General features: G+C 44.4%; 1 protein-coding gene across 2 annotated transcripts; it reads left to right on the top strand.

Moving 5' to 3' along the window:
* Positions 1-23,732: 23,732 nt before the first annotated feature.
* Positions 23,733-60,329, top strand: MTRF1L (mitochondrial translation release factor 1 like). 2 transcript variants are annotated; one of them, XM_063441342.1, is made up of 7 exons: positions 23,733-24,219; positions 24,346-24,425; positions 29,728-29,911; positions 31,722-31,885; positions 38,864-38,981; positions 52,936-53,072; positions 60,074-60,329. In XM_063441342.1, exons 1-7 carry the CDS (start codon positions 23,793-23,795, stop codon positions 60,284-60,286), a joined length of 1,323 nt encoding a protein of 440 aa, XP_063297412.1. In that variant the 5' UTR covers positions 23,733-23,792; the 3' UTR covers positions 60,287-60,329. The 2 variants fall into 2 exon arrangements, with proteins under 2 accessions (XP_063297412.1, XP_063297413.1); XM_063441343.1 differs by having other exon boundaries at positions 23,745-23,812.
* Positions 60,330-72,089: the final 11,760 nt, after the last annotated feature.

Here is a 72,089-nt window from a genome sequence, read left to right as displayed (position 1 = left end):
CATATGCTACACCTCCAAAACAAAAAAAGGGTATCCCCTGATAGCCCTTATTCAGGGGGACAACATATGCAAGAATCAGCCCATTCGGATAAATGGTTCAGGAGTTATGGGACTTTAAAGTATTGACCGACCGCATGGGTAAAGTATCCGAAAACATTTCCATGCATTTTGGCCCTGCGGTCGGTCACAAACAGGTGAATGAAACATACGAATTACTGGTGTTATAGAGACTAAGGGGAGTTCGTATGAATCCCCTAGTTCGTACGTTTCTTTCTACCGAACGGCGGGCCGTTCGGTAGTTTCCCCACGAAATCCTGGAAGTCTGAAGGTCTCAGCGGTGTTTGCCTAGTCGAGTGTCCGATTTCAGTTCCAGACACTCGACGGCAAAACACCGCTGTTCGGTAGTTAAAGATGGCCGCCGCCACGTGGTTGTTTCCCGAATGGCGGCCACCCAGAGGACACAGAACACATTACATGAATTGCCAATTACCTGTTTGCAACATTGTTGCAAACGGTAATTGGAGGCACACTTATTCCTGGGTGGTCTGGTTGTTCGGTAGTCTCACTCAATATAATGAATGGAGTGATTCTACCGAACAATCAGATGAATGCTGCATATATATCACCCAGGTTAAACTTAACACATAATACATATACAATATTACAGGCAGTACACTAGAATATGCTTCCCGGCCTTAAAGGGACAGTAGTCCCAAAAGTCCCAATCTGTTCCTAGATGCTTTTAAAGGGCCGGTAGCAGCAATATACATTATTACATGCCCAAATATAGTTTTTAAAGTGCAATATGTCCAGGGGCCATAGTCAGCGGGCAGGAAGCTAGCAACCAGGCTTCTCCAGTTCACAGTGCCGAAGTTGGTTTCGCCACAATTCTCCCCTTTACCAATTAGACTAACAGGGTATCTGACCTCCTGCCGGTCAGTGCCCTGGTTAGTCCAGCAACCCACCCACAAAACAGAAATAGTAGAGCAGCCCGCCCATAATAAACAGTCACTACCTCTGGGTGAGGGAGAATCTGGTCTGGGTTCAGGTGCCTCACCCCGGCTGTGAGGGGGACTGGTAGGCTGCCTTGGTGGGTTGCTGAGGGGGCCGAGACCAGCAGTATTCTGTCCTGTTGCCAGCACTACCATGGGAGTAGTCTGGTGGGAGCCTGGTTGCTGGAGACCGACTGTCTCCCCTTTAGATATATCGCTCTGTGTCTGGGGGACAGGACCGACCGTCCCTACCCCTGGTGCTGTAAGTGCAGAGACTACGGTCCCATCTGCACGGATGTGGGGCTTAACATCTCCCTTTGGTGGGTTAGGCTGCCGCTGGAGAGAGGGTGTAACAAGCTCCTCTCTCTGGACGGTAAACTGCCGCTGGGGAGGGGGTTTAGCAGGCTCCTCTCCCTGCCACTCTCTCTGCTGGTGGAAAGGGGGACCAGCTGTCTCCCCTTTCATTCTCTTGTCCGGCTGCTGGGGTGCGAGACTGACTGTCTCTGCTCCCTGCAGGACACACTGCCGCTGGGGAGGATGGACGACACCATCAGCTCCCTGGGGTACACACTGCCGCTGGGGAGGGAGGACGCTGCTCTCCTCTCCCTTCGCTTCACACTGCCTTCTTGGCATATCACTTTGCTGCTGGGGGGCAGGAACAACAACCTCTGCCCCCTGTAACTCAGCCTGCCGCTGGGGAGGAAGGACTGTACCTTCGGCTCCCTGGGACACACACGGCTGCTGGGGAGGATGGACGACACCATCAGCTCCCTGGGGCACACATTGCCGCTGGGGAGGGAGGACGCTGCTCTCCTCTCCCTTCACTTCACACTGCCTTCTTGGCATATCACTTTGCTGCTGGGGGGCAGGAACAACAACCTCTGCCCCCTGTAACTCAGCCTGCCGCTGGGGAGGAAGGACTGCACCTTCGGCTCCCTGGGACACACACGGCTGCTGGGGAGGATGGACGACACCATCAGCTCCCTGTGGCACACACTGCCGCTGGGGAGGGAGGACGCTGCTCTCCTCTCCCTTCACTTCACACTGCCTTCTTGGCATATCACTTTGCTGCTGGGGGGCAGGAACAACAACCTCTGCCCCCTGTAACTCAGCCTGCCGCTGGGGAGGAAGGACTGCACCTTCGGCTCCCTGGGGCACACACGGCCGCTGGGGAGGATGGACGACACCATCAGCTCCCTGGGGTACACCTTTGAGTCCCCGAAACGCACTCTGCCGCCGGATAGGGCGACCGATACCCTTGGCTGGATCTGCCATGAACCGCAGGTACTCATCTACATGTCTACTCACGAGCTGCACGTATTTCTCCGGGGGGTTGGGTCCGAAGAAAATCAGTCGTGATCTCAGCTCTTTGTCAAACTCCTCCTGCGTGTAGCTGGGTGCCATGCTTGCTCTGCTGCAGTTGGTTCCTTGTAGATAGGGTCGCTGTACGGGTACTGGCGTTGCCCTCACTTTGTAATCCAGGAATGGTGTTGTCTGTAGCTGTCCCTCTGGTTGTAGGAACGATCCCGCCGCTTGCCACCAATTGTAACGGACCGTTTCAGCATGAAAGGGGAAAAATCAGTTCAGGCGATAATCCCCTTTTCTGGATACAGGCACAGCTACTGCAGAACACCACACTCCCGATCTGGATACGAAATAACACTCCGAACTGGAACAGCTGAACAAGAAAAGCATACAATCGGCTTACACTCTTGGCAGTCAGCTTACAATCCAATCCCCCCCAAGAACGAGACGACACTTCATTTTGAGGGTTAAGCAGGAACTCAAGACTGGGACACCCAGTCTGGCTTTTATTACCAACAAGTACATACAGGACACTCCCAGGGGGAGGATGAAATTAACCAATCACATGGATGTACCTCCCACACATTTCCTCCCCTTAGATTAACACTTAACACAATTATACTGTACACCTTTTTCCCCAATTCCTGGATGTACCCCAAATACATATGCTACACCTCCAAAACAAAAAAAGGGTATCCCCTGATAGCCCTTATTCAGGGGGACAACATATGCAAGAATCAGCCCATTCGGATAAATGGTTCAGGAGTTATGGGACTTTAAAGTATTGACCGACCGCATGGGTAAAGTATCCGAAAACAGTTCCATGCATTTTGGCCCTGCGGTCGGTCACAAACAGGTGAATGAAACATACGAATTACTGGTGTTATAGAGACTAAGGGGAGTTCGTATGAATCCCCTAGTTCGTACGTTTCTTTCTACCGAACGGCGGGCCGTTCGGTAGTTTCCCCACGAAATCCTGGAAGTCTGAAGGTCTCAGCGGTGTTTGCCTAGTCGAGTGTCCGATTTCAGTTCCAGACACTCGACGGCAAAACACCGCTGTTCGGTAGTTAAAGATGGCCGCCGCCACGTGGTTGTTTCCCGAATGGCGGCCACCCAGAGGACACAGAACACATTACATGAATTGCCAATTACCTGTTTGCAACATTGTTGCAAACGGTAATTGGAGACACACTTATTCCTGGGTGGTCTGGTTGTTCGGTAGTCTCACTCAATATAATGAATGGAGTGATTCTACCGAACAATCAGATGAATGCTGCATATATATCACCCAGGTTAAACTTAACACATAATACATATACAATATTACAGGCAGTACACTAGAATATGCTTCCCGGCCTTAAAGGGACAGTAGTCCCAAAAGTCCCAATCTGTTCCTAGATGCTTTTAAAGGGCCGGTAGCAGCAATATACATTATTACATGCCCAAATATAGTTTTTAAAGTGCAATATGTCCAGGGGCCATAGTCAGCGGGCAGGAGGCTAGCAACCAGGCTTCTCCAGTTCACAGTGGCGAAGTTGGTTTCGCCACAGTGACTTTACACACTGTTCATAAAACGAATAAAGTACCGAATGGGAGCCCACACACAGAGGGGCGTGTGGCTCCCATTAACCGATTGCAACATTGTAGCAATCGGCGGTTAATTACTTTCCTGGGTGGCCGACGTTCGGCTACCGACCACGCAGCGCTCGGCCATCTTGGATCCTTTGTTAGCCCAGCGGTGTTTGTCGTCGAGCGTCTGGAACTAAAATCGGCTACTCCACAGCGCGAACACCGCTGGACTTCCAGGCCGTTCGGGAGCACCGGTCCTTCGGTACTTTGTTCTCTAATATGTATTCGGTACTTTTTTAAGGAGAATGTAATATAAAGTGTGTTTTGTGCGGCGTTCGGTTATTTATGCTGGGATCTGAGCGGTACTTTCACAAAGTGTGCGCTCAGACCCCAGCTATCTACCGAACGGTCATTTAGTATAATCCCACGAATAATGTTCAAGTTATGTATTTTTGTGTTAAAATACGGTTCTGCTGTACGGAGGGATAATCCACTTAACAGGATATTCTAGTGTGAGTATCCCTCTCGTACAGCAGTGCATGGTGGGAGAAATGCTCTGTATATTCAGTTCCCCATGTAGTCCTCTACTGTATAACCCCTGTAAAGTGACTAAGGAAACCCCTTGCATGGGGAACCACATAAATACTGGAGCTTGTGAATAAAATCATCGGTTGACTCCCAGAACTGTGTTTCATCCGGTTACTGGGGGATTGGGGATATTGCCTTCATTTCCAGCGCCTTACTTGGATTACTTTCTGTACCAGCGGAGATATTGGGATTTAACATTGCAGCTCCGCTACATTGGATATTAGCCAATCGCAGACAATATAAACAAAACACTCCCACAGTGACATCACAATCCCTCCTCTCTATCCTGGAGATAATTGGGAAGCAGGGCCGGACTGGGAACAGAAAGCAGCCCTGGAAAAAAATTATTCCAGCCTTATAATTCATCGGGCCACAGAGTGTTTGTGTTTTTTATCTCGATGTGCTTTAGGGCTGTTTTATTGTTTATTACCCGCAGCCCCTCACTCCGCATGATCCATGGGTATTACAGTGCTGTAATACCCACCCTCCAGGCTGACACACACAATCTCACAACAGACAAGCTCAACAACACACACAAGTTCTCTTACTCATACACAAGCTCACTACAGACAAGCTTACTGATACACACAACCTCACTACAGACAAGCTCGCTGACACACACAAGCTAACTCAAGTCAAGATCACTGATACACACAAGCTCACTAAAGACAAGCTCAATGACACACATACAAGCTCACTACAGACAAGCACGCTACAGACATGCTCACTGACATACACAATGTCCCTATAATCTCACTGACACACACTCAAGCACAGCACACACACATAAGCTCACTACAACCTCACTGACACACACATAAGCTCACTACAAACGCACTGAAACACACAAGCTCACTACAGACATGCTCACTACAACGTCACTGACACACACACAGGCTCACACACATAAGCTCACTACAGACATGCTCACTGACACACACAGGCTCACACACATATAAGCTCACTAAAAACTCACTGACACACAAAAGCTCACTACAAACTCACTACATGCTCACTGACACACACAAAAGCATAATACAGACAAGCTCACTGATACAAACAAGCTCACTATAAGCTCACTGTACAGACATGCTCACTACAAGCTCACTGACACACACATAAGCTAACTATAAACTTACTGAAACACAAGCTCACTACAGACATGCTTACTGACACACAGGAGCTCACTACCAACTTACTGACACACACAAGCTCACTACAGACACACACAGGCTCACACACAGGCTCACACACAAACTCACTACAGGCTCACTGACACACACATGCTCACTACAAGCTCACTGACACTCACACACACACACATAAGCTCACTACAAGCTCTCTGACACACAACCTCACTACAGACAAAAAAAATGTGACAATAAATTTAAGGACGATAACTATCCCAGAAAATCTTGAACTACATCTGAACCTTTTATTCGAATTTTAAAAAGGGACTATTCACTAAGGTGTTTATTGGTGATTTGAGAACCACCTTTAAGACCACAATAGCAAAGTTGGGGAAAAAATTCCAATTCTACTAAAAAAAGATTTATTTTTTTTACAACTTGGATATTTGTCCTAAATATTGAAAGACAATTCATCAGCACAAGTCACTTTTTATTTAATAAGCCCCTTAATATTTATATCAAAGGTAACATGCGTCCAACAGGTGATTAGAAAATAATTATTAACTTTTTAGGTTTTTCTACATCTATTAGTGTCTTAAAAGAACACTCCAAGCATCCTAACCACTGGGACTATTGCTTAACCCCTTAAATCCGGAGGACGTACTATTACGCCCTGCAGGAACCGGCTCTAAACGCCGGCGGGCGTAATAGTACGTCCTTGCCATAATGGCCGCCCACGTGGCCGGCGCTAATCGCCCGCTGCAGATCGCGGTCGGGGGGGATGCCTGCCCCCCCAGGCAACCCCCCCTGTGGCCGGTGACCGCGATCTGCAGTCTCTGATCGCAGTGACAGGCTGTCACTGCGACCAGTATTCAGCATGTGTCAGCCGATTTCAAATCGGCTGACACATGCGGCCGGCGGCTTTCCCCTTCTGCAGATCGCGGTCGGGGGACTTACCTGGCCCCCCAGGCAGTCCCCCTGGGGTCAGTGACCGCGATCTGCTAAGTCTGAGATCGCAGTGACAGGCTGTCACTGCGATCTCAGAGCTCTCTGATCGCAGTGACAGGCTGTCACTGCGATCTCAGAGCACTCTGATCGCAGTGACAGCCTGTCACTGCGATCAGTGTTACATGTGTCAGCCTATTGGCTGACACATGTAACTGGCACAGTGATCCCCCTGCAGATTGGAAGGGGGGAGTGCTTGTACCACCCAGGCACTCCCCCCTGTGGTCAATTACCCAATCTGCAGGAGGTGATCACAGTGACAGGCAGTCACTGTGATCACTGATCCTGTGTGTCAGCCAGTGATGTGAAATCACTGGCTGACACTGTCTCTGCCCCCTGTCCTGTAATAAAAATAAAATATTAGTTAAAAAAAGAAATAAAAAAAATGACAGTTACAAATAAAATATACTTAGATCATATATATTATATATATATGATCTAAGTATATATATATATACACATACACACACATTTACACATACACGACGTGTATTTAAATATTAATATATATATATATATATTAATATCAAATTACACGTAGACTGATACTGATTAAATATATATATAATTATTGTTATATATATATTTATAAATAATATAAAAAAAATAAATATGTAAATACGTAAAAAAATAAAATAAAATAAATAATTAAAAATAAAATATTAAAAAATATATAGATGTGTTTTATTTCGTTCTAACTGTATTGTGATATTAATATATATATATTTATATCAAAATACACGTAGAACGAAATAATATATATATCTATATACATAAATATATACGTATATATCACTATATATATACCTATATATAAATAAAAATATTAAAAAAAATATATATATATACGTATATATACACATATGTATATATATACATATATTAATTCTACACATATATTTATGTAATAATTTTACATAATTAGGTATCCTAATTAATTACAATTAGCGGGACCTGCCTGACCACCCATGCCGAAAGTATAGGGAATTTAATTTGCTAGCACTATATTTAACCCTATAACTTTCCAAGACACCATAAAACCTGTACATGGGGGGTACTGTTTTACTCGGGAGACTTCGCTGAGCACAAATATTAGTGTTTCAAAACAGTAAAATGTATTACAACCATGATATCGCCAGTAAAAGTGACGTTTTTTTGCATTTTTCACGCACAAACAGCACTTACAGGGACGATATTATTGCTGCAATACTTTTTACTGTTTTGAAACACAAATATTTGTGTTCAGCGAAGTCTCCTGAGTACAACAGTACCCCTCATGTACAGGTTTTATGGTGTTTTCAAAAATTACAGCGTCAAATATAATGCTTGTGTTTAATTTTTTTCACATTAAAATTCGCCAGATTGCTTACGTTGCCTTTATGACCCTATGGTAGCCCAAGAATGAAAATTACCCCTATGATGGCATACCATTTGCAATAGTAGACAACCAAAGGTATTGCAAATGGGGTATGTCCAGTCTTTTTTAGTAGCCACTTAGTCACAAACACTGGCCAAAATTGGCGTTTTTTGCATTTTTCACACACAAACAAATACAAACGCTAACTTTGGCCAGTGTTTGTGACCAAATGGCTACTAAAAAAGACTGGACATCGCTTATTTGCAATACCTTGGGTCGTCTACTATTGCAAATGGTATGCCATTATGGGTGTAAATTTATTTCCTGGGCTACTATACAGTCTCAAAGGCAACGTAACCAATCTGGCGAATTTCAATTTCAAATGTAACACGCTATATTTGACCCTGTAACTTCCCAAAACACCATAAAACCTGTACATAGGGGGTACTGTTTTACACGTGAGACTTTGCTGAATACAAATATGTGTATTTTATTGCAGTAAAAGCAAACAGTATTATGACATTGACAGTTAAAATGTCATGAAGAACGAAAAAAATCAAAAAAAATCTTATTTTCTCCCATTTTTTTCATATTAAATTATGTTTCATAGCTAAATATTTGATATTAAATGAAAGCCCTGTTTCCCCTGAATAAAATGATATATAATAAGGGGGGGTGCATTTAATATGAAAGAGGTGAATTACGGTTGGACAGACATATAGCGCAAATGCCAGGTTTTGTTTACGTTTTGTTTCGTTCACAACTTGTACATTTGGCTGCGGTGTTAAGGGGTTAATTGGATAATTTGTCTACATCATCTAATATCATAAACAAATGCTTTTTAACCACTACAGACCTCTGTAGTGGTTATGGTGCCATGAGAACCCTGCTGCCATTCATCACTAAGGTGTCAAACTTTTTTAGCATGGATTGACATTTATCTAGGTTTTACTGGGCGCTCATCCCGCAACTGTTACATCTGGTATTCTACAGCAGGAGAAGCCATATTTCACTGCTTAGCACAAACTATGACTGGAGTCATAAGCTGAGAGTATCAGTGCTGTCCTCAATCTGCATGGTAGCATGCTGTAGTAGTTGTGGTATTTGAATTGTTTCATCAATTTAGAATTTCAGTTTATGGTTTATTATAAACTGGTGCTTAGTGTATATACTCCACAAAGTTTAGTTATTTAAACCACGGCTGCCCAATAGGTAGCACCCCAGACATTGTAGAACTACAACTCCCATGATGCCTTTTCATTCTAAAGGCATGAAAAACATCATGGAAGTTGTAGTTCTTCAACATCTGGGGATTTAAATTTTAGGCAGCCCTGATTTAAGCAGTGCATTGTCTGAAACTCACAAGTGTCCCTTTAAATTTAAAGTCTGTGGTAAATTCCTGTCAATTTTCAGTTTAATGAATACATCTGCCAGTGTTTTCCATAGTGATTAATTCACACACAGAAGCTCACTACAAGCTCTATTCATACACACACACACACACACACCAAACTCACTGACACACACTAGATCACTACAAGTTCTATACACACACACACTACAAACTCACTGACACATACTGGATCACTTTAAGCTCTATACACACTCACACTCTCACTCACTCTCTCTCTCTCTCTCTATCAATCCTGGGCTGCTTAGTGGATATATAAGTACCTGTAACTTCACTGTACCTGGACTTTGAGTGCAGTGTGAGTATTTTCAATGAAGCTCTTCCACTTCATGTGTCCATGCAGAGCTGGAGGGAAGCTGCTTTTGTGAGAGAGTGAGAGAGACTTTCAGTGCTCTCACTGCTCTCTGCTGCAAACCAGCTGTCACCTTTTTTTTCTTACCGGCCTCTGGAAGCCATCCAGCAAACTTTCTGCCCCAGCCTCCAGCCCCAAACAAAGATGTCAGAGGAGGAAAAAAAGAGTCATGTGCTGCACTGCCGGCCCCAGGAGCACCGGCCCACCGGGGAATTTCCCGGTATCCCGGTGGGCCAGTCCGGCCCTGTTGGGAAGTAATCAAATTATCTCCCAGGACAGAGGCAAGACTTCATTAACCACATGGTTACAAAAAGACATAAAATTACACAATGTTACAATTACTACATAAAACATATACATGCAACATATCCCCAGATAGCTTAGATCTAAGCGCACATTATTACCGAATGGAGCTCTGATCACATACATACAGTTCAATCGCCATGGAGCCTAAGTCTTTTCCATAGTCCTTCGTTACACGAATAGGCTCCAACGCATAGCTATCTGGGGTAGCACTACTCACATACTGAAAGTCTCAAAAGCCCTGGCAGAAATACACAAATAAACATTTCTGCAGGGTAAAATACAGCTATCAGCACAGGGGCCATAGTCGGAAGGCAGGAGGCTAGCCAGTAGCCCCCTCCAGGTACCTAATATAGACACATTTTTTAAAATGTATTAACTATTAACTATATTTTGATTTAATTTTTCTTTTTAAAACTTTATTTTTACTTTTTCACCAGCAGGGGGACTGCCTGTCAGTTCAGGCAGTCCCCCTGCTGGCAGCACTGTGGACACCTATGGGGGCCATGTGATGGCCCCTGGGGGTCCTAAATTGGAGAGGGGGGACTCTCTGGGCTCAGTTCAGAGAGTCCCACATATGAAGAAGACCGATCGCTGGCGGGGGAACGCTGCAATCGGTAAGTACATGGGAGAGGGAGTGGGCGGGAGTGGGAGGGAGAGGGAGTGGGAGGGAGAGGAAGGGATTCATTTTTTTTTAATTCATTGTTTTTTTTTTACTATTTACTGAGTGCCTGGATCTCCGAGGCACTCCGAATAGACAGAGCATCGGAAGCCTGCCTGAAGGCTTCCGATGCTCTGTTTCACTGCCAGGCTCCACGTGGAGCAACCCGGAAGTGATCACACGGTGTTCTCCAGGGGCCACCGGCAGTGAGGGGGTATTGAAGCGATGTCTCAACATTAAGGCATCACTGTAATACCATTAGAGCTGCTGGAAGCGGTTTCCAGAGCTCTAATTACCCCAGGACGTGTCAGGTACGTCCGCGGTCCTTAAGGACCGTTTTTTGTCGGACGTACCTGATACGTCAGCGGTCGGGAAGGGGTTAAGGATAGACAGTGATTCCTATGGAATTTTGTAAGAATGATTTGAAACTAATCCAGGTCCTTCCTAGTGCCTGTTGCTGCCTCCCCTGGTGCTGGGAGCTTCTGCCACTGAGCTACGTCCAGCCATGTAGTTAAGTGCTTATTGGTTGGGAGTGATCAGTTGATGCTCTCAGCAAATCAGCTAGCCCTGCACACCAGAGCAGCAGGAGAGGCAGTGCAAGCACCTAGCATGACCCAAGTAAGTTGTCAAAGTTAAACTACATTATCTGGGAGAGTACCAAGGCACTCCTAGCACCACAGTCACCACATTTTAATGTTTATGGTGCCTGCAGGGTTCCTTTAACAATTGCCATTCGAATATCAATGCCGAATTTGCCAGGACAGTGCAACATATTTTGGTACTGTCCCAGCAAAAATAGGTCCAGGATTTTGAATTCAAACAGAGTATTCAACAGTCTGTCTGTGTGTATTCTGAAGTCTGCGTGTATTCAGCAGTCTGTTTGTGTGTATTCAGCAGTCTGTGTGTATGTATTTAGCAGTCTGTGTGTGTATTTGATACCGGAGAAAATGACGGAAGCGAAGCACAGAGAGATGGACACAGGTTTCTTCAGGAAGGAAGAGATTCTTTATTGGATCACCGATCGGGACTCAGAGGGACTAGCGTCACCAAAATACCACAAGTTCTGAGCCCCGGACAATAGTGCAGGCTCCTTATATAGGCATATAACTCCTCCCATATTAAGCTCCACCCGCACATTCTCTTGACCAATCAATACAAATAAGAATTAACTTCCTGCTTGACCGCATGGCTTGTCCAGCACAATGGAGGAGGGGAATACTACATCCTGTATTCTCGCACATGCTCCGTACACTACTGATCGTATCTTGCCTCGTGCAACCAACTGATCGATACGTCAGCATATGCACGTACACATGCCACGTGGTAATCTCGGCCTACTAAATTTATTTTTACCGAGATTCCACCACATTCCCCCCTTTGATGCCTCTTGATATTTCACAATTACTTGAGGCATCACTTAACCTTAGTTTGCATACACCGCAAGTTACCTTGAACCAGACCAGACTTAACTTATGATGTGAATCTTCAACACTCATCTTCCTGCATTGGTTCTCCCTGATCTAGAGCCTTATATTTATAAATTGCCATTATCTGTGCAGCAGCCTTCCTCTCTGCTATATTTTCTATCAGGCTTTGCACAGACCTAACTACTAAGGGTATAAGACACGGCAGGAGTAGACACAACATTAAAATCAGTAGGACTCCACCTACCACTGCCTTAAGCCCTCCAAACCACTCATACCAGCTACCAAACCAACTACTTGGATTATACCCTTTCCATACCTGAGTAGGCACATGCGCTAGTTTAACCATATGGCTAGTAAGCTCAGCTATTGCTTGCCCTTCGTCATCTATTTGAAGACAGCAATTGCTCAAGTTAAACTTCCCACATACACCTCCCTCTACTGCCAAAAGGTAATCCAAGGCTAATCTATTTTGGTAAACTGCCGTCCTCATCCTGGTATTATGCTTCGCTAGAAGATTGAGCGCTTGTGATGTTTCGTTAGTAATAATCTCAACCACCGCCTGTAATCTTATAATACGGTTGAGCATATAAATAGGGGTTCTATAACCAAAGGTACCATCTTCTGCCCACGTGGCTGGCCCATAATAATCTATGATACGCTGGGGAGGCCATTCATCATCTTCCCAGGCGCCTATCTCTATGGGTCCCCTTTTCTTCCTATGATTCACATCATACACTTTAACACCTAAAGTCTCACCTGTTTCAATCGGTAACAAGAAGAAGGATGGTTTGAGCATACCCAACACACATGCCCCTTCCCAGTCCTGTGGCAACTCCGAATAGGCTTTCTTACCACAGATCCAGTACAAATTTGCTGGGGCTCTCCAGGTAGATGTGATGGATAAATCAAACCACACATCCTTTAAATTGGCGTATCTAGCAAACGGGTTAGATGGTTCTGAGACATTTGAAGCCGACCACCAAGTTGTATTCTTTGTATCATCATCATAAGCTTTTTGCCCTAGACAAGTTAATTCTCCTACAGAAGTATTATACATTATTCCTTTCCTTGCTATGCAAACATAACCTATGATGGAGGTCTTTAATCTCCACTCAGATTTACCTCTAACACTCATATGATAATCGGCTTGTGTAGATATTAGTTGGTCAACTGCCTCAGAACCGGACATTACCTCCTTTGCTTCCCAAGGCCATTGGTCTCCCATGTTAGTACCTCCACACACATAGCAGTTGGTAACATTAAGACTACCGGCAATACTTTCAGCTAAGTCAATGAACAGGTTTTTAGCATTATGGGGGATCTTATTATCTATACTCATCTCTTCATAAAAGGAATGGTATACTTGATGAGTTTGGGAGGATACCGTATCAGTCTCTATCCCTATAAACAATACTGTCCCAGGATCTAAACCCGTCCCGTATATTTGAAAACCAAATAAATTGCCATATTTGTCTAAGAACTTATCGGGGTTATTTATAAGTATATGGATGGGATTACATTCCATAGACTTACAATATGGGCTGGTAGGCAACTTAGTCACTATCATGTCTTTGTCTACTGTCTGTCCCCAAGTTGCCCACCCCACACAAGACCAATATGGGCAAAAGTTATAGTCTTTATTTGGGCATCTAGGACTCACATATTTATTTTTACTACTGGGACAGATATATTTATCATTAGACCCATACGTCCTCTCCCATCTAAGATCCCCACATACATTCCACGGCTTTCTACCACTTGATATCGCCTTACACGCATCAAATAGCAGAACACCCGAAGAATGTACGGATTCTAATACTGTCTTATTAATTAGGGTCCCCTGAGGATCTCCATTCCTGAGAGTCAACCAAATTGTACGGGGTTGATACTCTGGACTGAAGCACTTAGGTTCTCCTACTCCTAAATGGCACACACTATAGTCTATATTTAGGTATCTACATCTCGATACATCTCCTTTACACTCGTATTGTGAATGCCAAATTAGGGTTTGGGAAATATGGTTACCTGTTCTTGTAGTCTTAATGCATACCTCACAGCTAGGAGTGTCGGTACCTCTACCTTCCTGAATATAAAAATACACATAAATAAATACTATCATCAACACATCTTTCGCCGTCATCCTCAGTCTTCGTCCGTGCGAAGGCACCTCAGCTTCCAGGATGTAAGGGCTGCAGGGAATGGAGTTCTGCTCGTCTTCACAGGAGTCCCTTCGAGACTTTCCCTGGCTTATAAACTATACGTCGGTGGGCGGACAGGCTTTATTATGGCCTTCTCACTCACGCACCAAATCCCAAAAATAATAAAATTTGTAATCCACAATAATTCCTCGTTACTCCGACTGAGTAGTGCGTTTTAACCGGATCTTGCAGGGATTCTCTGGATCTGCTGTAACTTGCCAAGAATCGACTGCTGCTGGTTTAACCCTGGAGTGATGTATCCACGGAGTCACTTCGGCTACTTTTATCGCTGTAGGGGTAGACAAAAGAACAACATAAGGACCTCTCCACTTGGGCCCTAACGGTACATTATTCCACTCTTTAATCCACACTTGGTCTCCTGGATGATAACTATGAACAGGGGGATAAATATTCACAGGTAATCTATCTTGTACCCATTTCTGTACCTCCTCCATAGTCTTACCCAACTCTACAACCTGCTGCCGGGTAATTCCTTCTCCCAACTGACTCAAGTCCCCCCTTAAGTTACCAAGTACGGGAGGTGGTCGCCCATACATGATTTCAAAAGGAGAGAGGCCCATCCTTCTGGTAGGGGTACTGCGGATTCGCAATAAAGCTATGGGTAAGAGAACGTTCCATTTAAGTTGGGTTTCCTGACACATTTTAGCCAACTGATTCTTAATAGTTCTATTCATTCTCTCTACCTTACCAGAACTCTGGGGTCTATATGCTGTATGAAGCCTCCACTTTATACCAAGCATATGAGTCAGTTGTTGTAGGCACTGATGAACAAAAGCTGGACCATTGTCCGATCCTATAGAACAGGGTAGTCCATATCGGGGTATTATTTCTCGTAGCAGGAATCTCACAACTTCTCCTGCTTTCTCTGTACGAGTAGGACATGCTTCTACCCAGCCTGAATAGGTGCACACAATTACCAGCAGGTAACGATGTCCACCCGATTTAGGCATCACTGTAAAGTCAATTTGTAAATCGGACATGGGGAGTCCCCCCATAAACTGGACTCCTGGTGGCTTTACTGGTCCTTGTCTTGCATTATTTTTAGCACACGTTACACATCTTCGTACAATGGCCTGAGTCAAGTTGGACAATCTTGGTATGTAGAAATGTTTCCTGAGAGATTCTTCTGTACTGTCTCTCCCAGAATGTGTCCCGTTGTGATAATTTTGGACAATTTCTACCGCTAGTGATGCTGGTATGACTATTCTTCCATCTTCTAGCTGATACCACTTGTTCTCCAAATACTTTCCTGGTTCAGTCTTTAACCACTCCTCTTCTTGAGCTGTATAAACTGGAGTCCATTGGGACAGTGGAGTTGGTATAAGAGCAGCTATATGCCCCACATATTCCTGTCTTCCTGATTCAGCAGCACGCTTAGCTGCACTATCTGCCATCTGATTTCCTTTGGTTACATCACCATCTCCTCTCAGATGCGCTCGACAATGTATGATACCGACTTCTTTCGGCTCCCACACTGCTTCCAATAGTTGTAGGATTTCAGCTGCGTACTTGATTTCTTTGCCTTCTGAATTCAGTAGTCCTCTTTCTTTATACAAAGCTCCGTGGGCATGAGTGGTTAAAAACGCATATTTGGAGTCCGTGTAGATGTTCACTCTTAAACCTTCAGCCAATTGTAACGCTCGTGTCAGTGCTATCAATTCTGCCTTTTGTGCTGATGTTCCTTTCGCCAGTGGCCGAGCTTCTATCACCTTGTCTATTGTTGTCACTGCATATCCTGCATAGCGGATCCCTTCTTTCACATAACTACTGCCGTCGGTATAATATTGAACATCGGGGTTCTGGATGGGAAAATCACGAAGATCTGGTCTACTTGAGAATACTTCCTCCATTACTTCCAAACAATCATGTTGACTTTCAGTAGGTTGTGGCAAAAGGGTAGCTGGATTTAAGGTGTTTACAGTCTCTAAATGCACTCTTGGGTTTTCACACAACATTGCTTGATACTTGGTCATACGGCTGTTACTAAACCAATGATTTCCTTTGTAATCCAACAACGTCTGTACTGCATGTGGGACTCGTACATAAAGTTCTTGACCCAGAGTGAGTTTATCGGCTTCAGCTACTAGCAGGGCGGCTGCAGCTACGGCTCTTAGACAAGGTGGAAGTCCGCTGGCCACTGCATCCAATTGCTTAGACATGTAGGCAACAGGTCTTTGCCATGATCCCAAGTACTGTGTCAATACTCCCACAGCCATTCTTCTTTGCTCATGTACATACAGGTAGAATGGTCGTGTGTGATCAGGTAGACCTAATGCTGGGGCACTCATCAAAGCCTTCTTCACATCTTCAAATGCCGTTTGCTGTTCTTGGGTCCATAAGAAGGGGTCGTGCTCTGTACCTTTGATAGCTGCGTACAGAGGTTTTGCCAGTATCACGTAGCTGGGAATCCATATCCTACAGAAGCCTGCTGCCCCCAAGAATTCTCGCACTTGTCTTCTATTCTTGGGTATCGGTATTTGGCACACAGCTTCTTTTCTCTCTGGCCCCATAATTCTTTGACCTTCAGAGATATGGAATCCCAGATATTTGACAGTTGGCAAACACAACTGAGCCTTCTTTCTAGACACCTTGTATCCTGCCTTTCAGAGAATGTGTAGTAGATCGTGCGTTGCTTGCTGACAGATTTCTTTTGTAACTGCTGCTATCAACAAGTCATCTACATATTGTAACAATACACACTCTCCTGGGATGGACTCGAAATCCAGTAGATCTTGACTTAGAGCTGAACCAAATAGGGTAGGTGAATTTTTAAACCCTTGGGGCAGTCTTGTCCAAGTCATTTGGCGTTTTGAGCCCGTTACAGCGTTCTCCCATTGGAAAGCGAAAATACATTGACTTTCTGCGGCAATTCGGAGGCAAAAGAAGGCATCTTTGAGGTCTAAGACTGTAAAGTAAGTAGCCCCGCCCGGAATTAAAGCAAGCAGGTTATATGGATTGGGTACAACTGGATGTATACTAACAACCGCATCATTGACTGCTCTCAAGTCCTGCACAGGTCGATACTCATCTGTACCGGGCTTTTGAACAGGCAGCAATGGGGTGTTCCAGGGGGAAGTACAGAATTTTAGGATACCATACCGTATGAACTTATCCAGATAAGATTGGATGTTCTTCTTAGCCTTCTGCGGGATGTGGTATTGTCTTAGGCTTACTGGATAAACCCCAAGTTTTAGTTCAATTTTTATAGGTGGAATATTGCGGGCCAGTCCTGGTGGGTTGTTCTCTGCCCAAACTCCTGGTATGTTGAATAATGACTCATCACTCCTAGGGTTTTGGCTAGTCAACGCTGTATAAAGTCGCCACTCTTCTTCCTTTGGTACGGATAATGTCATAATACCTGAAGGTCCATTAAACTTTAAGGATGTTGTTCCATTTGGTAGGAACGTAATCTGCGCTTGTAATTTTGATAGCATATCACGTCCCAGCAATTGGACTGGACATTCAGGCATATAAAGGAATTGATGTTTTACTACGTGGCCTCCCAATGTACAGAGTCGACTTTTAAGAACCGGTTTTTCAGCACTTCTTCCAGTTGCTCCTATTACAGTAATAGTCCTTCCAGATGGAGGAGCAACTAGATTAGTCACCACTGAATGTTCAGCACCAGTGTCGATCATGAACGCACTCCTTTTTCCCCCTATTGATACATCGACCATAGGCTCCACTCGACCAAGGGGGATGGAGCCCGGTCGGTATCAATAGTCCTCCATGACCGTGTCAGCCAATCCTACAAAGTCCCTGCCTTCTCTATCGCGGGACCTTTGCGCTGCTGGGATATACCTATCTTCCCTAACACTTCCTCTGTTCCCATTGCTCCCTCTATTACCATTACTCCCTCCGGGGCCTCCTCTACCTCTCGCTCTGCCTCTAAAGTTTCCGTAACCTGCCCTGGGTTGGTCTCTCTCGTACTGCTCTCTTTGTGGACATTCGTTCCTCCAATGCCCTTCTTCCTTGCAATACGCGCACTGATTCCTACTCAAGGGCTCCCTACTCCATCTACTATCGCCTCTATCTGGGCCCCGTCTATCTACGCCTGCGATCGCTACCGCTAGCATGTCTGCCTTTCTACGCATCTTGCGCTCTTCCTCTTTCTTACTTTCTGTTTCCCTATTCATGTATACCTTATTCGCTACCTCCATTAGTTGGGTGATGGACATACCCGCAAACCCTTCTAACTTCTGTAGCTTGCGCTTAATATCTCCGTAAGCTTGGCTGACAAAGGCGGAGTTCACCATTCGGGAATTATCTGCGTCTTCCGGATTAAAGGGGGTATACAAGCGGTATGCCTCCAATAATCGGTCATAAAAGACACTGGGCGCTTCATCACTTTTCTGAATCACCTCAACTGTCTTCGACATATTAATGGCTTTCTTTCCTCCTGCTTTCATGCCAGCAATTATAGCGTCTCTATAGGCTCTGAGTTGAACCATATCAGCACCATTTACATTCCAATCGGGATCGGTGTTGGGATAATGTGTTGCGGCCCATGCTGATGGATTGGCTTGGTTTAAAGTACGGGCTTTATCCAGTGGTGTATTCTGGATTTGTGCTGCCCTAGGCACGACTAAATTCTACACCCCTTATCTAAATTTGCCCCACCAACTTGTGTCAAGGCCTTTTTTTTTGACTGACAGACACACACGCTCAGAATGACAGACACAAACACACACTCACTGACAGTCCCAAACATACTCACTGCCAGACACACACACACACACACAGACATTTTCTCATACACTCACCAATTGTTCATATTTTTTTAATCTTAAAGGACATATCTCCCCCATTGCCCGGCTAGAAAATTATTACTTTAACACCTGGGGGGGAGCCCTAAGGTGGCAGCCAGCACTTGAGCCCCCCAGTACACAGGACAAACAAGGCATTTGCCTGGGAGCTTGGGGTGGCATTTTTTGCCGCCCCCCCTGAAAGTGCCGCCCTAGGCGAATGCCTTGTTTGCCTTGTGGTAAATACATCCCTGGCTTTATCCTCTAATGCTTTAATGGCCGCTTGATTAATTCTTGTCCTTTCCTCATTGTTGAATAAAGTCATTAATAACTGCTGGCAATCAGCCCATGTCGGGTTATGTGTCTGTACTATTGAGGTGAACAGATCAGTCATAGCTTGTGGTTTCTCAGTATACGAGGAATTGTGGGTCTTCCAATTTAAGAGATCGGTTGTCGTGAATGGGACATATACAAAGACTGGGTCAGCATGTGCCATTTGGCCTGCGGCATCGATATAGGCTGGCCCAGGATTCAGACGAAGAGGCATCTGATAGTGTTTTAATTGTTGGGCACCGGTCAGTTGTCGGGTCTGTATGGGGCTACGTGGAGGGGTGTCAGTCATAGGTTCCAGTCGGGGAGAAATAGGGTATGGGGATGTGGGAGCTTGGTTTTGGGAAAAGGTTGTAAATAAAACACTTCGAGTCGAGCTAGATGAAGCTTGACCGGAAGTCTGAAGTGGCGCCAAATCAGGATATTCGGATTTAATGGGGGTTGGTTCTGATTCCGGAAGGGGAGATTTAGTACGAGAGGGGGTGGATTCTGTACTGGAGGAGGAAGCGGAAGTGGATGGGGGTAATGAGGGGAGGGTTGCAGGACTTCCTGCATTTGCGTCACTTCCTCTTAACGGAAAGTAAGGGGGCGGCAAAGGGATCTCGGACTCAGGGGGCGTGTCCAAAATGGGCCTAACACCAGTCCTAGTGGACAAACAAGTCCTAGCTACCATGAGGCGACATTGCTCCTCGTGGCATGTCTGGAGCCATTTTGGCGAGTCATTTACGGCCTGTCTCCAACAATCAATATAAGGAAACTGGCCGTAAAGTTCAGGCCTACCCGATACAACCACGTGTAAGCGCTGTACCAGAGTTGGATCCAAACTGCCACGTGGCGGCCATGCCGCAACCAAAGTAGGCCACTCCCTAGTACACAAAGTGACCAAACGTACAGGAGACATTTTAACCCCAAAATCACATGTCTTGAATCCCTTTTTAAAATTCTTCACCATACAACCTAAGGGATCCGGAATCGTTGACTGCGACGCGCCCATACTTATCAATGGAACGTCGTTGACAACGAATACTATGCACGCGTACTATTCAACAGTCACACCCGTTTCCTCTGGCAACAGCACCACGTGGTACAGTTACCAAGTGAAACGTATACAGTAACACAATAAACACTCAGGGAATTCCCGTACACACACAGCTGTTACACCAGTCACTAAATAATCAATATTATGCCCTTTGGCGTAACTATACAGTCACCCACGCTATAATTCTCTATATATGAATTACCCGTCTATAACACACCCCAGTAACATCGTCTTTTACAAATAGCGGTTACAGTACGGTTAGCATAGGTCAAAGCACAAGTTAAGGTCACAATACAATTATTAGTGGTTATGGTGTTAAACATGCAATGGACGACAATGATTAGTACTTATATACAGTGTCAGTAAATGTACAGGGTTATGGTACCGTGCACTATGATACAGCAACACACTATTAACACTCTACACGGCTGAGCTCGCGCTATCTAACAAGATATACACTTTACTAAACAATCTTTATCACATTTACAATTCCCAACTAAACTATTGGCCAGTACCTTGATGGACTACCTAAAACTATATACACCCGTTTTGGTTAGCCACACTGCCCAAGCACCACATATAGCGAGCTAGAGGACCGAATTTACACAGGCGCCTCTTAGTCGATTACTATCAAAAATCTAGTGGGTTCCAAATTTACACGCCTTCCCACTTAGCCAAGATAGGTTGAGAGCTAGCGAACCGAATTTACACAGGCGCCGCTTAGTCTCCCGGTCCCTCCGACCTAGCGAACGTAATATACACCCTAGAACGCTAGTCTAGACAAGACACCGGTGTCCGGCTAGGGCTATTTACACAGGACCCCGCCTGACTAACCAAATCAAACGGTCTGACTAAAGAGCGTTCGATTGAGCGGTGCGCCTTCGCTCCTTCCCTCCGACAGAGGGGGCAGATTCCATACACAAATAACCCCTTATGGGCCTACCGCACAATCGGTATACCCCTAGTGGGTCTGCCGTCTAAAACAGCAGTTGTCTTACCTCCTCGTTCCTGAACCTGAGTTCACACTCATCGACGGGGACACCCCAGCACTTCTCACGTAGAGGCCGATGATCTCCTGGACAACAGACCAGTGGCGCCGAGACGAAGGGAGGTCCACGCAGAAGTTCAGGGGTGCAGCCGTAGAGAACGTGGGCAAAGATAGACCGTCTCACGCCTCTGCCTCTCAGCTACCGTTGAACGATGAGCTTCCCGGCCAATGCACCAAATGATACCGGAGAAACTGACGGAAGCGAAGCACAGAGAGATGGACACAGGTTTCTTCAGGAAGGAAGAGATTCTTTATTGGATCACCGATCGGGACTCAGAGGGACTAGCGTCACCAAAATACCACAAGTTCTGAGCCCCGGACAATAGTGCAGGCTCCTTATATAGGCATATAACTCCTCCCATATTAAGCTCCACCCGCACATTCTCTTGACCAATCAATACAAATAAGAATTAACTTCCTGCTTGACCGCATGGCTTGTCCAGCACAATGGAGGAGGGGAATACTACATCCTGTATTCTCGCACATGCTCCGTACACTACTGATCGTATCTTGCCTCGTGCAACCAACTGATCGATACGTCAGCATATGCACGTACACATGCCACGTGGTAATCTCGGCCTACTAAATTTATTTTTACCGAGATTCCACCACATATTCAGCAGTTTGTGTGTGTATTCAGCAGTCTGTGTGTATGCATTTAGCAGTCTGTGTGTGTATATTCAGCAGTATGTATGTGCGTGTATATTCAGCAGTCTGTGTTTGTGTTTATTCAGCATTGTGTGTGTGTGTTTGTGTGTGTATTCAGCAGTCTGTGAGTGTATTCAGCAGCAGCCTCTGTGTATGTATTCAGCAGTCTGTGTATGTATTCAGCAGTCTGTGTGTATTCATCCGTCTGTGTGTATTCGGCAGTCTGTCTCTGTGTGTTTGGCAGTCTGTCTGTGTGTGTAATTAGCAACCTGTGTGTGTGTATTTAGCAGTCAGTGTGTGTGTATTCATCACTCTGTGTGCATGTATTCAGCAGTCTGTGTGCGTACTCAGAAGTCTGTGTGTGTATTCAGCAGCCTGTGTTTATGCATTCAGCAGTCTGTCTTTGTGAGTGTGTATTCAGCAGCCTGTGCATATGTATTCTGCAGTCTTTATTATTCAGTCTTTATTATTCAGCAGTCTCTGTATGTGTGTGTGCAGCAGTCTGTGTGTGTGTGTGTGTGTGTATTCAGCAGTCTGCCTGTATGTATTCCGCAGTCTGTCTGTGTGTGTATGTATTGTATTTGTTGGAGGTACCAATAAATGTAAGCTTAATTTTATTGATAATTGTTATTTTTATTCCTGTGAGTGGTTGTGTAGGCAGAGCATCAGTGCATTGCTTTGTCCCGGGGGCCTATTATGCTGTTACGATGGCCTTGGTCTACGGTATGTGTCTGCTCTGAACATGCTCCTACAAAATGTAAATGAAAAGACACTTTTTTCAGTACCACGAAGGTGATGACCTTTAACAGCCACTTCTGGCCAGGAATAGGTTAAAGACTTCTAGTGTGTATTTCTCTTGTTTTTTTTTTTGTTTTTTTTGCGATTTTTTTTATTGCTTAGTAGTGGGTGTCCCGGTTTTTTATTTTCAAAATCTGATTCCCTCCCTGTCCCTATGCCCCCACCTGTCATTCTGTCCAGTTAATAGAAAAGCCCCTTTGCATGGGATGGAGCCTGTTAAAAACCTGGAGGGTACCGTATCCATCCTACCCAAAGGCATTGGGAGGGGGACTTTAAATTAAACAATGGGGTTTGGAGAGATCACCCTTGGCCAGCTGTGGGGACTATTTAGTTAGCGAAAAGGGGAGGTGGGGGCATACTAATGGAGAGTTGTTTCTAATTCTCCTATTCTGGCTTGCAATGAAAACTTCACTTATCTTTTATGAAAAATTCACACTTGTCAAATAACTGTGCAGGAAACTTAAATATGTTTGTCTGATCTGATTTAACTTTTTCTTTTCTTTTTTATTATTTATATAGCGCCATCACATTCCGTAGCGCTGATGTTTTTTAATTTTTTGGTAATTTATTTCCTTATTTGATAAATTAATCAAGAAATGGATGGGGTGGAGGGGGGGGGTTGCTCTTGAAACATGGAGTTTGGCTGCTTATTAATAAGACACCAGGCATGCTATTCACATGGGATCCACAAGGGATGAAGGATGCAGGTACGCCAAACACAACATGGCGGCAGGCAGCCTACAAGCAATCATTTTCACGTCGGCGTTGCCATGTTTTGACCTTCACAAGATGGAGTCACGCCAATGACGTTTCAGTGCTTTGGAAAGGGAAGTGTGCCAGGCGCTCTCACGACATGTGAGCTGTCATGCTGGTGACCGCTGCACGGTGTGTGCTTTGCTGTAGCCGGCGGTTCTCCGCAAACTTCTGGTGGAAGCGGGGACATGCTCTGTGGAGCGTGTCCGTGTTGGGTCGCAGGGCCAGCAGCGCCAGCAGCAACCACACGGCCTCCGTCAGCGATACTCGCCGCATGCCTACCGTGGAAACGGTGACAGACAGCGAGCACTGGGCTAATTATCTCAGGATACTGGAAACCTGGTGGAGGGAAGCTGGTCCCACGTCCAAGGTGCCCACCTCAGCTGAGGCAAAGGACTCCAATGGGGAAGGGCAGAGGCATCACACGGGGGAAAGACCTGATAAGAGACATGCACGGGGGCTGCACAGGGTAATCCCCCTAGTCCAGGAGTTGAGAGTCAAGGAGAATGAGCTGGAAGAGCTACAGCAACTTCTGGGAGGTGAGAGATAACATGTAAGATGCATTACAGTCTGAGTAATCGGAAAATATCATTTTCAGGAGTTCTCAGTATATTTTCTCATATGTTTCCTGAACTTTCTTTCTTTGTTTGTTTTATATTTTGTAGAAGAGAATGAAGATTTAAAGGCTCTTGCAAATACAGAAATCGAATCATGCCAGGATGCAATAAACCAACTAAAACATCAGGTAAAGTTGTTACATTTGTTTGTGTGTGTGTGTATAGGTAGTGTCCAAAGAGCGTAAATATACAGTGTGATCCTCCAATGTAATAAAATAAATTTAAAGGAACTCCATTGCGTTAGGAATTCAAATATGTATTCCTAACTCTCTAGGGCCCTAGTCACCATTTAGGTGACTAGGGCCTCTTTCCGCGGCCAATAAATGGTTAATTAACAATTTATTTGCTTACCTTAATCCAGCGCTGGGCACTGGTGACCTCTCCTCCATCGACGTCAGCTTCCAATTGGATCTGCATGCGCGGCCAGAGGCGCACCTGCATTAAAACCAGCCCATAGGAAAGCATTACTCAATGCTTTCCTATGGGGATCTTTTTTGACGCTGGGCTCCGCGAGGGAGACATCCTCTAGACAGAGGATGTATTAACCCTGCAGTGTAAACATAGCAATTTCTCTGAAACAATATTTTCAGCTTCAGGGTTAAAACTAGGGGGACCTGGCACCCAGACCACTAAATTGAGCTATTGTGGTCCTTTTAATAAATTCTCCTCCATATAATTTAAATATGCAGGGTTCACGTTCTAAAGCACCACCCAGGCCTAATAGTTACTTACGATTACAAACCTGTTTGCAGCATATATATATAATCTTGCAGTTTGTCCACGGAATGAAATGCATGGAAGGCTCAATGTGTGTATTTCTTCATCCAATGTGTGTGCAGGGTTGAATCTGTTCTGAGTGCAAGGGTATATGTTTGTGTATGCATTAAGGTGTATCTGTGTAGAGTGTCCCACGCACAAATGAGCTTATATGTGGTGTTTCTGTGTTTTGCTCATGAATAATCTGCCCATTGCTCTTGAATATCGGTCCACTTACCCTGAAGATTTGTGTATTCAACTCCTCACTCTGTGTATCTGGCCATGATAATCTGCTGCTTACCTCCCAAAAATCAGTGCTTTGAAGTGACCTTGATTAAATGATCATGTATGTTTGCTGCACATACTTCGATATCAGCAGGCATTACTCAGCCACAGCTCTTGTTCCGGGTTGACTTATGTTAAATCTCTGCATATTCCTTACACAAACTGTCATTAAATGTCTTGGAGTACTCAGTTGATGCTCTCAGCCAATTAACGAAATACAGTATTAACATCCAGCTTTTAAAGGTCTGCTGAAGCTGTAAATCATAATCCACCATTTGTTGTGATTCAGTGCCCACAGCACCCAGGTAAGTGTCAAACTACTGTGGGTAAAAGTGTACTTTAGCGTATTTTATTATTTTTCAATTTTACTCAAAGCAAATAGCGTATTTTATTATTAACAGTAATTATAAAAATACACTTTTACCTTAACTTGTTTAATTTAAGGTTGTCCCCACGCCCTCCAAGGATTAATTAAATTAGCTTCACAACTTTAAACCTACTGTCTTCATGTTATGAGTGTAAAAGTAAACCGATGTCCAGATGTTTAAATCCCCACCAGGAAGAGGCATTAGCTGTACATATATTCCATGGAGGCTAAGGTTGTGGGACTATACATGTTTCATGGAAGGACTGCATTATCTATGGGCCCTCGTGTAACATTTCTGGCTGAGCGTTTCAGCAAGTCTAAGGCACAGATGTGTGGCTCAGCATTATGGAACTGGCAGTTTACAATAGAGGACAAGCCAAAGATGTTCTCACTATCTCCCCACTGTGAGCTGTGCTGACATTATTTAATGTAACCTGGGATAAAGCCAGTTACTGGTAATAAATCCAGCCCCTGTAATGACTGTAGGTATTCAGTGTGCGAGTACTTACCGTGCTTCAGGGATAACAATACCCAGCACGCAGTCCATGGTGCTGATGAGATATAGATGCCCTATAGCCATAGGCTTGTGCCTGGGCACACCCTAATCCCTGCGGAACGCACTATGTGCCTCCCTCCGTGGACCGGTGAGGGAGATCAAAGTTCTCCCTCACAGACCCACAGCAGCATGGAGGGAGGCAGGAGAGGACCCGGGGAGCTCTAACCAGCAGCTCCACCGGGTTCCTCTCGTGAGGTCGGAGCCGCGGCAACGCTCAGATCTCGCGAGAGTGAACTCTAGCCCCCTGCGGGGCTAGAGTTCGTTCTCCACTGGACCACCAGGGATGGCAGCCGCACGGTCCCCTCTCCCTACATAAGGTAAGAAGGGAGGGGGGATATGAACTAAACGGCCCCCCCACCCCACACATTGCACACACTAACAGCACCCTTACACACACAGCACCCTCACACATGCACACACCAACAGCACTCTTACACACACAGCACCCTCACACATACTTACACACACAGCACCCTCACACATACTTACACACACAGCACCCTCACACATACTTACACACACAGCACCCTCACACATACTTACACACACAGCACCCTCACACATACTTACACACACAGCACCCTCACACATACTTACACACACAGCACCCTCACACATACACACACACAGCACCCTCACACATACACACACACAGCACCCTCACACATACACACACACAGCACCCTCACACATACACACACACAGCACCCTCACACATGCACACACCAACAGCACCCTTGCACACACCAACAGCACCCTTGCACACACCAACAGCACCCTTGCACACACCAACAGCACCCTTGCACACACCAACAGCACCCTTGCACAAACCAACAACCCTTGCACATACGCACACAGCACCCTTGCACATACGCACACAGCACCCTTGCACATACGCACACAGCACCCTCGCACATGCGCACACTAACAGCACCCTTACACACAGCACCCTCACACATGTGCACACTAACAGCACTCTTACACACACAGCACCCTCACACATGCACACACTAACAGCACCCTTACACACACAGCGCCCTCACCTACACACATCACCCGCACGCACACTTAACAGCGCCCGCACGCGCACTTAACAGCGCCCGCACGCGCACTTAACAGCGCCCGCCGCGCACTTAACAGCGCCCGCACGCGCACTTAACAGCGCCCGCACGCGCACTTAGCGCCCGCACGCGCACTTAACAGCGCCCGCACGCGCACTTAACAGCGCCCGCACGCGCACTTAACAGCGCCCGCACGCGCACTTAACAGCGCCCGCACGCGCACTTAACAGCGCCCGCACGCGCACTTAACAGCGCCCGCACGCGCACTTAACAGCGCCCGCACGCGCACTTAACAGCGCCCGCACGCGCACTTAACAGCGCCCGCACGCGCACTTAACAGCGCCCGCACGCGCACTTAACAGCGCCCGCACGCGCACTTAACAGCGCCCGCACGCGCACTTAACAGCGCCCGCACGCGCACTTAACAGCGCCCGCACGCGCACTTAACAGCGCCCGCACGCGCACTTAACAGCGCCCGCACGCGCACTTAACAGCGCCCGCACGCGCACTTAACAGCGCCCGCACGCGCACTTAACAGCGCCCGCACGCGCACTTAACAGCGCCCGCACGCGCACTTAACAGCGCCCGCACGCGCACTTAACAGCGCCCGCACGCGCACTTAACAGCGCCCGCACGCGCACTTAACAGCGCCCGCACGCGCACTTAACAGCGCCCGCACGCGCACTTAACAGCGCCCGCACGCGCACTTAACAGCGCCCGCACGCGCACTTAACAGCGCCCGCACGCGCACTTAACAGCGCCCGCACGCGCACTTAACAGCGCCCGCACGCGCACTTAACAGCGCCCGCACGCGCACTTAACAGCGCCCGCACGCGCACTTAACAGCGCCCGCACGCGCACTTAACAGCGCCCGCACGCGCACTTAACAGCGCCCGCACGCGCACTTAACAGCGCCCGCACGCGCACTTAACAGCGCCCGCACGCGCACTTAACAGCGCCCGCACGCGCACTTAACAGCGCCCGCACGCGCACTTAACAGCGCCCGCACGCGCACTTAACAGCGCCCGCACGCGCACTTAACAGCGCCCGCACGCGCACTTAACAGCGCCCGCACGCGCACTTAACAGCGCCCGCACGCGCACTTAACAGCGCCCGCACGCGCACTTAACAGCGCCCGCACGCGCACTTAACAGCGCCCGCACGCGCACTTAACTGCGCCCGCACGCGCACTTAACTGCGCCCGCACGCGCACTTAACAGCGCCCGCACGCGCACTTAACTGCGCCCGCACGCGCACTTAACAGCGCCCGCACGCGCACTTAACAGCGCCCGCACGCGCACTTAACAGCGCCCGCACGCGCACTTAACAGCGCCCGCACGCGCACTTAACAGCGCCCGCACGCGCACTTAACAGCGCCCGCACGCGCACTTAACAGCGCCCGCACGCGCACTTAACTGGGCCCGCACGCGCACTTAACTGGGCCCGCACGCGCTCTTAACTGGGCCCGCACGCGCTCTTAACTGGGCCCGCACGCGCTCTTAACTGGGCCCGCACGCGCTCTTAACTGGGCCCGCACGCACTCTTAACTGGGCCCGCACGCACTCTTAACTGGGCCCGCACGCACTCTTAACTGGGCCCGCACGCACTCTTAACTGGGCCCGCACGCACTCTTAACTGGGCCCGCACGCACTCTTAACTGGGCCCGCACGCACTCTTAACTGGGCCCGCACGCACTCTTAACTGGGCCCGCACGCACTCTTAACTGGGCCCGCACGCACTCTTAACTGGGCCCGCACGCACTCTTAACTGGGCCCGCACGCACTCTTAACTGGGCCCGCACGCACTCTTAACTGGGCCCGCACGCACTCTTAACTGGGCCCGCACGCACTCTTAACTGGGCCCGCACGCACTCTTAACTGGGCCCGCACGCACTCTTAACTGGGCCCGCACGCACTGCTAACAGCGCCCGCACGCACTCTTAACAGCGCCCGCACGCACTCTTAACTGCGCCCGCACGCACTCTTAACTGCGCCCGCACGCACTCTTAACTGCGCCCGCACGCACTCTTAACTGCGCCCGCACGCACTCTTAACTGCGCCCGCACGCACTCTAACTGCGCCCGCAGCACTCTTAACTGCGCCCGCACGCACTCTTAACTGCGCCCGCACGCACTCTTAACTGCGCCCGCACGCACTCTTAACTGCGCCCGCACGCACTCTTAACTGCGCCCGCACGCACTCTTAACTGCGCCCGCACGCACACTTAACTGCGCCCGCATTGTGAAATGGTTTTCCTCCTTTACGGGAAATGGTGCCATAGATAATGCAGTCTATTTTGTAGACCATAGTACTGAATGTTTTCATTGTCTACATAATGCATTTAAGATGGGCTTAAATCCAGCCTGTATTTGCCCACTAATATATTATAATTTTTTTCCCCACCAGATTGCATACATATTAATAGAAAGGGGAGAGGATGATGACAATGATCTTATAATGGAAGTAACAGCTGGTGTAGGGGGACAGGAGGCCATGCTTTTTACTGCAGAGATGTTTGATATGTATCAACGCTATGCAAGTTATAAAAGCTGGAGCTTTGATATCCTGGAGTATTGTCCTAGTGAGATTGGTAAGTAACCTTCTCTTTGAGGTAGAAATCTTTTTGGGAAGTTGATTTTTTTTTTTTTTGATTTTTTTTTTTTTTATGCAAGCAAAAATGTATTACATAGTTACATGAAGCCCATGGTTTTATGCTGTTAATCCAAATGTAGACCCCCCCCCCCCGTAAAAAAAATGACACAATTTTAGCCTCTTCCAGTTATGCCACAAAAAGTGGAACAAATTTCTTCTTGACTCTATAATGGCAATCAGATTTCTCCTTGGACCAACAACCTGTTTACATATGTATCAATTATATCCTTGAATATTCTGTTTATGCAACAAAAGCATCCAATTTTTATTTTATTTTAGTATTGCCTATAGAATCTCATAAGACATTCTCTTTAGGCAGGGAATTCCACATCTTTAACAGGTTAGTATATAGTGGTTTGTATTGACCCTGTATATATTTGTATAGTGCTATTATATCCCCTCTAAGGCGTCTCTTTTCTAACGAAAACAAATCCAGGTTTTATAGCCTTTCTTCATAACTACTGTTTTCCATTCCGCTTATTTTTTTATTTTTTTTTAGCTTGCATCTGTACTTTTTCTAGTTGTGCATTATCCCTCTTTAGAACTGGCGCCAAAAATTGCACCACATATTCACATTTTTACTGCTGATTTGTAAAGAGGCAAAATTATATTTTGAGCGCGTCAATACTGATTTTTATACACAAACACAGCTTACTAGCTTTTGCAACGGCAGATCGGCACTGCATCATGTTGCCTAGTTTGCGATCTAAAATTAATCCCAAGACGTTATCATTTAATGTTACCCCTAACTCAACCCTAATTAATGTATAAGGGACTTGTCCATTTCTTATTCCAAAATGCATGACTTTATAGTGATCTGTATTGATTCTCATCTGCCATTTGCCTGCCCAGTCCCCCAATTTATCCAAATCCATCTGTTGTGAAGTTGTATCATGTTCAGAATAGGGATCAACTGATCTCATTTTTCCAGGGCCGATGCCGATACCGAATAAAAAAAAAAAAAAAAAAAGGACTGTTTTACCTGTTCTACTTTTACTCCAGTGCAGCATCTTGGTGGTACCTGAGTATATTGCTCTCCATTGGAAAAATAGGTCTTTCTTTCCACATCACACAGACTTAGCCACTCAACTAATGCAAGCCATATATATTTTTTTCATATTGAATGACTGCTTCTTTGAACAGCCTGCTTAGCATTTCACAGCCTGGCACACTTATCCTCATTTGTGCAGATGTTAAAGGAATTCATAACCATGACTAGTCTAGGGTAAATTGTATGCTAAAAGATTTGCACAATAGAAGTATTTTAAAGGGACACTGTAGTCACCAGAACAACTACCGCTTAATGTAGTTGTTCTGGTGAGTATAATCGCTCCCTTCAGGCATTTTCATGTAAACCCTGCCTTTTCCCATAGGGACACCTCCAAGTGGCCACTCCTTAGATGGCCACTGGAGGGGGTTCCTGGCTCAGGGCTGCACAGTAGGCAACCGTGCCGTTCAGTGTCCCCACGATCTGCATGGAGACGCTGAATTTTCCTAATAGAGATTAGGAGGTCCTGATTGGCCAAAATGGCATTTTGCCCCGCCCCGTGCCGATTTTAGCCAATCCAATGCTTTCCCATAGGGAAATGGTGGGTTAAACACTATAGGGTCAGGAATACATGTTTGTGTTCCTGACTCTAAAGTGATCCTTAAAGTATTTTTCTTTAGCGTATAATGTTTTTTATAATATTTTATTGGTTTACTTCTGTATTGCTGCCCATCTGTACTTATGAGTTCTCTGTTTTAAGGTGGCCTACGACATGCAGCAGCAAGCATAGGAGGTCTCTATGCCTACAAGCATTTGAAGTTTGAAGGAGGGGTTCACAGAGTCCAGAGAGTACCAAAAACTGAGAAACAAGGGCGAATTCATACAAGCACAATGACTATTGCTATATTACCACAACCAAGTGAGGTAAACTCCTGCTGTTGGGACTAATCATTATATAGTTACATAGCGGAAAAAGACATGTGTCCATCAAGTCCAGCCTTTCTCACATTTTGTTTTTGCTGTTGAGCGAAAGGAAAGCAAAAAAAAACTATTTGAAGCAGTTCCAATGTTGCAACAAAATAGGATAAAATTCCTTCTTGACCCCAGAATGGCAGTCGCCTTGGATCAATGAGCTATTAGTCCACAAATTAAAAATTATATCCTTCTATATTGTTTTTCAAGTATTCATTCACTTGCTGTTTAAACATCTGTATAGACTCTGATAAAACTACCTCTTCAGGTAGAGAATTCCACATTCATATTCTTATTGTAAAAAATACTTTCCTTTGCCTTAGATTAAATCTCCAATCCCTGCCAGGTAATCCCCCTTTCTTATAGACTAGCTGATGCTGTTTACACCTGCACTGTTCAAATGTCAGGCAACTGTATAACCACATGCATCTGTGAAGACACACAGTGCAACATAATCTTAACATTTTCATCTGTGGTAGCAAAAATTGTTAGAGAATGTAGGTTTTAAAAATACATACATTAATTTATTTCCAGATTAAAAAAAAAATTGTAGTTTAAGTTTTTTTTTTTTACAGCAAACCTAGTTTGTTCATGTTGGGCAATGTCAGATCAAATGCTTTTTTACAAATTTTAGTAAAGAAGCATAGTAGACGCAGCAAGAATACGCGGAAGCAATACAAAATAGGTAAAAATAGATATTGATATGATATTGATGAACTATGAATAATATTAAATGTAAAACAAATCTGCTTCTTTTATATATTATACGAATAATGTAAATTGTGTTGAAATCAAGATGTGCATCAGTGTTGGTTAATACAAGTCAAGAATTCTTGTTTCGGCTAATATTTGATTCCTCATTTATTTTATCTACAGTAACTTCATCTAACCTCATACAGGAGGGGTGACTTGCGCGATTAGGCAATTAACAGCAAGAAAAAAAATGAAATTACTTCTAAAATAAACACTCTGTTTAGATTGCTTAGTAATCAAAGAAATGATACATTCACATATAGGTTTATCTATGAAACATTACTATACATAAGTGTTCTTAAGATTTTAACCAGAACAAAAGCATTCCTCATAGGTATATCTATTGAGGAGGGACAGTCGCTACTTTGGGCCCAAATCCCTCTGTCCTTTTTTTTTTTTTTCCCCTCCTCTTCTCTATCCTAATGTTAAAGGACCACTCTAGGCACCCAGACCACTTCAGCTTAATGAAGTGCTCTGGGTGCCTGGTACCTCTAGGACAGTGATGGCGAACCTTTTTGAGCCCGAGTGCCCAAACCGCAATACATGCCAACTTTTTTTTCCTTAAAGTGCCAACACGGCAATTGCGTGTGGGGGGGGGGGGGGTGCGTGCGTGTGTGTGGGGGGGTGTTGTATGTGAGGGGTGCTGTGTGTGTGTGAGGGGTGCTGTGTGTGTGTGTGTATGAGGGGTGCTGTGTAAGTGTATGAGGGGTGCTGTGTGTGTGTGTGAGGGGTGTTGTGTGTGTGTGTGAGGGGTGTTGTGTGTGTGTGTGTGAGGGGTGTTGTGTGTGTGTGTGTGTGAGGGGTGTTGTGTGTGTGAGATGCGTGCTGTGTGTTTGGGGGGATGCTGTGTGGTGTGTAAGTGCTGTGTAAGTGTGGGGGGGGTACTGTGTGGGGGGTAGGGGTACTGTGTGGGGTGGTAGGGGTACTGTGTGGGGGTAGGGGTACTGTGTGGAGGGGTATGGGGAACTGTGTGGAGGGGTAGGGGTACTGTGTGGGGGGGTAGGGGTACTGTGTGGGGGGTAGGGGTACTGCGTGGGGGGTAGGGGTACTGCTGGGGGGGTATAGGGGTGTGTGTGTGAGGGGTGTTGGGTGTGTGTGTGAGGGGTGTTGTGTGTGTGTGTGTGAGGGGTGTTGTGTGTGTGTGTGTGAGGGGTGTTGTGTGTGTGTGTGTGAGGGGTGTTGTGTGTGAGGGGGTGCTGTGTGTGTGAGATGCGTGCTGTGTGTTTGGGGGGATGCTGTGTGGTGTGTAAGTGTGGGGGGGGGGTACTGTGTGGGGGGGGGTACTGTGTGGGGGGTAGGGGTACTGTGTGGGGTGGTAGGGGTACTGTGGAGGGGTAGGGGTACTGTGTGGAGGGGTAGGGGTACTGTGTGGAGGGGTAGGGGTACTGTGTGGGGGGTAGGGGTACTGCTGGGGGGGTATAGGGGTGCTGTGTGTGGGTAGGGGTGCTGTGTGTGGGTAGGGGTGCTGTGTGTGGGTAGGGGTACTGTGTGTGGGGGGGGTAGGAGTACTGCTGGGGGTGGTAGGGGTACTGCTGGGGGGGTAGGGGTACTGCTGAGGGGGGGGTAGGGGTGCTGGGGGGGTAGGGGTACTGTTGTGGGGGAGGAGGGGTACTGCTGGGGTGGTAGGGGTACTGCTGGGGTGGTAGGGGTACTTCTGGTGGGGTGGTGCTGTGGGGGGTAGGGGTGGTGCTGGGGAGATAGGGGTGGTGCTGTGGGGGGTAAGGGTACTTCTGGGGGGGTAGGGTGCTGCTGGGGGTGGTAGGGGTACTGCTGATGGTGGTAGGGGTACTGCTGATGGTGGTAGGGGTACTGCTGGGGAGGTAGGGGTGCTGGGGGGGTAGGGGTACTGTTGTGGGGGAGGAGGGGTACTGCTGGGGTGGTAGGGGTACTTCTGGGGGGGTAGGGTGGTGCTGTGGGGGGTAGGGGTGGTGCTGGGGAGATAGTGGTGGTGCTGTGGGGGTAAGGGTACTGCTGGGGGGGTGGGGTGGTGCTGTGGGGGGGTAGGGGTGGTGCTGGGGAGATAGGGTGGTGCTGTGGGGGGTAAGGGTACTTCTGGGGGGGTAGGGTGCTGCTGGGGGGTGCTGTGGGGGGTAGGGGTGGTGCGGGGGAGATAGGGGTGGTGCTGTGGGGGGTAAGGGTACTTCTGGGGGGGTAAGGGTACTTCTGGGGGGGTAGGGTGCTGCTGGGGGGGTAGGGGTGGTGCTGGGGAGATAGGGGTGGTGCTGGGGGGTAAGGGTACTTCTGGAGGGGTGGTGCTGGGGGGTAAGGGTACTTCTGGAGGGGTGGTGCTGGGGGGTAAGGGTACTTCTGGAGGGGTTGGGGGGTGCTGTGGGGGGTAAGGGTACTTCTGGGGGGGTGCTGTGGGGGGTAAGGGTACTTCTGGGGGGGGGTAGGGTGCTGCTGGGGGGGTGCTGTGGGGGGTAGGGGTGGTGCTGTGGGGGGTAGGGGTGGTGCTGTGGGGGGTAGGGGTGGTGCTGGGGAGATAGTGGTGGTGCTGTGGGGGTAAGGGTACTGCTGGGGGGTGGGGTGGTGCTGTGGGGGGTAGGGGTGGTGCTGGGGAGATAGGGTGGTGCTGGGGGGGTAGGGTGCTGCTGGGGGGGGTGCTGTGGGGGGTAGGGGTGGTGCGGGTGAGATAGGGGTGGTGCTGTGGGGGGTAAGGGTACTTCTGGGGGGGTAGGGGGTGGTGCTGGGGAGATAGGGGTGGTGCTGGGGGGTAAGGGTACTTCTGGAGGGGTGGGGGGTGGTGCTGGGGGGTAAGGGTACTTCTGGAGGGGTGGGGGGTGGTGCTGGGGGGTAAGGGTACTTCTGGAGGGGTGGGGGGTGCTGTGGGGGGGTAAGGGTACTTCTGGGGGGTGGGGGGTGCTGTGGGGGGTAAGGGTACTTCTGGGGGGGTGCTGTGGGGGGTTAGGGTGCTGTGGGGGGTAGGGGTGGTGCTGGGGAGATAGGGTGGTGCTGTGGGGGGTAAGGGTACTGCTGGGGGGGTGCTGTGGGGGGTAGGGGTGGTGCGGGGGAGATAGGGGTGGTGCTGTGGGGGGTAAGGGTACTTCTGGGGGGGTAGGGGTGGTGCTGGGGAGATAGGGGTGGTGCTGGGGGGTAAGGGTACTTCTGGAGGGGTGGGGGGTGCTGTGGGGGGGTAAGGGTACTTCTGGGGGGTGGGGGGGTGCTGTGGGGGGTAAGGGTACTTCTGGGGGGGTGCTGTGGGGGGTAGGGGTGGTGCTGGGGAGATAGGGTGGTGCTGTGGGGGGTAAGGGTACTGCTGGGGGGGTGCTGTGGGGGGTAGGGGTGGTGCGGGGGAGATAGGGGTGGTGCTGTGGGGGGTAAGGGTACTTCTGGGGGAGTAGGGGTGGTGCTGGGGAGATAGGGGTGGTGCTGGGGGGTAAGGGTACTTCTGGAGGGGTGGTGCTGGGGGGTAAGGGTACTTCTGGAGGGGTGGGGGGTGCTGTGGGGGGGTAAGGGTACTTCTGGGGGGTGGGGGGGTGCTGTGGGGGGTAAGGGTACTTCTGGGGGGGTGCTGTGGGGGGTAGGGGTGGTGCGGGGGAGATAGGGGTGGTGCTGTGGGGGGGTAGGGTACTGCTGGGGGGGTAGGGGTGGTGCTGGGGAGATAGGGGTGGTGCTGGGGGGTAAGGGTACTTCTGGAGGGGTGGTGCTGGGGGGTAAGGGTACTTCTGGAGGGGTGGTGCTGGGGGGTAAGGGTACTTCTGGAGGGATGGTGCTGGGGGGTAAGGGTACTTCTGGAGGGGTGGGGGGTGCTGTGGGGGGTAAGGGTACTTCTGGGGGGGTGCTGTGGGGGGTAAGGGTACTTCTGGGGGGTGGGGTGGTGCTGTGGGGGCTAGGGGTGGTGCTGGGGGGGGTAAGGGTACTTCTGGGGGCGTAGGGGTGCTGTGTGTCAGTATCCCCCCCTCCCTCCCTCCTTCTTACCTTTAATGAAGTGGGTGGGGGGGGGGGGGGCACACAGCCATCCCTGGTGGTCCGGTGGTGGCAGGCAGTGCTTCCGGTTCGGGAGGCAGGGGAGGGATCTGTGATGCTGATCCCCTGTCCTCCAGCGCGATGCTGTGTGGAGCGTTGCCATGGTAACGCTCGGCAACGCTCCACACAGCATCGCGCGGGAGGACAGGGGATCAGCATCACAGATCCCTCCCCTGCCTCCCGAACCGGAAGCAGAGTAGGCGCCTGCCGTTTCGGGCAGGCAGGTGCCTACTCTGCAGTGATGGCGGACCTGTGGCCGCGTGCCCACAGAAAGGGCCCGGCGTGCCACCTGTGGCACGCGTGCCATAGGTTCGCCATCACTGCTCTAGGATTAACCCTTTTTTTTTTTTTTTTTTTATAAACATAGCAGTTTCAGAGAAACTGTCATATTTATACTGAGGGTTAATCCAGCGTCTAGTGGCTGTCTCATTGACAGCCGCTAGAGGCGCTTGCGTGCTTCTCACTGTGAAAATCAGTGAGAAGATGCCAGCGTCCATAGGAAAGCATTATAAATGCTTTCCTATGCGACCGGCTGAATGCGTGCGCGGCTCCTGCCGCGCATGCGCATTCAGCCGATGACGTCGCGAGGAAGGAGGAAAGCTCCCTGCCCGGCGCTGGAGAAAGGTAAGTGTTTAACCCCTTCCTCTCTCCAGAGCCCAGCGGGAGGGGGTCCCTGAGGGTTGGAGCACCCTCAGGGCACTATAGTGGCAGGAAAAAGAGTGTGTTTTCCTGGCACTAAAGTGGCCCTTTAATGTTTTCTAAGTACATTATACTGTAGGTGTGTCTGAGTATATAATAGAACTCCACAGCAATAATACTCCCAGTGATGTGTATTTAAACTACAATACTGTTTTTAGAAATCACTCTTTGTAAATAAGACATTGATCTTGTACTAAATTACATTTTAATTGCATATATTATTAGCAAGTCACCTACAGTTTCTCAGTACCTCTAAAATTTAAAGTTTCCCTCTTTGTCCATTTGAAATGTTATGGGCAATGCAAAAGTGTGTAGCAGCTTTGATTTTTTTTCTGACAAACGTACTCTCCATTTTTCACCCAATATGCATCCAAACAGATGGGATCTTTTACAAGCTTTTCATGAGGTTTACACTGAAACTGTGTGCAGATGTTATCTTTTTGTGTGGCTTACAACTGTAAGCAACATATTTTAGAATGAAACCTGTTACCAGCTAATCACTTGAAAACAGAGACCGTTGTTCACTAAACCTGGAATTGTTTAAAATTGGAAAGGAAATTGCAAATATTGAGTCAAAATATGAGAATTTTCAAACATTCTAAGGACCAGTGGACTGTTGTGACAATATATTTATATAAAGATCCTTCACATTTCAAAATGGAATTCTCTACTCATTTACTTACTGTTTGTTGTGGCTCTGGTTTAACCCCTTAAGGACACATAACATGTATGACATGTCATGATTCCCTTTTATTCCAGAAGTTTGGTCCTTAAGGGTTTAAATATGAATATTTTTTTTTTTTTATAGTTCTTGGTATTATGGTTGAATATGTGAATCAAAAATACACGAAATTCAATATTAAAGTCTATTTATTGCAATAATTATATCTAATAAGCTATAACAAATGATGGCAGTAACCATGTATTACAATACAAAACATTAACAAACTACAACATATAACTTGCAGCCCTTGGCTGAGGCTAAAGATTCAGCTGATGGCTTACATAAAAAAAAAAGGGCTGAAAATCTATTATCTATTCCCTGTGGGAATTTTTATTGGAGATAACTTCCTTAGAGTGGGCTGGCCTGTGATGTCACTGCCCGAAGCACATGGTATAAGGAAACCATAAATTGGAAATTAATCTTGCTTTATTTATGGCATCATTACACTGTCAGGCTGTATAGAGCAAACAAAGTTAAACAAGTGAGACGTTACATTTTGTCAGAGGTTGTACAGTAACATGATTATAGCATTGTAAAGCACTGCGGAATAAGTCGGCGCTATATAAATGCCAAAAATAATAATCATAGCGTAGTATTTAAGAGCTTAAAATTTCCTATTTTTTTTCCCCATTTACCGCAAGCCTTTGTGTAGTGAATAAAAGCCACAGTTGCAAACTAACATATTTACTGAAACCATGCTAGAACATCTTGTCACTAAATTAATAAAGGGAATTCTGTTTGATAATAAAACATTTTGTTGCTATGTATTTTTCTTTCTGAACTCACAGATCAATTTAGTGATCCATCCCAAAGATTTACGGATTGAAACCAAAAGAGCTAGTGGTGCTGGGGGACAGCATGTAAATACTACTGATAGCGCTGTACGGATTGTACACATACCAACAGGTGGGCATATTTTCTATACAATGTTAAATGAAAAATTGGTTTATTATAATCAACGTCTGTTATGTGTATATACTCTATATCAGGGGTTCCCAACTAATTTTTCCTGTGTAACCGCTGGCGGTTCCCTTATTTACCACTATAATGTCTTAAAGGGACACTATAGTCACCTGAACAACTACAGCTTAATGTATTTGTTCAGGTGAGATATATAGCTCCCTGCAGGCAATCTAATGTAAACACTGTATTTTCAGAGAAAATACAGTATTTACATTGATAGGAATACCTCCAGTGGCCGTCACTCAGACGGCCACTAGAGGCATTTCCTATGATGCAGGGCCCTAAAAAGGCCCTGTACACGTCAGACATGAAAATACATCTGACGTGTGCAGGAGAGAGAAGGCACTGTGTGCGCGCCTTCTCTCTCCAGCCTGTCAGCAGAGGAGGGAGGCGGGCAAAGACTGCGAGCTGAGCTGTCAGTCAGCTCAGCTCGCGGCCGCTCACACCGCGCGCATGCGCGGTAGTGCGCTGAGGACTTCAGAGGGCGGCATGAATGCCGCCCTCTGAAGTCTGAGCGCATGTGCGGCGAAGCCGCGCATGCGCACAAGGGAGCAATGACGCTTCCAAATGGAAGCGTCTGATTGCTCCCTGCTCGCGCCCGCCTATTTCGTCATTTTGACGAAATGGGGGGCGCGGCTTCACGAGGCTCCCGGCGCTGGAACCAGGTGAGTAAACAGGGGCTGCCTGGAGAGTCCCTTTAAAGCATAGAACTTAGTAGGGCTATCCATACAGATATCTTAGCCATAATTTTATATAGTTAGTAAGAGATCCTCTATTTAACATATATAAGTAATTGAGAATACAATCTAAAATAAGGATTGTCTTGGAAGCAATAGATTTTGTCTTTTAGATATTTATTATATAAAAATATAAATATAGACATATAAAATCCATTATAGCAGAGTTTATAAGATGAAATTAAATGCTTGCAAATATCATTAATAGGTTAACATACCCTTCTGAACATGTCATCATGTCAGCCTCTCTGTCATTTTAAGATGGAGCAGCGTCTGTCTCCAAGTCTCTCCTCTGTGTCTTAACATTTAAAAGTACACCTTAGGTGTCGTCATTTTAGGTTACCGTAGTTCATAAATGAAAAAGTAACACTTTTACTTTATTCATTTTAGGACCTCCCTTAATTTGGCTAAAATACAAGGCTGTAACTAAAGGGTGCATACATCATGGAAATTTTCCTGACTTAGTTCAAGATGGCATCTTAAAGTCTGGACATCCTTATCTATTAAGGTTACCACAGTATATTGGGTACTGCAAGAGTCATAGGATAGCCTTGAAGCTTGTTTATGCATTATTGTTATTGTAATTCGTCTGGCACAAAATGGCGCAAACATATTATGCACTGAGGTTATTGCTTAAAGAAACATCTATGAAAAACAATGTTTCATTTCTAACACCTTGTCAGTTTACAATATCTCTTAAAGACAAAGTACACAGTTTAAGAAATAAAACATTTGATTCTAAAACTTGTAATATCTGCATTTGCCCATAACACCCTCTCCATTAAACTGTGGGCATTGTAGCGCATTTCCTCCTTAAGTTAGTAAACCAAAGTTCTCCAACAGTCTTTAGGGTTTTTTGTGCTCCCAGCATCTTTGATTATTGTTGTAACCGTGAAAACATCTGTAGTGTGATCTTTGCCTGTAAAGGTGGTTGATTAAAATGAGCAAAGCTTTTGTCTGGGAAAGAATTGAAAAGAACACCAGGTTCCAGAGTAAGATATTCTTGTATAGATCCGGATCCGAATTGTAATCCAAAGTCTTTAAAGGCCTTTAGAAGTTTACATTCCTTAGATACATTGCTGGAGGTTGTGTTTGTAGAATACCCAGGTATTTGTTGTAGAGTATAGGTTGTAGAGTCCAGCTTTCCAAATATTTGGCTAGAATTGGTTGCAGATATTGAATCAGCATAATCTGTTATAACCGTGGTGATGGTGTTGGCCTTTGTCTTTGTCCTTTTTTATTTTTTATTTTATTTTAATGAAACATGTGTATAGATTGGATACTCTCCGATATTCTTTTACAGAATAAATTAATTGACAGCATTTCCAAGACATTGTCTTAAGTGACATGGATCCCATTATAGTAAATGTTACGTTGATAATCAAAGTGGATTCTCAAGAACGCTCTTTTTGCTGTATTGGAATCTTTGTAACATCTCAGTGATAGACATCTCAATGACATCAGGTGCTGTTGTGCTAAAAATGTTAACAGATAAAATCTGTGGAAAAATCTTTACATTTGTTATACTTTGTTTAATAATGATAGATGAAATAGTAACATAGTTAATCTTTCTAGTGTTTTGTATTCAAGATAAACACCATTGTATATGATTTAGAGATATAAGGATAATTTAAAGCAGCAAAGTATTTACCACCTTTGTTCACAATGATATGTAAAATGACATTCTCTTGAAATGATAAAAAATACTCCTTTATTCAAAATCTCTCAATATATTTAGAATAGTTGCTTATTGGAAATATGACATTGTTCATCTTTCTTTGTCCTGTTAGGTAGAAGACAACTTATTCCCTAAGTTATAATTAGTAAATATAATAACTACAGTTATTAGTGGCTTAAAATACCAGAAACACCCAAAGATTGTCTTAAAAACATTTTTTTTTTTACCAAGATCTGACAGCCATTGTGGAAAGTTACATTCATGAGATTGGATGCTTAACAATGTGAATCTTAATGGTTTAAGTATATTTTTCAGTGGCTGTTGGGTGTGGCTTAAGATGATTTGAATGTTTTATTATTTCTAAAAGTGAGTTAAGAAAGCACTCAGATACAATATTGAAGGTATTTATATTTTAACTCTACCTTTGTATAAGTGATTTTAACACTTTTTTTTATTGTTAATAATATATATATATATATATATATATATATATATATAAATGATATATATCCGAATCTGTTGTAACTATAACTGGTTGAAGTGGGGTATGTTACAATCAGAATAAGAATTAATAATCATATGCATGATATATTGATTAAACAATCAATAGATGTGGCAGGATCATTACCACAAGGTATATGTACCTTTTTTTTTTTTTTTTTTTTTTTTTTTTAATTCTTTCTTTCATTGAGGCATATGGTAAATGGGATACAGAAAAGAATGAAGGGGATGCACGTTTCTTATACAGATTGGGGTCACGCTAACATAATGAAGCCTCTCCCATGAGTGTCTGCCTCCTTTTATATTTTTGTAATGTTCTATATTATGGCCTTTGCGTCACAAGATACAGAATACAAAGTAATTACAAGGTAAAACAAGATAGAATTATCAGCATTGTTTGGAATACATTCTCAAGAAAGATTGCCACATTCTTATAGTATATCAACATGTTAGTACAGGCTAGGTTCCATTATTACGTGAGAATAATTGAAGATTACGTAAACTGTGCTTGTCACGTGTAAAATATAGTAAAGTAGACATGATAAGCAAGATGTAGGCTGAGGGAAATCTGAAATAGTATGTCTAATGTGCTTGCAAATTAAACAGAGAAGCCTGCTCGTGTGGAAATGTAGGATTTCAAGAATATTACATGCAAGAATGAACAGTTGTAACTCAGCTATGTTAGCTTAATTTGACAGGCTAATGGCAACCTCAGGACTCACATGCTTCGCTATGTTTGGGGTACCTGCAGATATGGGAACTCCCAAGGAGAGCAAAACTAACTGATTTACATCTATCTTAAGCTTATGTGTTGAGATGTGTCAGATGCTCCATAGCGTGTGCAAGATCTAGAGATCGCTAAAAGTCAGTGTCCGTTTGCGTGGAGTAGATGTTGCTCAGTATTAGCGGCGCTATTCTCTCAGGGTGTCAGTCCGGGTGTTGTGCTTGTTCACATGTAACGGAGGAGCGGTGTTCTCTCCCATATCCGCCACGCTTCTAAGCTGCAACATCAGGGAGGTCTGATCCGGTGCGTCATGCCATGTGTCAGGCGCCATTGCTGTTTCAGCCTTCTACATGTGGCTAGGTTCAGGTACTTTGCTTGCGGAGTAGGGCGGCAGGTCCCGTGGGTTTGTCACAGGTCGCCTTTCCTCGCCTTGGCGCTTGGTCGCCTCCTTGGATCCGTGAGCGCTGCTGGTCCATTTCTCTCTGGCCCTCAGGTACTCACATGTGGCCTCCGCCATTTTAGCCTTAGGCCTCCGGCCCTCGATGCGGCCTGGTGTATCGCGGCCTCCGAGTGCGGCTGTAGGGTGGGGGGACCGGACCCGCCTGTAGTCTGCTTGCGTCGGGCTCCTTCGGGCAGGATAGTGCCGCGGCGGCCGTCCGCTTCACTCACCGCCAGGCGAGGTCCCACCTGATGCAGCGGGCCCTCTCCTCCGAGGGACTAGAGCTCCAGGAGCAAGCCTCTCCTCAGCTCAGGCAGCCCGGTTACTTGGAGGGTCGCAGGTTTTCATAAACCCGATTTACAGGTTTTATTTGCCTCGTTTTGCGGGAGCTGAGCTGTCCTGCGACCGCTCAGCTCGGCGGTCCGGCCCCGCCCCCGGTATATGTACCTTTAACCATCACAAACAAAATGTAATTTTCTTGGTATTTGAAAAACCGATAAAATATTTGATTACGTGTATTTTAATATATATACATATAGTGGTATGGATGTTGAATTTGTCTTTGACATCTTTTCACCAGTTTGCAATAGGTGACCTAAATTATCAATTTCCCAAATCATCATGTATATCACCTGAACGCGTTAACCCATAATACTTTTACTTTCCATTGCCCTAGCTCTGGCAGACTGAATATGTTTATCATTATAAATAAACTTTGTGATAGTTGAAGTAAAGTTTCTGCCTGTCTCAGTTAAATTTTAACTGTTGAAGTACTTCACTTATATTAATTAGATTATATTAATTATACCACTCTGTAAACTTAAATGAATATCAAGTAGTTTCTGATGTAATAAAAACATTTTACACTTTCTTCTAAAGTTTAAACATTATTCATTATTGCAGTTGTTATTGCAATCATATGATCTTCAACTATCATGATTCAATTATTCATCTGGTTAATTAGCTGTTATGCTCTTATACTTTGTCTAATATATTTGTTTGTAGGCCAGACTGCAGCTGCATATGGCATTTTAGCAATAATCTTCAATTACGTTTCAGATATTCACAAAGTCTATCCACCTTTGTAATTAACACATTATGTGTATTTTATACCATTAATTATAGTATCTGTATTATATTACACATTGTCACTGACACATTTCTGATACAGGAAAAAAAATGGCATGATTGCTTTAGTAATTATCATTTTTCTGTCCATGCACCACATTCCTGGAAGTCCAGAATATAGCAAGAATCCTTTGTCGTTTGATTCTATGGAGCCATTTAACGTTTTGAATGGTATAGTTATACCAAAAGAGCAAGGAATACATCGCTAGATCACATCTGCAACAGAACCATTACAGATTCCTTGTTGTATCAATGTCTCTGTGTTTATGTTTACAGGAGTTCCTTGCTTTGCAGGTATGTACATAATATGTAGAGTTTAAGAGAAGCTGCAAATCGTGCTTTAGTATAAGTGACCCATGAAGTCAGGTTTCCGAAAGTTTTTGCTGGCCTTTTATATTCCATTCTCTTGGTAGGGCATCTGCTCTTAGTAGGCCAGTCTTATTATTTATTAATTGCATCGAGGTTTCTTTCGTTAATGTGTTTCTGCCGAATTCAAATTCATATGCCACCAAATGTCATTGTTGCAGAATATTGTTCCAGGATGGTTTTTCACTCCAGTAGGAAATCTATATTCCTCTTCTTCTGCTCCTTCCTGTTAACCACTTTATCTGAGTTGTAGGTAACAATCTGTGTCTTGTACTGTGAGGTGCTTTGATAGTCAATCAGGTTTTGTCAGTACCATGTTCCATCTTGAGAAACAGCTGGGTGTTGACAGTTATCAGCCTTTATTTCTTTTTCCGGTCATCTTCTGTCTGGAAACATAATAGCAATGTCCAGAATTAGCATAGCACTTCTTTCCAGCATAAGAAGGCTGTTTGCGGTAGTCACCCAATGATAACTATATAGCAAAGTCTTTTCTTACATCACCTTCATAGAGTCATGTTTTTCATGTATAATCGGTTTTTGGAATGATCTCAATAGGTTCTTTGTGAAATACCAGTGTAGGTCACATTAGCAATCATTTCACTGTGAGCTGTGTCTCTCCTTTTGAGATGGTTCTTGGAGGTAGTCCTCACGATCACAGAACTTGTATAGTGTGCAGTCCAATTCAGTTCCGGTGTTTCCTGCTTGTTAACATCCCAATGCAGTTTTAAAACGACAGCTAGGGTTGATGTTATGATAATGCTGCAGATTGTAAGAAGGAGACACCATAACCAATTTTCTAGCATCCTTTTGCTTCCATCTTTGCATTTCTTTCTTACTGTATAAGATAATTCAGGTTCAGTCCGTTTTCTCCAGAGTCTTTCTTATAATGATGATGATTCATTTTTCATACATTCCATGTTAACTGTGAATATATCACGTCTGGCTGTTCATCCTTCTCCTTCACATTTGCAGGTTCAGATGTCAGATCATGATTCAGTCTGTTACGTGGCTATGATTGTGGTGGCATTTCTGTCGTCCTCTATTTGTTTTATCTTGTCATCTTTAACAGCATCCATTGCATCAGTCAGTGGTTCTGTGAACGTCCTGGAAGTATTTAGCCGGTTGTAAAATATCAAAACGTAATGTTCTCTGTTGGCTCTGATTGTTCTCGGAGTCACCCTCACCAGGACAAGCTGGCCAACAGTAGGAAATAGGTGGTGGTGCATGGTGAGGGGGGCTGAAAAAAAAATCCCTAAATTTCTCTAATAGAACCAAAGGTTTTAAGCATTCCCTGGAGCAGAAATATGTTTGTCAGTGAAAAACATGTAACATTTCATATGGTGTCTCACCATTTGTATCATCAGGTATGTTGTGAATGCTCATCTGTACCATAGGAATAAATAGATACCACTGTGTGGGGCAAGCAACTAGTAACTTGGTTAATAATCATTTAACCTCAGCATTTTCCCAGACCACAACCCCACTACTTTGGGGGTGGTTGGCGCACTGAAATCCCAAAGTAACCCAAATGTGGTTGCCCAGTTTTGGGTTTCCTTTGCAGTAACTGCAGGACCACCATCCAAATTAATGGTCCTGGGATTATATATATTAATGCATACTAAGGAAGTGAGACTAGAAAACGTGGTATCAGAGGTTGCACTTCGCACAGGATATATCCAAGTAAACCTGGTACATGCATCAACACATACAAAAACATATTTATAACCATGAGATGTTGGCAAACTTCCAATATATAGTAATTCAAAAAGTGCGTTATATATTATTTCAATAAACAGTACATCAGTAATGTGGCAATAAGCAAATGCTTATGATTACTAAACACATGAATTACAGTATTTCCCATATTGGGACACCAATATTCCTTTTCAGGAGTCAGAAGTACATTACCTCTCTCTATAAGAGCTTGTCCAAGCCATGAAAAAGCTTTTGGGCAAGTCTATCTTTCCTCTATAGCAGGGGTTCTCAACCTTGTCCTCAAGGACCCCCTACCAGTCCAGGGTTTAGGGATTACCTGGGTGTGTCTAAGGTGTTTAGAAAAAGAAAAAAAAAACACCTTAGAGTCCAAGGTGTTTCTTTTCCCTTTTTCTAAACACCTTAGACACACCCAGGTAATCCCCAAATCCTGGACTGGTAGGGGGTCCTGAGGACTGTTGAGAACCCCTGCTCTATAGGAAGAACAACCAACATATTACCTTCAATGTTTATTATGTAATTAACCCCTCTAAACGAGAGGAGTATTTATGTGGATACCAGGTGGATAAGGTCTGGATATCATTGCAAGCTTAAACTCTACATAATGACTAAGAGGGTATGCTTTTGTGATCCAGTGACCACAGACACATTGCATCAAAGTGCCTGTTAACGGCCAACTGTATGAGGAGAGGGACCATGCTTTGTTATAAGCATGTCCATACACGTATTACAATGCCAGGCTTTCAATTTGTTACCACAAAGTAAAATGCAGTTGTGGCTATAAACTCACGACGTAGCGCAAGAAAAACTGTTTGAACACCAAACTGAGATTCGAGATCAGTGAACAGTGGACCAAAATAGATAAATGAAATCTTATCAATTAATATACTTTAAATATATTTTCTTTGAATTACTTTATCCTCTGTATTAACTATGAAATATTAAAGTTAAAACAATAACATTTAAAAGCCAACTTTTAGTGTGCATAGGTATTACAAGGCCATTCATAATGAGAGATAAAGAACAGCTTTTTTTCTTAAAAACCGAATAGTCTGTGAACACATGACCTTGCGCTGAAATTTCACTTGCAGGGGGAAAAAAACAAAACCTTTTCTTCTTTTCTTTAGTAAATTAATTAATTAAACGTAGTTAGAACCTCCCTCAAAGTCCCGATGACTTTGCAAGAAACATCGTCCTTAAATACTGGGTAAGTCTATTAAACAGTGAAATAGCATTTTTACCCTGTACCCTTTTAGCTATAATGTGCAGTATTACAAACTATTCATAAGTGTTGTGCAAACTGTTCATTAAAAGCCAGTGGTCTAGCGAGCTATAGAACATTTATTTATTTATTCTTTATAGCTCTGACCTCAATCGGCAAAGCAATATTGTAATGGTGTCCATTGCAATCTGCTATCTATACTTGCTGCTCTCAAAAATTCTGAATACGTTCAGATTTCTTGGGCAATAATAAATCCCCCAAAAACAACAACTTTGCATTTATGCTAAACTTGCCTGTTGTAAATGTATTCTGTATATTTTTTTGACATAATCCTTGTAATTAAATCTGTTTAACAAAGCTGTTTATATTGTGACTGTTTATATTGTGGTTAAATAAATAAATAAATATTATTTATTTATTTTAACATTGCTTAATCTTTAGAGATACCTGCATATCTAATTAAATATCCTTTATATGTCTTTAAGGCATAAAATATCTGCAAATTAAGATTATATACAAAAATGCATGTTCTGGGTGTTCCCATGATTCATTTTCTATAATTATAATTTAGTTTTTATTTTTATTTTAAGTGTGAAATCTGATTCCTTTTAGGATGAGCACCCCTCTTAGCCCCCCAGTTTCAGCGGCCCCTTTGGAGCTGACCACAGAAAAGTATAGATTGTATAAAATAGATGTGAGGGGGCTTTGGACAGTAAAGTTACCTTAATTATACTTTTTATATAGCAGACATGCAATGGGATTTACTATATCAGAGCATTATCACTTTAATTGACACTGCATTCTTTTTATGCATTATTATTTTTCTTTTTTTCTTAAATTTTAATGTCTGTTTAGAATATTGCAGGCTTTGCAATATCAAATTAATTTTGCATTATTATATTACCATGCTTTTACAACATATTATTATTAAAATTAGCCTCTTTCAGAATTGTAGAATATGTGGTGGAACCGAATCCCCATATATGAGATTTGAAACTGTATTTTTATTTCTACGCTGTGCCCTAATCTGTATTTATATACATAATGACGGCAGCATATAGCTTTTAAAGAAGCAATTATTTCACCCTTCATGTGTGGTTGACTGTGGACTTTTTAAAAACCTACTCTTTATTTTAATTTTTTTATAAATCCTTTTCTGGCTCAGAGAGAACAGGCTGCTGAATGCTCTGATTGCCTGGTCTATATACATTTATTTATAAACAACATTGATATTTAATCTTATTTTATGTTTTATAAAAACCTAGTTTATGAAATTCACTGAGATTACATGTGTCTGATCTGACTAGTCAGTAGTACAATATCATTGTTCTAATTTCCTTACTGCTAGCACTACAGGTACAGTGGGATAGTACCACTGATTTTAAGTAAGCTTTCCCTTTTAAAATTGGTGGACTTTAATCCTTCTGCCATTGCAATAGACTAAAGACTGTACCTGAGTAAGCAAAGTCATTATGTGCAGGAATTGTGCACTTTAAATAGTCGAATACTTATGCTATTCTAGTGAATTGGGCTGGCTGCTTAACACGTAATTTAGTATCTTTTGGTTACATTTAAAGCTAACCTTTCATATAAATAAGCCTTTAATAATTTCAGTTTAAATGTTATCAGAGTTCCTGTATTGTTACAATTTTATTTTGCCCTGATTTTATTTTACATATATATTATTTTAATCATTTTATAAATATTTATTTTTGCAGAGCATTTAGGGAAGCAAAGGATGTATAACCACCGGTTGCATTTTTTTCTAGGAGGGTAGTATAATTTCAACTCTGTTTAGGAACAAATATGAGCTAGTTAGCATATATTATATAAAATATATGCTGCATTGTACTGCACTTGAATGTATTTAAAAGCCATGTCATACTCTTTATGGCTGTATGTAATAATGTTGTTCATAATTTGGAATATAAAACAACAACTTCTCAATTCCTTGGAATGTTTACATGTCTCTGTATCTCCGCAACCTTGGCTGTAAACTCCAGACTCCAATAATAGTTATACTGTTATAATTCCTGATTTTTTTTAATGAACAGCTAGCGTAACTGACAATATGGAAATTATCACTGTTTTATAAAACTTTTCATATATAGTGGACATTAGAATCCAGAAGGCAGTAATGCAACAATTAAAAATCCTGTCTGTCTGTTGCATGAATGTTTTTATTAAGCCATAATGCAATTTTCTTTGCATTCTTGGACTTGGATTTCAAATTTCATCGCTCTGTCTGATCACTTTTCTTTTGACAACATTTTGCATTAATCTTTTTCCTGCGCATGCATACTAAGCAGCTACAAAGAGAACATATCCCTCTGCCTGCAATCCACTGTCCTGGAACTAATGGGCCATGCTGTGCTGGTGTATTAGGCATATCAGGGAGTTTACCAAATATGTATATTTGTTCTCTTATGATATTAATTAAGATCCACAATTTCAGCATTGTATGCTAATTACGATGTACCTGGCACCTGAACTCAAAGTGCCTTGTTCACATTAAAATCATCTCTCCATGATGAAGATCTCTCTCTGAGTCTGGGCTACAAATAGCTCATTAGATTCTTGATATTTCAAGACTTGTGCCATGACAAAGTATTGTGTCTTCTCTTACGTATAAGAAGTTACCTAGGTATTTGTTGTTTTTTATTTAAAGCTTCCAAGTACAAGTCCCTTCGTGGTCGCCAATTGTAACCGCTGGCGGTTCCCTTATTTACCACTATAATGTCTTAAAGCATAGAACTTAGTAGGGCTAACCATACAGATATCTTAGCCATCATTTTATATAGTTAGTAAGAGATCCTCTATTTAACATATATAAATAATTGAGAATACAATATAAAATAAGGATTGTCTTGGAAGCAATAGATTTTGTCTTTTAGATATTTATTATATAAAAATATAAATATAGACATATAAAATCCATTATAGCAGAGTTTATAAGATGAAATTAAATGCTTGCAAATATCATTAATAGGTTAACATACCCTTCTGATCATGTCAGCCTCTCTGTCATTTTAAGATGGAGCAGCGTCTGTCTCCAAGTCTCTCCTCTGTGTCTTAACATTTAAAAGTACACTTATTTATACCTTAGGTGTCGTCATTTTAGGTTACCGTAGTTCATAAATGAAAAAGTAACATTTCTTTTACTTTATTCATTTTAGGACCTCCCTTAATTTGGCAAACATACAAGGCCGTAACTAAAGGGTGCATACGTCATGGAAATTTTCCTGACTTAGTTCAAGATGGCATCTTAAAGTCTGGACATCCTTATCTATTAAGGTTACCACAGTATATTGGGTACTGCAAGAGTCATAGGATAGCCTTGAAGCTTGTTTATGCATTATTGTTATTGTAATTTGTCTGGCACAAAATGGCGCAAACATATTATGCACTGAGGTTATTGCTTAAAGAAACATCTATGAAAAACTGTTTTATTTCTAACACCTTGTCAGTTTGCAATATCTCTTAAAGACAAAGTACACAGTTAAGAAATACAACATTTCATTCTAAAACTTGTAATATTTGCATTTGCCCATAACACCTGTGGAACCCTTAGACATAGTATATCAACATCGTGGAACCCCTTAAAAAAAAAAAAAAAAAAAAACCTAGTTAATAAGTGGCTTTTTTTTAATTATCATTTTCAAATATTTTTCTCATAAACGGTTTAATCTAATGATACTCCTGAAGCTTTAGCTTAAAAAAAGGCAATGTCTTTATCTTTGTACTCTGCGTGGTTTTGCTCAAAATGACGACGTAATTTAGCAAGTGCTAACAAACTGTTTGGCAATATTTTCTTGCAGGCTAAGCATTGTGCTTGAGGTATTTCTTTATTTCTGGCACTTGTGAATCCAAATGTTAAGTAGCTGTTGCCTTTTTTTTTTTTGAGAAAATGATTACGTAGCATTGTGTGCTTTTTTTTTTTTTGGGGCTTGTCTCTGCTATTTGAGGAAATAGTAGATTCAACTATTTGGTCTTGTTTTCTTGGTTTCTTGTTGTATCATCTTTCTCAGTTTCAAAAATTTCAAACAGTTAGAAGTAGTAATAATTTTTCTCTTGATAGTTCCTTATTTTAACCAGTTGTCCAAATTCATGGTTGTTGGAACCAAACACTTCTCTAATCTGAAAAAAATACAGATCTCACTACCTGACTGCAATGGATGCTGTTGTTGTGTGTTGTTGTTTTTTTTAATAATGCTCTTCGAACTTAATGTAAGAAGGATTTTTAATCTTACTTGGAGCAAAAAGATTAGAACACTTTTAACTCCTTAAGGACCAAACTTCTGGAATAAAAGGGAATCATGACATGTCACACATGTCATGTGTCCTTAAGGGGTTAAACAGGTCTCACTACCTGACTGCAAAGGATGCTGTATTTTCTTTCTTTTTTTTCAAAGCTCTTAGAAAGAAATGAACATAAGTAGGATTTTTGCTCAATCTTGGAATAAAGTGAAAACTTTACTACAGATTTCACCATGTTATGGTAACCGCTCTAGGAATGAAAATGTTTTGGTATATCACAGATTTCTACTGATAGTACACACAAAAAAAAAATCTCACTATCCGAAAATAGGTAAATGTAATATGGCTATATTGCTTTTACTACAGCATAACGGAACTTGCATCAAGACATTTCAGCTGTGATCCCATATAAATCTTCTAAGGCTTATCCTAATGTACCAGCACATTACCTTTTACATTGGCTGCTAAAATAGTAGCCTACAAAGGTTGACATCCTGCCTCACTGTAATATTATGGAGCATTAACGGTAGCACGTCAATAGCTTGGTAGTGGTATCTGTAATAAACCTACAGTCTGTCATCAAACACCCTCCTACCCACACTTTGGCTGTCTTGAGAGTGACAGCCTACTTGAGCAGTTCTACAACCTGGCTTCAAACAAAACCACCTTTGTCATCAGATTGTAACCAGAGCTGTAGTAAGCCCCTCCTTCCTAATCAGTAACCGCTAAAGACCACAGGAAGGAACAAAGAAAATAAGCTCTTGACTTGTGTTTCAGTGCAGCACATCTTTATCTTGAAAACCTTGCACTGCCTGCCACTATATAGTAGCAATACAAAGTGGTCCCACAAAAATGTATCCACGTAATATAAGTCAATATATATAAAATTTAGTTTATTTAAATGTTACATTTATCTTGCCAAGTTTAGCTACATGATTAGTCACACGATTTCAACAAATGTACCTGTTTCTTTTTAGCTACTACACGTTGTTGTTGTTTTTTTTCCCTAAGAGAGCCAAGGAATAATAAACGAACTGTATCTGCACACTAGAATGTACTTTCCCATGATGTTTGTTTCATTTCTTGTTAATGATGGTGCCGCTATGTAAAGTATCCTCATTTTAATTTCCAGGCGTGGTATCGGAGTGTCAGCAGGAGAGATCTCAGCTGAAAAACAAAGAGAAGGCAATGCAGGTTCTTCGTGCAAAACTATACAGCATGAAACTTGAAGAAGAAACTACAAAACGGTACAATGCAAGAAAGGTCCAGGTAAGCCCACTTATAGTCATTATACCTTTGTAAAAAAGACTGGTGTTTCTATGCATGTTTGAATTGTGTGTCTTCCCTTACATCGGAACATCTTAATCCATGGCCAATATCACAATCTGGATCCTAAAGACTCTTCATCAGCAGTTTACAGCCCTGCCAGAGTTAAATTAAAGGAACACTACAGTCACCAAAACATTAGCTTGATTAAGCAGTTTTGGTGTATAAATCATGCCCCTGCAGTCTTGCTGTTCAACTTTCTGCCATTTTGTAGTTAAATTACTTTTGTTTCTGTTTATGCCGCCCTAGCCACACATCCCCTGTTGTGACTCACACAGCCGGCATGAAAACAAAATGGTTTCATTTTCAATCAGATGTAACTCACTTTAATTTTATCGCCTGCTCTGTAAGTGTGCCTATTGACACTCGTGCACAAATAAAAAGGCATCCTGGTATAAATGGTGCAACTCTAACTGCTGCAATTCACATGGCAATTTGCTTTATTTATCAGACCAAATTACATTTGCTTATCAGTGGACATTTAGCAACCTTCCCCATGTAGCCAGATAGGATAGTCTCATGTAATTACACTTGAATGTTGCAATTTGAATGCTAACTCTGAGCCTAGTAAATTACACTTTAAACTGATTAAATAGCACAACCCACTGTTTTCAGTGACTAGGTAAAAATGCTCTGTGTCAATGTACGTTCCTTTTGTCCTATTGTTTAGCCTCTCACAAGGAAATAATGTATCTCATCTACATAGCAATAAAAAAAATTTAAAAAATAAAAATCCTCAAAACAAAAGACTGGGAATAGCTATTTTTTATGTCTTAAAGGTTTTTTTGGTATTTTTTTCCCCTTTCCAGTTTGTTTAATGATTCATTTAAAGAACTGTTCCCTTAAAGCGGCATTGTCATGGCCGAATCCCGTTTTTTGTTTTGTTTTTTTAACCGCCCTCCCGGCTCCACTACATCTAACTGACCCCTAAGCACCCCCAAATGCCCTAAGCCCCCCATATTACCTATTTTTTTATTTTCTGCCCCGACCTATATTCAGGGCGCCGCCATCTTTGTGTGGGTAGATAAGGTCCCTGTGGGACACGTCATCTGCCCACACTAGATAGCACTGAGATTCCCGCACATGCCCAGTGAAACACTTGGACATGCGAACGGGAATTTCATCTATTCATTCATTGGTCAGAAAGACGAATGAATAGAAAAATCAGACGAACAAACTAACACTGAATATCAGTGTTCGTTTGTTCGTTCAGTTTATTACAAGGAGGGAGCTACCGGCACGCAGCTCCCTCCTTGTAATATGTAAAGGATAGAAGTGGCAGGGAGCTGTGCTCCCCGTCACTTCATAAGCCCCCCATGTCCCCCCTCACTCTATAGGGGTCAGTATGACCCCCATAATAGCATAAGGGAGATTAAAATATCCCGAATGCCCCTACTCGCCCCTACTCGCTATAAAAAAAAAACTAATATCCGGCCCCCACCCCTGTGCAATGGGTAGGGGCAGGGCCGGCCTTAGGGGTGTGCGAGCTGTGCGGCCGCACAGGGTGCCATGGCAACAGGGGCGCCGGGCGGCCGACACAGCTCGCACTCAGTCACTCACAGGCCGGCCCGAGTCATGTGCAGAGCAAGTCAAGTGCATTGTGCTGTGCACTTGACTTGCAAATTATGAAGAGAGCAGCGACCGGGAGAGAGAGGAGGTCAGGAGCACGGAGGAAGAGCATGCTCCGCCTCCACAGTAATTCGCGGAAGGATCCGCACAGTGAGTGTGAGGGAGGAGGTCAGTGCTGGTATCAAGGTCGGCAGACTGGGACACTGTCAGGAGGGTCCAGGGAGCAGCAAGATTTAATGTGAGTCTGCTTATTCTTGTTGTAACTATTGTTTTTCTTTTCTTAAATAGATTGTTGTTTTTGTGTGTGGGGGGTTTGCAGAACGGGAGCAGAGGTTTTCTGGCTGAGATTTTGGGGAAGGGGTTTTGTAGAAGGGGAGGGGTTTTGGTTTAGGGAGGAGCAGAGGTTTTATAGAAGGGGTTAGGGTTTTGGTGTAGGGAAGGGGTTTTGTGGAAGAGGGGGCAGGCATTTCTGGTGAAGTGGCAGGGGAAAGGATTTTGTGGATGGGGGCATGGGTTTTGTTGAAGGGGAGCAGGGGGTTTATAGAGGGAACAGGGGCTTAGTTTTATGGGGCAGGGGTTTAGTATAAGGGGGGCAGGAGTTTAGTATAAGGGGGGCAGGAGTTTAGTATAAGGGGGCAGGGCTTTAGTATAAGGGGGCAGGGCTTTAGTATAAGGGGGCAGGGGTTTAGTATAAGGGGGCAGGGGTTTAGTATAAGGGGGCAGGGCTTTAGTATAAGGGGGGCAGGGGTTTAGTATAAGGGGGGCAGGGGTTTAGTATAAGGGGGGCAGGGGTTTAGTATAAGGGGAGCAGGGGTTTAGTATAAGGGGAGCAGGGGTTTAGTATAAGGGGAGCAGGGGTTTAGTATAAGGGGGACAGGGGTTTAGTATAAGGGGGACAGGGGTTTAGTATAAGGGGGACAGGGGTTTAGTAGAAGGGGGACAGGGGTTTAGTAGAAGGGGGACAGGGGTTTAGTAGAAGGGGGACAGGGGTTTAGTAGAAGGGGGACAGGGGTTTAGTAGAAGGGGGACAGGGGTTTAGTAGAAGGGGGACAGGGGTTTAGTAGAAGGGGGACAGGGGTTTAGTAGAAGGGGGACAGGGGTTTAGTAGAAGGGGGACAGGGGTTTATGTAGAATGAGTAAAAGGCTTTTGTAGAGGGTGGCAGTGGTTTTGGTGGAGGGGGAAGGTTTTTAGTGATATTATGTGTACATTGCTGTATAGTTGATATATATAATGATAGCATGTGTTTTGTTAAAGGGGGAGAAAAAACTTTGTAGAAGGTTGGGCAGGGGTTGTATTAAAGGGAGAGCAGGGTTTTTGTAGACGGGCAGGTGTTTTGTAAAAAGGAGGGCAGGGTTTTTGTAGAAAGGGAGGTGGGGGTTTTGTGGAAGGGTTTTGTAGTAGGCGGAACAGGGTTATTGTAGAAGGGGCAGGGGTTTTGCTGAAGGGGGGGCGCCATATGTTGGGCTCGCACAGGGCGTCTGATCACCTAAGGCCGGCCCTGGGTAGGGGCCCTAAATAACAATAAGGGGGGCCTATTGTCCTTCACCCCCCTCCCCCCCCCCCTTGTCCCCCACCTCTGCGTGGTGAGTGGGGGCCATAAAGATAATGAGGGGGAGGACCTACACCTGCACAGTGGGTGGGGCCCATAAATTACAATGGGGGGGACCTACTGTCCTCCCCACCCCTTCGCGGTGTGTGGGGGCCATAAATTACAATGGGGGGGACCTACTGTCCTCCCTGACCTGTGGGAGGGGGCCATAAAGATAATGGGGGGGGACCTACTGTCCTCCCGGCCCCCACCCCTGGATGGGTCGGGGCAATAAATTATAATGGGGGGGCGACCTACTGTCCTGCTCCCACCCCTGTGCGGTGGGTGGGGGCCATAAATTACAAATGGGTGGACCTACTGTTCTCCCCCGCCCCCCTCACCCTAAAAAATAGTGAGGGGAGAAAAAAATAACTAACCTGAAAAGAAAAATTACCATTTGACGACTTTTTTTATTTCTAAAATCTTCATTTTTCAGCCCCAAAAAGGCCAAATAAAAAAAACATCATACCCCTCGAACTTAAAATAAAATAAAAAACCGGAGAGCAAAAAAAAAAACCTGATGAAAAAGAGAACCTGAGCGCAAAAAAAAATAAGCCATCTTCACCCATGAAGGGCTCCCCGCAGATTGAGCTCTGCAGGGCGAAGGCTTATAAAGCCTTGCCCCGCCCTGCAATTAGGCTAAGAACACTCTGATTGGTTGGTTTAAGCCAATCAGAGTGCTTTGTGTCATTTTACACAGCGTGGGAAAGTTCTTTGTAATTTTCCCACGCTGTGTAAAATGACACAGAGCACTGTGATTGGATGGATTTCAAGCGACTCAGAGTGCTCTTTGTCATTTTACACAGCGTGGGAAAGTTATTTGGAATTTTCCCACGCTGTGTAAGTTGATACATAACACTGATTGGTGGGCTTGGAATCTAACCAATCAGAGTGCTCTTTGTCATTTTACACAGCGTGAGAAAATCCCAAAGAACTTTCCCACGCTGTGTAAAAATGACACAAGGCACTCTGATTGGCTTAAACCAGCCAATCAGTGTCCTTAGCCTAATTGCGTGGAGCCCTCCATGGGTGAAGATGGATTTTTTTTGTGCTCGGGTTTTTTATTTTATTTTAAGTTCGGGTATGATGTATTTTTTTTAAATTTTTTTTGGCCTTTTTTGGGGCTGAAAAATGAAGATTTTAGAAAAAAAGAAGACGTCAAACGGTAAATTTAATTTTTCTTTTCAGGTTAGTTATTTTATTCCCCCCCCTCACTGTTTTTTAGGGTGAGTGGGGGTAGGTAGGGGGTAACTTTTTTTTGGGGTGGGTGACTAGGGGCTTGGGGACCCCTAGCCACCTTTGATGGGGGGGGGGAGGGATTTGTCTTAGGGCCAGTAGAACAGTAGGTGGCCCTGTCTCATTAGCTTTATGGCCCCCCACCCACCGCTCAAGGGTAGGGGCGGAAGGGGAGGGAAGTAGGTGTGTGTATCCCCATTGTAATTTATGGCCTCCACCCACCACGCAGGGGTGGCGGCCGGGTGGAGGACAGTAGGTCCCCTACCCGTCGCACAGGGGTGGGGGCAATAGGTTTTTTTTTTTGTTTGTTTTGTTTTTACAGTGAGCAACCACATGCTGCTTACTAAACGCCCCTACTCGCGGTATAGCGAGTAGGGGCAGATCATTTACTAATACTAAGTAATCTATACTTGGTATTAGTAAATGTGGTCTTTCAGCCTTTTGGAAGATAACTCCCTAATATCGTGGGAATTAGGGAGTTGTCTACTAAGCGGCTGCAAGATGCAGCCGCGGCACAAATTGAATCGGAGTTTCATTCATTCGAATGAAATTCCGATATGAACAAAGTGCCGAATTGAGTTCTAAAGCAAACGAACATACTGTTCTCATTCAGTTAGAACGCAATTCGGCAGTTTCGCCTAAAATGACAGGAAGCATCGCGGGAACACTGAGGAAAGGTAAGAATTATGGGAAAATTGCTCTGACCAGCGGAAATGAAGCACACTTTGCTCCTCTGCTGGTCAAAGCTGGTCAAGCGGAGGAAACCTCCATAAGGCAAAGAGTCCCTACTTTGTCTTATGATTTTAAAGAAAACAGGAAGAAAAGAAGAACATATCCTGAGAGAGGGGGAGAAGAGGAAGAGATTGAGGACAGGTAAGTTCGGCATGACAGTGCCGCTTAAAAAAAAAAAAAAAAAAGCTTTTTGAAAAGTAAAGCCGTACATAGTATTTCTAAATGTTTGTTGGAAAGCATACCACACATTTCATTTCATGTTGGTATAAGAATGCCTATTTAACATTTAACAGCCATTTGCACATGTCCATAAGACCTTTAAGTACACATTACGTTCAGAAGACAAAGGATCAAAACTATTTAACATAATGACCCTTTAATACATTTTTGAAAGGAAATTGTTTTTTTTTTTTTTTTTTTTTTAAGCGAAGTATATGTAAAAATATGAGGACATGATCATATTTATTTATTGATGGTTCCGGATGTAACCAAATCAAGCAAGTTGACCTCTTTTTACAACAAGAGTGACTTAAACGAGTGCCCTCTGCATCTTGTAGTTGCAAGGCAAGTCCATAAGTTCTAACACAAGGCTCCCTTCTAATCACATGCAACTCTGGATTGGGTAGAACCTAGACACGTGGTCTATTTACTGTTCCTTCCTTTATTAATATGGGCCTTAACGGTTGTTCATTCCCCTGGTTCTATATAATGTTTATTAAAAATATATAAAAATGTTACACTTAATACAGCATTGTCAGTTGAGGAATTTAACACTATTCTCGTAAACATAATATACACAAAAATAAAAACACACAGCTTCTTATTAAATAAACCACTACACTGCACTAAGTATTAGAGCGAAAATACAGCCAAATACTTTTTTTTTCTGGTTAGACCTAATTTGACATTTTAGGGACATTACCAGCCAATAACTGGTAGCTTTTTTAAAGCTTTTCATTGCTTGTAGGATCCTAGTTTAAATTTTCCTTTAGAAGTTATTTGAACTATTGGAGGTTATTAAAGGTAATTAAATGCACTATATTGATCCAATTCAACAGGCCCTTTAGGAATTCAATTTGTAGAAAAGATGCTATCTTAACTCTGGCTAGGAGCACAGACGTTTTGCTTATAATTGCTCCTTTTTACGAATCCAGCGATGAGAAATGTTTGTTTTGCACAGCCTTTAACATTATTGGTTTTTGTCTTACACTGGGATTCCAACTGTAATTTCTGATACTAGAGCTGGGTGTGACAGTCTAACACCTGGCAAAGGAGCACTATTAAAATAAACAATTTAATGCACATAACCCGAAATAAAAAAATGCATATTGGTTTGCAATTACTGCAGATCTATTTGTAGGTAATCCAAGCCCTCCCCTTCTTCCCCAGCACAACTTTCTATGGCTGTCCAATTATAGGCTTCTCGATGACCTGTGTAACAGCTCAGTTAATGATTGAAGAAAATACATTAAAAACTTGTTCTTTATCTTGGGGTGAACAAACTGAAATGTATATATTTCGATTACTTTGTCATGATGAAGATTTTTAGATATTGTGTCTCTTAATGGCAAGCGGGAAGGATCCCTACGTATCCTAGCAGAAAGTGTTAATCGATTGTTATCAATAATTAACATTTGCTTGTTACTTTTGGCTAAACCGATCCCACTGAGGTAATATTTTTGCCAACTTTATGTAAATATGAAAGATGAAATAATTCAGCTCTAAAGTGCATTTACAACAGTTTTAACTTGTGATTGTGTTGCAAAGGTTCTACTCTAAAAATCTGTTTTTGTTTTTTTTCCTTTGCTTTTCTCATAGATTGGCACCAGGGGCAGATCTGAAAAAATTAGAACCTATAACTTCCCTCAAGACCGTGTTACAGACCATCGAATTGGCAAATCTTTGCATGACATAGAAGGGTTTCTCTTTGGTGAAGAACATTTAGATGAGATGATCCAATCTCTCAGCGAGTTTTCAGATTATGAATCTCTTCTGGAAATTATTTCAGAACCTTCTACAGAACTTATGTGAATAAATGCATGGACTATATTATTAAATTACCACTTCTTTGTAATTGAATTTGACTGTTCTTTCCCAAACAAAAAGGCACGGTCATGGCAAACTTGCCTCACAGTAAGAGAAATGAGTATTGTGGGAAAATATTTTTGCCCACAGAAAATGGAGCAGACTTAAGCTCCTCCTTGGGTCAAAGCTGGTCAAGCATAGAAAAAAAAAACACAACACAAAATCATCACAAACCCATGTCACATCTGGTCTTTTCCTGCAGGAGAAATCAGATATTTCTAAATAAGAAAGCACAGCCAATACAGGACTATGCTTATTGGCTCAAATCGCACAGTAACGAAAGAGTGTGGCCCTTCTTAGCTTTGTAGAGCTAATAGGAAAAGAACAAAAGAAGGCTGTATTGTTTTAAGAGTTTAAAGTGTTCTTTGAAAGTTTTTTTTATTTTTTATTTTTTTTATAAAAAAAAAAATCTGAACTAGAACTTGCTCATTTTTAATCTTTCAAACTGGGCTAGAAAGAGTGCGCCTGCCTTTAGCTCCCTTGCATGTGTGCCTGTGCTAGCTGTTCTCTAACCCTGGTTAGGATGTCTCAATAATCAGTATGAATTGAAAGCTGCACTCACATCTTGCCAAGAAGCATCTCAATGAGTCAGTCTGCCAGTACTGGATAAAATGGAGGCCTTGCAACAGATAAACACAAGATCTGCATCTTTTACAAGCTTTTTTTTTACCCATGTCCTCCATGCAAACACGAAGGGGGAAAAAAACAAAACACATGCATATTTTCATTTGAGGTTTGTTTTTTCTAAAGAAGTTTTAGTAACCTTGATTGAAAATGTCAACTCAATCTATTGTGTGCTGGGAGAGAGCCCTGCAAAGAAATACACTAACGAATAACATGTAACTTGAAAGGCAGAACTCAAGATTGTTTTGTCACCCAGAACAGTGGAATAAAGTAGTCCATACTTGGCACAAGGATCTCTGTTTTGGAGATCAACAAAACACAGTAATTAATCTACAGTAGAATCATAACCCTTGTGGTACCCTAGTATGGATTATACTTATTTAATGGTCTTAGATTAACAGTACAGCTGTATGCATCACTGAAAGTAATTTGTATTACAGTAGCACACATCAAGGTGACAAAATAACTGCTAAATTGCAATGTGCATGTAAAAAGTGTTCTATCATAAACTGTGAAAGACATTGCCGCAAACATGGCTGTACAATAAGGCTCAAAATATAACATAGTGTGCCCCGTGGTCTCTGCTTAGGCAAGTAGGGTATTTGTAATGATATACATTTATAGGGTGTACTATCAAACCGCTACAATACCCCAAAATGAAACCTAAGCAGTCTGTAGTAAAGATATGGAATTACCTAAAAATAACTTAAACGAGTGTAAAGTCAGAGTCCACCCTCCTTTTTTTTGGCAATTCCATAAGTTTTACTAATAGAGGCTAATCAAACAAATCTACAATACATATAAAATAGACTTGTATATGTTGCTACCAAAACTAGTCGATTGAATGGAAAGTAAACTAAATTAACATGGTGAACAGGCATAGATACATGATACAATTACCACTCCATTGATCATCAGCTGAGATAAGAGGGTGTGTATATTGGGGAGAGGGAGAGAGGGAATGTGTTATTCACAAGGCTTTTAACAGGTTAGCCATTCCTTCTGCTGGATACCCCCCTCAGTCAATCCCTTAGGATCGAACAGAACTAGAGTGGCTCCTGGGGAGGAGTTTATCAACAACCTAACTGGTTTTGCCTGGTGAAAGAGGACTCCATTATTACCAGAGGGTACAATGATGCTTGAATCCCTGTATTAGAACACCATAAAACTTCATTGACATACAGTTTGGCTGTGAATCAGTCCCCTACTTACAGTCAAATCGATCTCTCAAAATTCTAACTGTAAAAGTTGAAATGGTCAGGTTTCTTATATGGCACTGCAACTTCACAAAATAGTGGCAAAGGTATACATATATAGATATTTACATTTATTGTCCTGATAAAAGCTTTAAGGTAATTTTATCTTTAAGGTAATAAAAGTAATAAGTCCTTTGAGTGTTATCTATTAGAATCTATATATATATATATATATATATATATAAATTTATTTACACACACTTTTTTTTTTTTAATATTAAAATATATATACCTTATATCACCCTTCCCTTCTTACATTTTCTCAGGGACTGCTAGTATTGCCTGCTAGTCATAGTGGTGAGTGAACTTTAGCCTGCTGCTCCTGGGACAAGAGTATACTCTTGTGAGATTGGAGCATTGCCTTGGTAATGTTCCAACCTCACGAGAGGAAGAATCTGGCAGAGCTCCAAGCTCGAGCTCTCAGATCCTATCCTCTCCCTCCCTACCTCTGCCTGGTACCAAAGTTAAGTGGCACCAAGCAGGGCTTCCTATAGCTCCCCCCCACCCCATCGTGCACTTACCTGATTCCAGCACTGATGTCCCTTGGCACTGGTTGATGCTCCACCTTCCTATGGCTTTTTGGGGGATGCTGGATGATGGCCTCATGCATAGCGTGAGGACAGGGCCGATGCTGGGGCCACTGACGCCTGGGTGCCAAATATTTTTGGTGCCTCCTGGTGGGTGTGGCTATATTGCAAACTCCTCCTCTTTACAAACGTAACACATTTTAACCACACCCATTCCCTATGGAGACTACTCCAACTGTTTGTGACCCCCAACTATTCAGGGTAGCACATAACCCACGTTCTAGAATGCAAGCTTTCCCCCAAAAAACTCATCAGTGCCATCTTTGTGCCTAGTTGCCTAGTGCCATCTCTGTCCCTATACAGCTACCCAAAGCCATCTGTGTCCCAAAATAGATAATCAGTGCCATCTTTGTGTCCAAATACCTTATTAGTACCATCTTTGTGCCCATATAACGTATCAGTGCCAGGGCAGATCCAGAACCTTCTCTTAGGTGGGGCACTGGTAGTGGGCTGATTGGGGCTCTAATTGAGGAGTTTGGGGCTGTAGTGGCTAGGGGTTGCAGTGAAGGGTATGAGCTTTAATTGGCTGTAGTGGGAGGGTTAGAGGCTGGAGTAGGGGATAGGGACTGCATTTGGAGGGCAATACGAGACTGTAGTAGTGGGGTTGGGGGCTGTAATATGGATAATGGATGCAGTAGGGGGAATAGGAGCTACTAGTGCGTAAAGAGGGCTTTTAGGGGCTGTAGTAGTGTATAGGGGCAGCAATTGTGGGGTAAGGGGCTGTAATAGGTATAGGGCTTGACAAATTTGCTTGGAATCTGAGCCAGCTATAATAGTTAGGAGCCAGATTTTTTTTTAACTAACAAAGCTCTGTAGTGGTTCTGGTGTCTATAGCCTGTCCCTTCAGGCAGTGTCGGAATTACCACGGTTGCACTGCTGACCCCTGCGACCTTAAGGCAGAGTAGGCACCTACTTACCTAGATGGCAGGCGCCTACTCTACCGATATATACCGGAAGGGGGTGTGAGGACAGGATGCAGGCGGCATTCGGCGGTTGCGAGGGAAGCTGATGTGTGTGTGTGTCTGTCTGTCAGTGAGTTTGTCTGTATGTCAGTTTGTGTGTGTGTCTGTTACAAACATGGGAGGGTGGGAGAGACACATGAAGGGACTGGTGGGGGGGAATGAACATGGAGGGTTTGGGAGAGACACATGGACAGGTTGGGTGGGAGAGACACATAGAGGGGGTGGGTAAGAAACATGGAAGGGTTGGAAATGACACGTGGAGAGGCTGGGGTGTGGGAAAGATACTTTGAGCGTGGAAGAGACACATGGAGAGGCTTCAGGATGGGAGAAACACATGAGCGGGTTGGAGAGACATATGGAGGGGGTAGAGGGTGAGACACGTGGAGGGGCTGGTGGGGAGGATGAGACATGTGGAAGGACTGGGGTGCAAGGGAATGAGACACATGGAGGGGCTGGCAGGGGGATGAGATTTGTGAAGGGGCTGGTGGGAGGGAATGAGACACATGCAGTGGCTGGAGGGGGGTGAAACACATGGGGGTTCCCCAGTGCAGTTTTCATACTGGGACTCCGGCGGTTTCTTGTTACGCCTCTGCCTTGAGGCTTTTCAGTGTAAACACTGCAATTTCAGAGAAAAGGCAGTGTTTATATTTCTGCCTAGTAACATCTCTAGTGGCCATCACTCAGACGGCCACTTGAGGTGCTTCCTGGGGCAGTGCTACACAGTGTGCAACACCTACGATCAGCGTCTCCACGCTCTGCATAGAGGTGCTGAATGATCCCCGCAGAGGTGCTGATTAGTGCATGCGCAATAGCCTCCCAATAATTTCCTATGGAAAAAAGTTGAGTAAATCACTTTTCCTGTGCAATCAAAGGGGAGCTAGTCACCTAAATAGACAATCACATACTGACAGACACACACACTCAGAAATTATATATTTTTTATTATTTTAATTAAAATCCACCCTACCTTTGGGAGAGCTGGAGTGAATTGGCTTTTCAAATGGGGTCCATTTGGGCTGCTGTCATGTTCCTGCTCTCGTTCCCTCTTGTGCACTGTTTAGTATGCTGGGGCCAGAACAACATCATATTCCATCTCCCGGCACCACTGCAGTGTGCATGAAGGAGCATAGCCAGAACATGACACCTCCCTCCTTCGCCGCTTGGCTCCATTCCGCATCGCCAGCCGCCTTTGCTCTCCCACAGACGGCCGACCTCCTCCATTCTCCCTCGCCGCCTGTACTAAACAGCCCTGGATTAGGGGCTGTAGTAGGGTATAGGGGCAGCAATTGGAGTGTTAGAAGCTGTAGTAAGGTATAGGGAAAGCAATTAGGGGGTTACGGTCTATAGTAGTTTATAGGGGCTGCAACTGGGGGGTAAGCGTCTATAGTAGGGTAAATGGGCAGAAATTGGGGGGTAAGGGCTGTAGTAGGCTATAGGGGCAGCAATTGGGGTGTTAGGGATTGTAGAATGGTGTTGGGTCAGCAAGTGGGGGGTTAGGGCTGTAGTAGGGTATAAGGGCAGCAATTGGATGGTTAGCAGCTGGAGCAGGGTCTAGGGGCAGCAACTGGGGGGTAAGCGTTTATAGTAGGGTAAATGGGCAGAAATTGGGGAAGTTAGGGCTGTATTAGGGTATAGGTGCAGCAATTGGAGTGTTAGGGTTTGTTAGGGTTTGTAGTAGGGTATTTGGGCAGCAATTGGGGGCAAGGGGCTATAGCAGGGTATGGGTGCAGCAATTGGGGGGTTCGGTGCTGTAGTAGGGAATATGTGCAGCAATTGGGGGCTTATGGGCAGAAATTGGTTAGTTAGAGGCTGTAGTAGAGTGTAAGGGGCATGGGTGGGTTAGGGGCTGTAGTAGTGGGTTTAGGGGCTGTAGTGGTAAGGGGCTGTAATAGTGGGTTTAGGGGCTGTAGTGGTTAAGGGCTGTAGTAGTGAGGTTAGGGGCTGTAATAGTGGTTTTAGGGGCCTTAAGTAGTGGGTTTAGGAGCTGTAGTGGTAAGGGGTTGTAATAGTGGGTTTAGGGGCTGTAGTAGTAAGGGCTGTAATAGGGGGGGCTAGAGGCTGTAATAGTGTTTCTAGGGGCTGTAATAGGGGGTAGTGATGTACCGAACTGTCCGCCGGCGAACAGTTCCCGGCGAACTTAGCGTGTTCGCGTTCGCCACCGCGGGCGAACACATGGGCGGTTCGATCCGCCCCCTATTCGTCATCATTGGGCAAACTTTTACCCTGTGCCTCTCGGTCAGCAGACACATTCCAGCCAATCAGCAGCACTCCCTCCCTTCCACACCCTCCAACCTCCCTCCCAGCATCCATTTTCGATTCATTCTGAAGCTGCATGCTTAGTGAGAGGAGGGAAAGTTTAGCTGCTGCTGATTAGATAGGGAAATTGATAGCTAGGCTAGGGTATTCAGTGTCCACTACAATCCTGAAGGACTCATCTAATCTCTGCTGTAAGGACAGCACCCCAAAAAGCCCTTTTTAGGGCTATAACATCCGGCTACTTTTTTTTATTTTTTCCTGTGTAATGTAATTGCAGGTGCCTGCCTGCCAGCTTCTGTGTGAGGTTCACATTGGATACTGTGCCTACTTGCCCAGTGCCACCACTCATATCTGTTTTAACAATTGGTTAAGCTTTAGATTTAAAATAAATAATTTGTTTTCACTGTAATAGAAGAGCAGTTGCCTGCCTGCCAGCTTCTGTGTCAGGTTGGATGCCTTGCCCATTTGCACAGTCAGTGCCACCACTCATATCTGTTTTAACAATAGCTTAAGCTTTAGATTTTAAAGAAATCATTTTTTTTTCACTGTAATAGAAGAGCAGTTGCCTGCCTGCCAGCTTCTGTGTCAGGTTGGATGCCTTGCCCATTTGCACAGTCAGTGCCACCACTCATATCTGTTTTAACAATAGCTTAAGCTTTAGATTTTAAAGAAATCATTTTTTTTCACTGTAATAGAAGAGCAGTTGCCTGCCTGACAGCTTCTGTGTCAGGTTGGATGCCTTGCCCATTTGCACAGTCAGTGCCACCACTCATATCTGTTTTAACAATAGCTTAAGCTTTAGATTTTAAAGAAATCATTTTTTTTTTCACTGTAATAGAAGAGCAGTTGCCTGCCTGCCAGCTTCTGTGTCAGGTTGGATGCCTTGCCCATTTGCACAGTCAGTGCCACCACTCATATCTGTTTTAACAATAGCTTAAGCTTTAGATTTTAAAGAAATCATTTTTTTTCACTGTAATAGAAGAGCAGTTGCCTGCCTGCCAGCTTCTGTGTCAGGTTGGATGCCTTGCCCATTTGCACAGTCAGTGCCACCACTCATATCTGTTTTAACAATTGGTTAAGCTTTAGATTTAAAATAAATAATTTGTTTTCACTGTAATAGAAGAGCAGTTGCCTGCCTGCCAGCTTCTGTGTCAGGTTGGATGCCTTGCCCATTTGCACAGTCAGTGCCACCACTCATATCTGTTTTAACAATAGCTTAAGCTTTAGATTTTAAAGAAATCATTTTTTTTTCACTGTAATAGAAGAGCAGTTGCCTGCCTGCCAGCTTCTGTGTCAGGTTGGATGCGTTGCCCATTTGCACAGTCAGTGCCACCACTCATATCTGTTTTAACAATAGCTTAAGCTTTAGATTTTAAAGAAATCATTTTTTTTCACTGTAATAGAAGAGCAGTTGCCTGCCTGCCAGCTTCTGTGTCAGGTTGGATGCCTTGCCCATTTGCACAGTCAGTGCCACCACTCATATCTGTTTTAACAATTGGTTAAGCTTTAGATTTAAAAGAAATAATTTGTTTTCACTGTAATAGAAGATCAGTTAGTTGTCTGCAAGCGTCTGGGTGTCAGGCCTACTTCAGCGTGTGCTCTGCAGACCTGTGCCAGCGTGCTTTGACAGTTGCCAATTATATCTGGTGTCTCTTTAGCGTGCTTTTACAAAGAAAAAAGGTTTCCAGTGTAAGCTAATAGCAGCCAGTCAGTGTCCTTCAAGCGGCTCTGTCAGGCCTTCCTTCAGCGTGTGCCCTGCACAACCCTGCCAGCGTACTTTGACAATTGCCACTCATATCTGCTGTCTCTATAGCGTGCTTTTTCAAAGAAAAAAGGTTTCCAGTGTAAGCTAATAGCAGCCAGTCAGTGTCCTTCAAGCGGCTCTGTCAGGCCTTCCTTCAGCGTGTGCCCTGCACAACCCTGCCAGCGTACTTTGACAGTTGCCACTCATATCTGGTGTCTCTATAGCGTGCTTTTACAACCAAAATTTTGTTTCCACTGTAATAGAAGAGCAGTTGCCTGCCTGCCAGCTTCTGTGTGAGGTTCACAGTGGATACTGTGCCCTCTTGCCCAGTGCCACCGCTCATATCTGTTTTAACAATAGCTTAAGCTTTAGATTTAAAAGAATTTTTTTTTTCACTGTAATAGAAGATCAGTTAGTTGTCTGCAAGCGTCTGGGTGTTAGGCCTACTTCAGCGTGTGCTTTGCAGACCTGTGCCAGCGTGCTTTGACAGTTGCCAATCATATCTGGTGTCTCTTTAGCGTGCTTTTACAAAGAAAAAAGGTTTCCAGTGTAAGCTAATAGCAGCCAGTCAGTGTCCTTTAAGCGGCTCTGTCAGGCCTTCCTTCAGCGTGTGCCCTGCACAACCCTGCCAGCATACTTTGACAATTGCCACTCATATCTGGTGTCTCTATAGCGTGCTTTTACAAAGAAAAAAGGTTTCCAGTGTAAGCTAATAGCAGCCAGTCAGTGTCCTTCAAGCGGCTCTGTCAGGCCTTCCTTCAGCGTGTGCCCTGCACAACCCTGCCAGCGTACTTTGACAATTGCCACTCATATCTGGTGTCTCTATAGCGTGCTTTTTCAAAGAAAAAAGGTTTCCAGTGTAAGCTAATAGCAGCCAGTCAGTGTCCTTCAAGCGTCTCTGTCAGGCCTTCCTTCAGCGTGTGCCCTGCACAACCCTGCCAGCGTACTTTGACAGTTGCCACTCATATCTGGTGTCTCTATAGCGTGCTTTTACAACCAAAATTTTGTTTCCACTGTAATAGAAGAGCAGTTGCCTGCCTGCCAGCTTCTGTGTGAGGTTCACAGTGGATACTGTGCCCTCTTGCCCAGTGCCACCACTCATATCTGTTTTACAATAGCTTAAGCTTTAGATTTAAAAGAAATATTTTTTTTTCACTGTAATAGAAGAGCAGTTAGTTGTCTGCAAGCGTCTGGGTGTCAGGGCTACTTCAGCGTGTGCTCTGTAGACCTGTTCCAGCGTGCTTTGACAGTTGCCAATCATATTTGGTGTCTCTTTAGCGTGCTTTTACAAAGAAAAAAGGTTTCTAGTGTAAGCTAATAGCAGCCAGTCAGTGTCCTTCAAGCGGCTCTGTCAGTCCTTCCTTCAGCGTGTGCTCTCCAGAACTGTTCCAGTGCACATTGCCAATCATATCTGGTGTCTCTATAGCGTGCTTTTAAAACCAAATTTTTTTTCACTGTTATAGATTGAATAGCAGTTACTTGTCTTCAAGCGGGTGTCTCAGGCCTACAGTGTGTGCTCTGCAGAACTGTTCAAGTGCACATTGCCAATCATATCTGGTGTCTCTATAGCGTGCTTTTAAAACCAAAATTTGTTTTTCACTGTTATAGATTGAATAGCAGTTACTTGTCTTCAAGCGGGTGTGTCAGGCCTACAGTGTGTGCTCTGCAGAACTGTTCCAGTGCACATTGCCAATCATATCTGGTGTCTCTATAGCGTGCTTTTAAAACCAAAATTTGTTTTTCACTGTTATAGATTGAATAGCAGTTACTTGTCTTCAAGCGGGTGTGTCAGGCCTACAGTGTGTGCTCTGCAGAACTGTTCCAGTGCACATTGCCAATCATATCTGGTGTCTCTATAGCGTGCTTTTAAAACCAAAATTTGTTTTTCACTGTTATAGATTGAATAGCAGTTACTTGTCTTCAAGCGGGTGTCTCAGGCCTACAGTGTGTGCTCTGCAGAACTGTTCCAGTGCACATTGCCAATCATATCTGGTGTCTCTATAGCGTGCTTTTAAAACCAAAATTTGTTTTTCACTGTTATAGATTGAATAGCAGTTACTTGTCTTCAAGCGGGTGTCTCAGGCCTACAGTGTGTGCTCTGCAGAACTGTTCCAGTGCACATTGCCACTCATATCTGGTGTCTCTATAGCGTGCTTTTAAAACCAAAATTTGTTTTTCACTGTTATAGATTGAATAGCAGTTACTTGTCTTCAAGCGGGTGTCTCAGGCCTACAGTGTGTGCTCTGCAGAACTGTTCCAGTGCACATTGCCAATCATATCTGGTCTCACAGTAGCTTTCACTTATAGTACCACTAATCCCCAAAAAAATGACAGGCAGAGGCAGGCCACCCCGCAGGGGCCGTCGTGGTCGTGGTGCTGTGATTCCCTTTTGCCCTAGAATAATGCCCAGTTTTCAGAAGCCACGTACCCTGAACTTGAAAAGTTCTGAGGACATAGTTGACTGGCTAACACAGGACACCCAATCTTGTACAGCCTCAGCTCGGAACCTTGACGCACCATCCTCCTCCAGCTTAGCTTCAGGCACCTCTCAAGATACCACTCACCCGCCTGCCGCCACCACCAAAACTAGCACCACAGCTGCTTTACTTGGTATGTCAGAGGAGTTATTCACACACCCGTTTGAAGAAATGAGTGATGCGCAACCATTATTGCTAGAGGATGTAGATAACAGGGATATGTATCAGGCAGGCAGCATTAAACACATGGAGGTACGGTGTGATGATGATGATGTTGTACCCGCTGCTGCTTCCTTTTCTGAGTTGTCAGATACAAGCGAAGCGGTTGATGATGACGCGTCCATGGATGTCACGTGGGTGCCCGCTCGGCAAGAAGAAGAACAGGGCGAAAGATCAGATGGGGAGACAGAGAGGAGGAGGAGACGAGTTGGAAGCAGGGGGGGGTCGTCGCAAGGAGCTAGTGGCACAGTCAGACAGCATGCATTGGCACCCGGGGTCAGCCCGACAGCACGCCAATCAACGCATGCTGTGTCCACCACCAGAATGCCGTCATTGCAGAGCTCAGCAGTGTGGCAATTTTTGTGTGTGTCTGCCTTTTGTGTTGCGATGCCATTTGCAACCTGTGCCAAAGGAAACTGAGTCGTGGGAGGTCCAACACCCACCTAGGTACAACTGCTTTGCGTAGGCACATGATCTCACATCACAAACGCCTATGGGATCAACACATGAGTACAAGCAGCACGCCTACTCTAAGCCGCCATCCTCCTCCTGGTCTAGCATCTTCAGCCACGTCAACCACTGCTGTCCTTCTTGCCCCCTCTCAACCATCTGCCACTCCGTCTCCCGCCTTGAGCAGTTCCCGCTCATCTGCCCACAGTCATGTGTCTGTCAAGGACATGTTTGAGCGTAAGAAGCCAATGTCACCAAGTCACCCCCTTGCCCAGCGTCTGACAGCTGGCTTGTCCGAACTATTAGCCCGCCAGCTTTTACCATACAATCTGGTTGAGTCTGAGGCGTTCAAAAAATTTGTAGCTATTGGGACACCGCAGTGGAAGGTACCCGGCCGGAATTTCTTTTCACAAAAGGCAATCCCCAACTTGTACTTGATTGTGCAAAAGGAAGTCATGGCATGTCTGACACACAGTGTTGGGGCAAGGGTCCATCTGACCACTGATACCTGGTCTGCAAAGCATGGTCAGGGCAGGTATATCACCTACACTGCGCATTGGGTAAACCTGCTGACGGCTGACAAGCAAGGAATGCGTGGCATTGCAGAGGAGTTGGTGACACCGCCACGAATTGCAGGCAGTCCTGCTGCCACCTCCTCTACTCCTCCTACTCCATCCTCTTCCATAACCTCCTCGGCTGAGTCCTCTTGTGCTGCTGCGTCTTGCTCCACACCAACGGCACCCTCCCAGCTCCCCAGGTACTATTCCACATCCCGGATACGGCAGTGTCACGCCGTCTTGGGTTTGACTTGCTTGAAAGCAGAGAGTCACACCGGACAAGCACTCCTGTCCGCCCTGAACGCACAGGTGGAAAAGTGGCTGACTCCGCAGCAACTGGATATCGGCAAAGTGGTGTGTGACAACGGAAAGAATTTGATAGCGGCATTGAAGTTGGGCAAGTTGACACATGTGCCGTTCATGGCACATGTGTGTAATCTGATCGTACAACGCTTTGTGCATAAGTACACAGGCTTACAGGACGTCCTGAAGCAGGCCAGGAAGGTGTGTGGCCATTTCAGGCGTTCCTACACGGCCATGGCTCACTTTGCCGATATCCAGCGGCGAAACAATATGCCAGTGAGGCGCTTGATTTGCGACAGCCCTACACGTTGGAA

This window comes from Pelobates fuscus, chromosome 2, assembly GCF_036172605.1.
Source record: "Pelobates fuscus isolate aPelFus1 chromosome 2, aPelFus1.pri, whole genome shotgun sequence".
NCBI lineage: Eukaryota > Metazoa > Chordata > Amphibia > Anura > Pelobatidae > Pelobates > Pelobates fuscus.
This window is presented reverse-complemented; position numbering and strand designations above follow the sequence as displayed.

Coding starts and splice junctions, on each gene's coding strand:
- MTRF1L (XM_063441342.1), top strand. CDS start 23,793: ATGCTGGTGACCGCTGCACGGTGTGTGCTTTGCTGTAGCCGGCGGTTC. Junction 24,220..24,345: donor GCTACAGCAACTTCTGGGAG/GTGAGAGATAAC, acceptor TATATTTTGTAG/AAGAGAATGAAGATTTAAAG. Junction 31,886..38,863: donor TATTACCACAACCAAGTGAG/GTAAACTCCTGC, acceptor CTGAACTCACAG/ATCAATTTAGTGATCCATCC.